Raw genomic sequence first — 72,089 nt, 5'->3', positions numbered from 1 at the left:
CATTTATTTGTTAGCATCTATTCTTTTTTGATGATAAGTAAAGCATCCCTTGCAACAAATGGTGTTTTAGATTAAATGAAATATAACAACTACTATCTTTCTAGATGAGGGAAATGAAGATTAGAGAAAGGGAAGTTAAGGTTTTTTTCAGCAATTTTTGCAACTTACTAAATCATGTAACCTGAATCTAAATCCAGGCTAATGTAATTCTCAGACCCACCCCTTTAGAACTATGATGTTTCAACACGGAATACTGTAAGTAACAATAAATGCAAAGTAGAATGGGAGAAGCTCCAGAGATGTGTAATTATCTCACTAACATGCTGTAGATGAAGTTGCCTGAGTCCAGGCAAACAGACCAAAATCTTAAATCTGAAATACCGGCAAAGTCTACACAATCATTAAATGCATATGTGTTTTTGAAGAGATTTTCTCCATTGATCAATGTATACTTGAGTCAGGGGTTTACGATTTAAAACTTCGCACTGATAATTTCAGGGTAAAAGGTTAGACTATGATTTTTCAGCATTTATGATATACATAGTAATTATTATTCTGAAAAACAATTTAGGGATGATGGGTAAATGCTCTGCTAAGTCTTCTGTACTTGGCAGTGTTTCTGTATAATTTCAAAGACACCATACTGAACAAGTCCTAGTCATAAAATAAGGGAGGATGGACGATAGTGAGCACAAGAGATGCAAGGCATCCTAAACTCTATACAATGAAAATACAATGAAAATCAAATTTCAAATATGGTTATTTCTACTCTAAGGAATAATACTAAAAGAGGTAATGCATTGAATACAATGATACAAAGACATGAGAAGTCTGAGACCGCACATATTTTATTGTTTGTGAAACTCAGATTCATTCTATCCCTGTCAGAAGAAGGTCATCATCTCCATGAAGGCAAGGGTAGTGTTATTTTAATTCCCACTGTGACTCTAATTCTCGCTGTAACTCAACCCCCAGCAGAATGCCTGTCACAGTTGTTGTTACTCAGTTTAGTTATCTAATGGACTAATTTATCTGGAAAGATAATTTTGAAACTCCAATATTATGCATATAAAGTATGCAGGTTATAAAGTAACAGGTAACAAACATTTGCAGCATCCTTTGGAACAAACAAGCCTCTTTTTTTTTTTTTTTTTTTTAATTTTTTTTTTTCAACGTTTTTATTTATTTTTGGGACAGAGAGAGAGCATGAACGGGGGAGGGACAGAGAGAGAGGGAGACACAGAATCGGAAACAGGCTCCAGGCTCCGAGCCATTAGCCCAGAGCCTGACGCGGGGCTCGAACTCACGGACCGTGAGATCGTGACCTGGCTGAAGCCGGACGCTTAACCGACTGCGCCATCCAGGCGTCCCACAAACAACCCTCTTGATGGTAGACAGTTTTAGGTGTCAGTCCCAGTGGCAATGAAAATACCTGTGGTTTATACCCATCGTTTAAATGTGAAGTTCTGTTGAGACAAAGGCATATCTAAATAAGTTCTTGTTCAACTAATGTTCATTGAGCTCCTAATAGGTGACAGGCACATTGCCAGGTTTTGTTGATACAGAACATATACTCTTACAGAGCACACACATGTGCAGACCAAATATAAAATTTACAATCTAATGGAGGATTAAACACTCTGTGTCTTTTTTTTTTTTTTGTTCTCTCCTGTTTGTGGATTGAATGTCAGGGGACCAAGATGGGGCTGTGCACCTGGTTTTTCTGTTTTGTTTTGTTTTGTTTTTTTTCCGCCTGTGAGGGGGGTACCTATACTTAGAGTGGTGCAGGACGGATTGGGCATGGAGTGCAGAGTTAAGGTGTTGGGAGGGAGCTAGGGGGCAGAAGGACATTCAAAGGGAGGGAGGCATAGGACATTGCCCAGTGGTCCTTTCTAGCAGGTGATCAGGAATGCTAAGTGGCGCTGAGGCTGGCGCAGACGTGCTCACTCCCTTCCCCTCAAGTTCCCAAGAGCTTGCTCACAGTCAACCACGGTGTGGGTTGACAATGTCCCAGAGAGGCTGACGCATTGCCACTCCTTGTCTTCCCTAATTCCTGTTGTAGGCCAAGGAGCCAGTACAGACGGGCGGAAGGGGGTGGGGTGGGGGCTATTCTTCCTTCCGTTGGGGCTTAGCCTGTGAACAGAACCTGGCTCAGACATGGCCTGCAGCAGTGCCATAAATAGTCAGTCGTCGTGAGTTCCCAGTGCTTGGCGACTGAGTAACGTGGCTGGACCCAGGGCAGCATTGTGCGCGGGAAGCGGGCAAAGAGCCTCAGGCTCTGGAGGGAATGTGAGGCTGCTGAGGCCTCCCGCGGGAAGTCCTCCCTGGTCAGGCGGGAGGAAAATAGGAAGGGAGGGGACAGACGGGACCAATGGGGGTAGGCGGGCGGGGCGCCCTCTACTGGAAGCCCCTCCCTTCATCAGCTCCTCTGTTCCCCCTTCCAGCCCCCACCCTCAGCTGCCGTAAAGCTTAAAGCGAGGGGACTGGCTGGGACTTCCCCGGCGTCCCTTGCGCGGCGGCGGCAGCCACGTGACTACCCGCCAGGCCTCCTGGAGCTCCTGGCCGCTTGCCAACTCGCGTACCGTACGGCTCCCCGGGAAGACGCCAGGGGTGTGGCTCTGTCGCGCGCCTGGAGCCTCACGTTCGGCTATCAGCTGCCATAGGTCAGGTGGCACAATGAACGTGCTGGAATACGAGGAAATTAACCCTACAAGTTAACCAGGTAATGCTTTTTTGAGATAAAATTTTGCCTAGTGATTTTAAAGATAGGCTTCTGTTCCTGAAGCATGCCGAGAGATATTTTCACTGGGTGTAGGATTCTGGGCTGACAATTCTCTGAGCACTTGAAAATTCTTGCGCCACTTCCTTTTGACTTCCATTTTTTCTTATGAATAATAGCCACAGTATTTCTAATGGTTTTCCCCCTGTAAGCAAGGTGATGACTTCCACCAGATTTTTTTTTCCTTTTCTAGTTTTCTGCCTTGTTAGGCTGTACTCTTCCTTGTTTGTTTGTTTTTTTGTTTGTTTGTTTTTGTTTTTGTTTCAACCTAGAGAGAGCAGGCCTGTGTTGCTTGTGTGTAGGTCTGTACTCGTCATTTCTGGGTTGTGGCTTCTTCGGCTCCTAGCTTTGCGTATGTGACACAGAAAGAAATCCCCCCAAACTCACAATCACATAGCTACTCTGTCTCAGGCTGCCTTGATGGTCTGCTTTATTCTTTCCACTTTCAAGAGTTGTTTTGTTTTGTTTTAGTATAATCACTGTTGTTCACAGTTGTATTTAGCAAGAGGGAGTAGTAAAAAGTATATCTACTTTACCATCCTAGAAGTGGTAGGGGTTGTTGTCATTACTGATACTATTATTGTTTTGGTTTTTATCTCTCAGTGAATGCTTTTTGAATTATTCCCTATTTGATGAACTACTAGTGATGCACTAAGTTGAAACTTTTTTCCTATTTCTTGACTGTATTTTTAACTTAGCACTTTCTTATTTACGGTTGTGTAAACTTTGATGGAATTAATGCACTTCAAAATTAAGTATCAAATGAAGAAAAAAATATCAAAGTCAAAAAGGTGGCTTTATGCCCATTTTTCTAGATTATTTTTTAGCAATTTGTCAGAATGTATTTCTACTGTATACCTTCAAAACTTATGTGTATGCTAGACAACATTTCTTTCTTTTTTCAGAGATACTTTTAAAACTTTATTTAAAATACTTTATATAACAATTTGGGGTATTAGTTTTCATGGGAATCTCTTACATTTTATTTTCTATTTGTTAATTTAGATACAATATTTATCTGCTGTGTTATATTTATAAGTAATAGAAAGCATGCTATAACAGAAGAAGCACTACCATGAAAGTTAGGAAAATGAGGTCCTAATCCAATTTTACCAGCAGTTCAATACCTGAGTATTTGTCACGAATACAGCTCTACACATTATTGGTTCTTAAGCCTCTTCACTTTTAAAACGATATGTATAAACTGGGTGATCAAGATTATGTTCAGATCCAAGATTCTACAGTTTTGTGAATGAATCATTCTAATTTTTTGTGCCATATTTATTTTACCTTGTAAGTATTCTCACTTTTGACAAGAAAACCTTCAGAAGCCATGGCAGAATTGACATCAAGGAAATTTGATCTAAAATGACAGCAAAATTAACAAAGTGTCATTATTTTATTTTTGATTATTATAAAAATTTTAAGTGTTTATTTATTTTGAGAGGGAGCACACAAATGCATGCAACGGGGGAGGGACAGAGAGAGAGGGAAGGAGAGAATCCCAAGCAGGCTCCACACTGTCAGCACACAGCTCAATGCTGGGGCTCTATCTCATGAACTGTGAGATCATGACCTGAGCTGAGATCAAGAGTGAGTTGCTTAACCGACTGAACCACCCAGGTGCCCCTAAAGTAAAATTCTTTTAAAAGCCTAAAAAATTCTGCATTGACTGTATTTCTGAATCATGAAGAAAAATCAGCGATCTATTAACTCCCAACTGTTTTTGTAAACTATTTCTGTCTGCCTTTGTCAGGTTTGCAGGCAATTTTCATTGAGAATTTTCCTTTGACTTATATATTTTATATTCTTACTTTAAGTACTTTTATTATTCTGGAAAAGCATCTAAGCAGTTTTTTTGAAGTGTCATGTTTATGTGATTTTTGATATACAGTGAAGAATTTTTTTCCAGCACATCTTATGTTTCCATCATTGCCAAGTGCAGTGAATTAATGTATTTGAAATCCTATGTATTAGAGTACCCCACTTAGGCCTTAGCTATACACAAATGTTTTAATTCTGATTTTCCTTTTCTTCTCAAATATAGAAATACATTTCTAACAGTAGACACTTTCTTATCCAGTTACATTTACTTTGTTGTGTACAGTATATCTGTTTATCTTTGAAGAGAATGTATCTTACTGTTTATCACAAATTTTTTAAAAAAATGAAATCAGATTTAGGAAAAGCAATATGTTTGTGTGATTTCATATAATTAAATCATTAGGCCAATACTTATTGTTCCTTCCTATCTTCTTATAGTGTGCCAAAAAATGCAAAGTTATTTTTAAACCACAGAACAAAATTGATTGACTTTATTTACATATATCCTTTATCTGCAGGTTTTGCATTACTAAACCATTTTGAAATCTGATAAAGAGACTTACAGTGAAAAATTATTTCAATAATTTAACAAATATTTATTTATTATATACCATGTTCCAAACCTAGACTAGATGCCAGGGACACCGTTGATGTAGACAACATAAGTTGTCAAGAATATACAGAGAAGGGGCGCCTGGGTGGCTCAGTCGGTTGAGTGTCCGACTTTGGCTCCCGTCATGATCTCACACTCCGTGAGTTCGAGCCCCGCATCGGGCTCTGTGCTGACAGCTCAGAGCCTGGAGCCTGCTTCACATTCTGTGTCTCCCTCTCTCTCTGCCCCTTCCCTGCTCATGCTCTGTCTCTGTCTCAAAAATAAATAAACATTAAAAAAAATTAAAAAAAAAAAAAAAGAATATACAGAGAAGATGGCGTGCCTGGGTGACTCAGTCTGTTAAGTGTCTGACTTGATTTCGGCACAGGTCATGATCTTGTGGTTTGTGAGTTCCAGTCCCATGTGGGGTTCTGTGTTGATGACTCAGAACCTGGATCCTGCTTTGGATTCTGTGTGTGTGTCTCTCTCTCGGCCCTTCCCTTGCTCTCTCTCTCTCTCTCATAAATACATAAACTTTAAAAGAAAAGAGGAAGAAACAGAGAAGAAGACCTAAATTAGTTGGATGTTTCTGAGGGAGGTAGTGAACAGGGAGCCTTCCGGGGAGAGCCAAAATATGTTAAGACTTGAAGAGTAAATTGGAATTATTCAAATATGGAAAATAGAGTGGAAGGTGGTGAATCCATGCCTGTCACTTTCCTCTTTTGTAGCAAGATGTCATCCTCAAGATCCTGGGTATCAGAAATTTACAGGAGTGACTCTTTTTTCACTACTTATAACCAAGCCACTGTTCCATCGCTCTTTCCTAATAATTACTCTTTCTGCAAAATACTTAACATGGGACATGCCAATCTCTCGCCTACCTCACTGTCATTATCCACTTATCTGTAAGACACTTCTTCATATGCTCTGGTACATCTAAGTACTATACAGCTGACAATTACATTCTCTATCTCTGTGTTATCATCTTTTTGGAACTTAAGGATTAGTAAATGTTCTTGTGCTGCCCTTACTAAACTTTATTCTCAGAGTTATTACTCTCCTACTATACTCAACTGTGGCCAAAACCTTTCTCTCTTCAAAGTATAAATCTTAATTTTTTAACTGTTTTATTTATTTTTGAGAGAGAAGACAGAGGGTGAGTGAGGAGGGGTAGACAGAGAGAGAGAGAGACAGAATCTGAAGCAGGCTCCAGGCCCCAAACTGTCAGCACAGAGCCCGGCATGGGGCTTGAACTCACAAACTGAAATCATGACCTGAGCCTAAGTTGGATGCTTAACCAACTGAGCCACCCAGGTGCCCAAAATATTAATTTTTAAAATTGACTAAATTGTCATTTGACTTCAACAACAATCACAATTATATAACTCTTTTGTAATTAGGATTTCTCTTCACTTGACTTGCTTCCATTCCTATGTTATAAATAATGAACAGTGTTATTATAGGCATCCTTAATGAAGGAATTGTCCCTGTGATAGGTCTCTCAGTTCCAGGGATTTATATCTTTGGTGCTAAAGATAATGCACATTTCTATTGAAAATAGCAGAGAGAATGTGAAGATAAGTACAACAGGCAGATCCTTAGAAAGTATGTTTCAGGTGTATATTGAAAAAGTGAAATGTTACCATCAAGTCTAAAGGAAAGGTGCCAGGTAAAAATAAGTGCTATAGCAAGGTGTTAATGTATGAACATACAGTGAACACAGTGGAGGCTATTATCTTAAGAGACATAAGAAGAATTTCAAGTGTTCATGTGAAACCAAACTGAAGTGTCCTTGATTCATTTTTAGTTGATTTCAGTCCAAGATATATAAGAGTATTGGGAAGTCTAAAATTTTAGGTTTGGGTCAAACAGTAGGTTTTCTGAGCATTTGATTTTACCGACTCACCCTCAATCTCGTGGATTGATAACCAGGTTTGCTTGGTATTTCTAGAAAAATTGATGAGTGACAATTGAATCTACTCCAAACTCATGTTCTCCAGCCCATACAGTAGTTTTCTTTAAAAATAAATGATCCTAATTTTTCCACTGATTTTACTTTGAGCTTATAATTTCTCAGTCAAAAAAATCACTTTCTTCTCGTGTATCCAGTATATCTTACATTTTTACCCAGCATTTCTTCATCTCCTCTAACCTTTAAAGATGACATAGAAATTCTTACTTCCATTACATTTACCTCTTCTGCCAAGCCATGATATATAGATATTCCTCAGTCTCCACTTAGCTTTTCTGTTTTCTTTATAATATTCTGTAGCAAATTTATATAAACTGATGGATAGCTGTTCACTTCTAAATATATGTGTAGACTCCTATATTTTAAAATTTGATCCTATTTTGACTTTCAGATTCTCTCTTCCAATATGTTCCTGGCCATCTCCATGTGGATATCACACTATTACCTAAGGCTAAACAATGTATACTACTATTTTTTTAAGTTTTCCTTCCCCAAATTTGTTCTGTCTACTATATGTCCTATGTCAAATTAATAAAATCAGTACCTTCCCAAAAAACAGTTCAGACAATTTAAGATTATCCTCAACGCATCTCTTTTGATTAATCCAATGGCTTTCAAATTTGAGTGAGTATCAGAATTATGTGAATGGTGGGCTCTACCTTTAAAATAGAGTGCTGGGCTCCACTTTTAGAGTTTTGATTCAGTAGGTTTGTACCAATGCCCAAGAGTAGGCATTTCCAAAACGTTCCCAAGTGATGCTGATGCCACTGGTCCAGGAACCACAGTTTGAGAATCAGTGCTTTAACCTCTTTTAAGAAGTAGTCATCATGATGTTGTTAAGTTTGCTAATGACATTTTTGTAACTCTCCATTGCCTACAAAATAAAGCTGAAATTACACACACACACACACACACACACACACACACACACACACACACACACACACGGTGAAGGGAGTGGATATTAAATCCTTTGGCAATTTGCTCTCTCAAAAAGGAGAGCATCCTTTTGTTGCTCTCAAATATCATATGATCCACCATCCAAAAAACATTTTGATCCTTGAACAGGTGATTGTTTTATACATTTGTTTTGGAGAAATTCTCTAGATCTAACTTAAAACAAACAGAAAACAAAACCATATATGTTAGTGCTTCAACTGTCTTGAATTTTAACTCTCCATTTCCATTTGTATTTTTGGACTTTTCTACCTGGTTGTCGTGTCTGCAGCTCATGCTTAGCAACTTTGCCAAAAGTATCATCTATAATTTGTTCATCCCCCTTTTTTTCCCCCTCTTATAGTACCTTCTATCTATTGTTTTTAACAAATATTTATTATTAATCTTAGGACATCAATTAATGCCTATTGAATTGAAAAAAGAATAGGTACTTCTTCCATGCAGTTTTACCACTTTAGCTTTCAGTGTAAGTACTGTATATTACAAGGTGTTTCCGTAGATGAATAAAATTGTTACCCTCATTTGGCTAGGGAACTCTGTTTTTTACCCACTGATAATCATTTAAAATCCTCCCAGAGGAGTAAATGACCCTGCAGTCTTTTATAAATCTCTTTTGTAATAAACAACTAGTTAATGTTAATTTTTAATATTCATACTTAAGTAGGAAGGTACTTTCCTACACAAACAGGGGCAAAATGAACTGATACATACATTGTGCTCATTCCACAAGCATAAACTTCTCTAAAGAATGGGACCTTAGGAAACATTCTATTATCAAAGCACATGGTTACACACCAAGAAATCTAAACCATGAATACAAATCGTTCTGATGAAGGAAATCATTGATCTTACACTAATTAGCGATATGTTCTCCAGGAAGGAAATCACTCTTGAGAGGTTTAACAAATGGTAATATGGATGAGCTATTCACAGGCTGGTTCCACAGAATGGTCCACTTCCAGATGCAAACACCCTTGCTTTTTTCCCCCTCCAGCAGATTCTTCTCAAGTTCCTGATATTAAAAGTAGTTTCATCTTCAGTTTTATCCTCTAGAATGGACATGATCTTGCTTTTATTTCCCCTCTCAATTGTCTTTTATTAAACAAATAAAAATAAACATTTTGTGTGCTACTTTTCTACAGGAATCGTTCTTTTGAGTACCTTTCGTACGTCTCCAGTTTTGTTTCTGACTTCTGTTAGTTTCTCTCTAGCTTCCTTTACGTAAGCTGCCTCATATATAGGATCTTATAAATGTCAAGGACATAAACTACTTGAATGTCTTTGAACTCCCTCAGAACCTCCTTTACTATAGTTGCTCCCTGATTGTTAAGCTAACTTTTGATTGATCTGTTTTTCTCTCTCTTTTAAACTGCCTCCTCCTCTGCTAGTCACTACCCCTGTTTACCCACTCAGCTACTTACTCTCTTTTGCTTTAAACTCCTTTTTATTAGGACTCATGCAGACTCTGCCATACCCTCATGCTGTCTTTCTGTAGCTGGCCTCTCAGAGCTTTAGATTATTGATCATTCTGCAGATGTGAAATTAAGCTGAAATTCCTCTGCTTTACTTCTGGTGTTAACTCATGTTAGGTTTGAATTCAGTATTTCTGAACATGTTATACTTTTTAGAAAATAGTAACTCCCTTAGTTGATGGATTATTTATTAGTAACTAATAAAGACCACACAATTTAAGAACTACAATGGCTCTGAGTGTATCGATGTATCATTTAAAGAGGAGGAAAACTGAGGCTCAGAAATTGTTAAGTGATTTGAAGTGGGCTTAAGTAGTATGTTAGTAAAAAGCTAGGGAGAAAAATCAGGTTTTCTAACTCTTAGAGAGTTTCTAGTTTACTGTAAATAACTTATCCATCTCTCTCTATCTGTATCCCTATCTATCTATCTATCTATCTATCTATCTATCTATCTATCTATCCATCTAAAAACCATGAGATCATGACCTGAACTGAAATCAAGAGTTGGAAACTTAACTGACTGAGCTGCCCAGGCACCCCAATAGCCAGTATTATTTGATGGCATAAATACTTAAAGCTTTTATATCTGTACTATTAAACAATCATTGTTTAAATAGAAGAAATAGAAAAATACTTTATTTACTCAGATTTTGGTATTATTTCTCCAATAGTCCTGTGAGATGTTAGGAATTGTATTTTCACTCTCAAGTAGTATCTCAAAAACAGACACTACTAATAGTAGGTTGCCAATATTTGTACAAGGTGTTCTAAATGATTTTTCTTTTAATTTTATCTTTTGGTACCTTTAATCTCTTTGTAAGCCAGAAAAATCAACTGATAATTTCCCTGAAATAGCACAAATGTTTTGTTTCACATTTATTTTCACAATTCCCCTTCATTGCGTAGAAAAATCTTGATCTAAGCTTCTTGAAATGGAAAATTAGTTCTAGAAATTGTCTAATAGTGAAAGAATAAATATTTTATTTATTTATTTTTTTAATTTTTTTTTTCAACGTTTATTTATTTTTGGGACACAGAGAGACAGAACATGAACGGGGGAGGGGCAGAGAGAGAGGGAGACACAGAATCGGAAACAGGCTCCAGGCTCTGAGCCATCAGCCCAGAGCCGGATGCGGGGCTCGAACTCACGGACCGCGAGATCGTGACCTGGCTGAAGTCGGACGCTTAACTGACTGTGCCACCCAGGCGCCCCAAGAATAAATATTTTAAAAACAGATATTGCTGTATAGGGTCCAGTTGGTTTTCAGATCTTGAAGTCCCCATCTTGTAACAGTTGGATTCATTTAGCTTTTACCTTGAAGATCTAAGTCAGGCCCATTTCTAAGGCCAATACTGGTTTAAGAGATGAAAAAACAAAATTGGGACTCACAAATAAGTATATTTTCTACTATAACTTTTGATTAAAGGACCATTTTTGCTATTGAGAATTTTCTTTGATTTTAAAACCAATTCCCCTTTGGTTCTCCAGGACTAATAAATGTTTCCCTGTAACTGTGTTCTTTTTTTGATTATTTGCCTTTCCACATCTCTGGGACTGAATCTCTGAATCATTCCAGCTAATTTGTTAAGGATTCAATTCACATCCTCTTGCTTCAGCTACCCCTAAGATTACAATTTTCTAGTTTGTATTTCAAATATTTCTGGGGCACCTGGGTCGCCCAATTGCTTGAGCATCTGACTCTTGATTTCAGGTTATGATCCCAGGGTTGTGGGATCAAGCCTTGCTGCGGGCTGAGCATAGAGCCTGCTTGAGATTCTCTCTCTCCCTCTTTCCCTCTCTCCCTCTCTCCCTCTCTCCCTCTCTCCCTCTCTCCCTCTCTCCCTCTCTCCCTCTCTCCCTCTCTTCCTCTCTCTCTCCCCCTCCCTCTCTCTCTCCCCCTCCCTCTATTTCTCCCTCCCTCTCTCTCCTTCTCTCTCTCTCTCTCTCTCTCTCTCCCCCTCTCTTCTTCCCTCTCCTTCCCTCCCTCCCTCTGCCCGTCTACCCCACTCACACTCTCTCTCTAAAATAAATTTTAAAATAATGTTAAAATATTTCTGTGTGAGGAATTCCAAAATCTATACCTATTGGTGAAAGTCTAAGATGGTAGTGGCACGGCTGTTGACATTTACCATGCCCAGAAACAGTGCTTTATGTTGGAATGGACTTCCTACCAGCTTGATTGGAGTAACTCCTTCTGAGTTTGAAATACTAGCCCTCTTAATTTCCCCATCTCTTTAAATTTAAATGGGATCTAGCAAGAACATATTTGTTATAAAATGTACCATGTAATTTTGAATTATGTTTTTAAATTAGTGCTATTTTTAGAGTTCTGCTTTTTTATGGCCACCCTGCCATTAGATGGATTAAAAATATAATTCAAAAAATTTAGTGCTTTTTTTTTTTTGAAAGTTTATTTATTTATTTTTAGAGAGAGCAAAAGTGGGAGAGGAGCAGAGAGAGAGGGAGAATTCCAACTAGGCTCCATGTGGTTAGCACAGGCCAGTCCCCTACACGGGGCTTGAACTCATGAAACTTTGAGATCATGACCTAAGCCCATGACGCTTACTTAACAGAGTGAGCCACCCAGGCACCCCAAAAAAGTTAGTGTTTTTAAATGTAAGGTATCAAATCTAAAAGTAACTTATGTTTATATAACTACATTTGCATTTATCCATAACATTGTTAGAATATAGTGTTATTTTTATAGGTGTACGTTTTCCCTTTCATCAGGTATTAAAGAATTATAGAATCATTACTAATAAATTTGAAACTCACAATTGTAATTTCAATTAAAAATTGTGGTTTGGCATCACGTATTTAATTTAAATAATTGGAAAGGAACAGATTATATTTTATTTTGTTTTTAAAATAGATTGATTTGTACAAAGATGAGAAATAAGAAGTGCCCTCATTTATATTTAACCAGTGAATGCTTGTCAAATTGTAGCCACTCTTCCAGCATAGTCAGCATCATGTAAGAACTTGTTAGAATTCAAGGACCCCAGACCTACTGAATTAGAATTTGGTCCTGGGCCCCAGCAATGTGTCGTAACAAGTCTTCCAGGTGATTATGATGCAGTGCAATTTGAGAACTACATAATAAATCAGTTTTAACAAGAAAAGTTAGCTATTCTCAAATAGTAAGAACCAATGGATAGCTCATTTTGAATGCAAAATTGAGTTTACAGAAAACAAAATAAAAACAGAGTGAAAAAAAGTGAGTTTATCATTATTTTTCATGAAAAATTCTTCAGAAATTCCAAAAATGTGTTTATTTTTTGTGAAGTTTTTAGAATGAACTAATAATTGTAATGAAATTCATGATGGTAATTTGAGTTTTGGATTTCATATGATATTCAGTGCTTACTGACTACCATGACTTCAATCATTGGGTCAGGTTACACATAATTATCAATGGCCAGTTTTACTATTCATATGTAAATGTACAAAATTTAAAAGTCATGGAAATGAGTGTTTAGCAATTGGCTTCTCAATGAAGAATTTGAAATGTGATTTATTTTCTTGGCTTTGTTAGCAGTGAATATATTAGCCCTGCTCTAATAAAACTCACGTTTCCCTTCTGTGCTTACTGAATGAGCTTTTCAAAAGGCAGAGATCTAGAGTTTTGCTTAGTAAACAAGAATCAACAGACTTATAGCAGGTGTTATTGCCAGCCTGATATTCGAGTATCATAGGGGAACAATTTAGAAACACATTAGTGAGAGCAAATGTGTGGAAACTATAATTCGAATTTATTATCTTTTGTGGCTAGTTTTCAAGAAATTCGTATCTTTTGAGGATAATTTCATAATTTGCCTTCAAACTTGTACATAAACCTATTTCTCTTAGGTCTGATATTAGTAGGTTCAGTGAAATCCCAATAAAGGACAGATGTTTTTAATTCAATGCCTATCACAATAGATTAAGAGCAGTTATTAGAACTGATCATGAAACTGATCAAAACCTTCATGAGCAATGGAAAAAAAATTGCAATGACAGACTCACTAGTATAGGAATCTCATTTTTACTCAGCAGATACTTGTTGGCCATGTTCTAAATGCTAGAACTGTGTTTTCAGTATGCAGTTCCCATAAGGGCAGCATCAGCATCACCTGGAAACTTATTCAAACTGATAAACCCACAGGTATACAACTCTAGACCTGTTGAGTGGAAAACTCTGAGGATGGGCCCAGCATTATGTGCTTGTTAAAATTGCCTCCAGATGGTTCTAAAACACATTAAGTTTCAGAACTATCCCAGAGCTAAATATTATATTAATAACTGAATATACTTAAATAGAAAGATATGAAAGAAGGGAGGAAGGGAGGGAGGTAGAGAGGGATCAGTGAAAGATAAATGGATAGTTTAACTACTATTCCTACTTGTAATTTATTCATGGTCTAGGAGTGGAAACAGCTAGACTGGCAACACATGTAAGTTTATGGGCTTCAAGAAGGACATATACCCGGTATTCTGGGAACACTGTGGGACTGGTTCATATGTTAGAGCTTTCAGAGAAAACTATACTTGAATGAAAGCTTGTGAAGGGGGGTTGCTAAATAGGTTTTAGGTACCGCTCTGTCTCTGACTTTTTTCACGGTGTGTCTCTCCTCTGCCTCAGGTTTAGATTCTTTTTTCCATATTGGATTTGGAAAATAAACTATAATTACTATTTAGTACTGAAAAGAGTGTTGTGAGCATTAGAATAGTAATAAATATAATCATTGGCAGTTGGTTGTGGTATTTTTATGTTTCAAAACATAGGCTCTTACATCTTTTAAAGAGAATAATTATAGTTTTGCTTTGCCAAATAAGAACGGCATGGCAAGATTGACAGGTTTCCTCTAGGTTTTAGGGCTAACAAGAGGTGGGACTTAATATCGACTCTTTCACCACGATCCCTAGGGTCTTCCCTTCATCAGTATACTTTCTTTTCTCTGCAAAACTAAAACTAAGCTCAAATTCACTCAAATTTTGACCACCAATGGGGAGTTTTGTCTCTGTGTTAAAAGAGTGCAACACAATTAAAATATTCCACACAAAAATTTTTTAAGTAAGGATAAAGATAAAAATAAAATAACATCATTAAATATATATGTAGAGACAAAATAATTTGTACAGCCCAGTATTTCTCTTTATCAAACAGATCAATATAAAATATGTGGAATTTTCAGTCTAATTCTTAGTTGTTGTTTTTTTTTAAAGAGTTTATTTTTAAGTGGTCTCTACACACAATGTGGAGCTCGAACTCACAACCCTGAGATGAAGAGTCGAATGCTGACTCAGTCAGCATTCAGATACTGACTGAGTCATCCAGGTACCCCTGTAGTTCTAAATAGCTAAGTGATAGGAAGATTATTTATGTCTTTTATAATGCTGAACAATAGGCTCTCCTAGTTAAATCCTGAGTTTTGACATTATTAAGCCTTTAACCTCTTTGTCTTTGAAATGAAACCTAGCAAGTTAAAAGAAAACCAACATCTGCAAAAGCCTAACAAATGTATTTCCCCATTAGTCCAAAATCAGGCGTTCAAATAATTTTCACATAAAGTACAAAGAAAGCTTATTTTTATATTTTTACTTTGGTATGGAATGGTTATGAAATTAATGATGACAAATATTTCCATATACTCTTTAATACACTTTGCAATAATACTGATCAATGAATTGATTGCCCTCCTCTTTCCCCAGTATGTATTACATTAGCTACTTATTTTAAACTTTAAATTAGATGGACAGAATAGACAGAATTTGAGGTTCTAACTATGCAGTTTACCTTGAAGTCGTCAACAATGCTATTTTGTCAAAATTAAAGTTTGTTTGCCAGAAAATTGAAACAAATTTTGAAAATTGAATGGTTTTCTCTAATTTCATGAACATCAATATTATGGATACTTACTTATTATGTGTTTATTTTATAGGTATTGTATATATTGAATAAATACATGGGTTCCATTCAATTCAGCTTAGGATTTTACATTGGTAGTAGCCAATACTGTTACTACTACTACTTTTGATCAGCTACTAAGTCAAAGAAGATGTGAAAACAATAATTTTCAAAACCTCTTTATTTTGCATTATCTAACCGTTTTATTGTTGTAACTCTAAGTTACTGCTATGTTTTGCTGAAATTAAGATAGTTTTTAATGACATTTTCACATTTAGAATAAAAATAGAAGTTGAAAATCAGTAAGAATTTTTGAAGAAAAATATTGTCCTCCTCAATGTGCGTAAACATGTCACAGATGAATGTACAAGTGTGTGTGTGTGGGGGGGGAGATTGTTATCACCTCTAACACTAGTTAAAAATTAATGAAATCTTGAATATTTTCTAGAAGTTATTGAACTCTAGGAAAACAATGTTATCTCTGACATTTGCAATACTGATATCTGAAGATAAACAGTGAAAAGATTGTTGGTTTTCTATGGTAAAATTGAAAATCTTGATAATTGTGCAATTTTTTAGACTTAAAAACACATTGTGTTTTGTTTTTTTTTTTATTTCAAGAACCAATCCTTTTAAAGCCTGGACTTGTCCTTTTCTAAATATATTTTGCTTAAGTCTTCCTTTCAAAATGACCATTTCCGTGTATTAAATTTATATTATTTCCTATTACAAATGAAACAGTAAGAAACAAACAACATTGCATAAGCTTAATTTCATTACTTTCTTATTATAGTGAGTTGAATAATATCCCTTCAAAAGATATGTCAATCTGGGAGCTTAGAATGTGACCTATTTGCTATAAGCGTCTTTACAGATATAATTAAGGTAAGGATCTTGAGAAGAAATCATCCTGAATTTGGGTGGGCCCTAAACAAAATGATGAGTGTCCTTATAAGAGATAGAAAAGGAGTAGACACAGACACACAGGGGAGAAGTTCATGTGAATATGAAGGTAGCTAATGGAATGATGCATCTATGAATGGAGGAATGTCAAAGATTGACAATAGTCATCAGACATTAGGAGAGAGGCATGAATAGATTCTCCCTCAGAGCCTCCAAAAGGATTCAACTCTATAGACACCTTGGGCAAACTTCTGTGAGAGGATATATTTCTGTTGTTTTAAGCTACCGAGTTTGTAGTAGTTTGTTACGGCAGCCCAAGGAAACTAAGCCACTTGTCATGAATGATAGATCAGTACTTCTTTTTAAAATTTCTTTGTCCATCTTCCACTGGCCACAAATACATTTCATTGAATGTAAATTGAAGTCGTGTCACTTGTACATTAGAAAAGCTTACCAGAATCTCTGTTACAAAAATATTGCTGGGGAGTCTTAACCACTACCTTTAGAATCAAGTGGATTCCATTGGATCAGACAAAATTCAGTGGAAAATGGAAACCATATTAGATGTTTTAAGCAGGAAGAGATCTTAACAGGGGCTTTAGATGCTCATAAAACTGTTAGGAGGGTTGAGGCAGCAGGTTCTAGTCTTTAGAACCACCTTGAATACCTCCTAGTGTAATTCAACAATAATCTATTGAGGGAGCTAATACTCTGAGGCAACCTCTTAGGTTATGACTAAAGCAAAAGCTTCACCATTATAACACTTCCATTTTAATATCAAGGAAGTTGGAGAACGGAGATCCATTCTTTTAGTTCAAGGAGCTCATGTCAAATAGCTTCCTAGTAGCCATAGCCAAAAACCTTGGCCTGCTTCTGCCTTTTTAATCAATTATGAATACATCTAACTGGCAAAACCAACGTCACCTCCAGAATTAGAGCTTCCAGAAATTACATAAAATGCATATTTCAGCTTCCAAACCTCCTGACAGTTAGAAGGGCCCCACATTTGGTTCAATATTCTGCTGTTGCCCTCTTGAAATTCTTAATAATGATTTAATAAGGAGCCTATACTTTCATTTTTTGTTAATCCCCCCAAATTATATAGCTGGTTCTGTCAGCCCTGTACAGAGCTCTGACATTTTACCAGGTCCTAATATTACAAGGACATTTGTTAGGGTTTTGCTTTTGTGGCTTGCCTCTCTAAATCCCAATTCCCAGGATTCTATTGTTTGTTCTCTTAGCTCCTTGGTAATGACTCTTGACTGACACACAGTGTGTTGCATCTTCCCAGATTCCTTGACTTGGAGCTTTGCCAGCACCCACTTCTCCTAATATCCCACTTGGTCCCACTTGCTCCTAATATCCCAAGACTTCTACTCTTCGCTTATAGCCACATTCTCCCAATACTGAAAATTTCCTGCCCATTCAGATTTTCTCTTCTCTTATACTCAGCTTTACTTGAAATTAATCCTGACTTGGCATATAGACAGAAATCTGGTGCATTGACTCATTAGTATGGCCTTTCTACAAGCAAGACTGTCCTCCACTGAAGCCAGCTTTTGTATACAGCTTTCCTTAAATTTATTTTATATCTTAAATAAGGATCCTGTGTGTGTTACAACTGTGTAACAGGAAGCAGCTTGTAATTTGATATAAAGTATACTGAGTAGGGAACATGGAGACCTTGGTTCATATCCCAGTTCTGGTTAACTACTCATAAGACCTCTGGGTATTTCTTCCTGTCTCTGAACCTATAAATTGGAGGGGCTATACTAAATGGCCTATAAATCCCTTTCCAAGGCAGGTGGTTTTTTTTTTTTTTTTTTTTTTTTTTTTTGTAAATATGCTAATAAGCATAGCTAGCCCCATAGATTTTGTTACAAGAAAAAAAAAATACTATTTTGTTCCTAATGGTATATTATAGATGCAGGGCAATGATTACTAGTGGTCAAATGTAGCATGCAGTTTCTATGCTGTATGCAATCATGCTAACTACAAAAAAATAATAATTTTAGCTAAAATGAATACTATGTGCATTTTGCATGAAAGAAAACTAGTGCTAGCTTCTCAGTATTCATGCAGGCAAACTTATATTAATACTTGATCCTGTGCCTTGCTTTGACACTCAGTTTCTTCAAAAAAGAGAGGTACAAGTTGAGGGCAAAAAGGATTAAAATAAAAAGGGGAAAGAAAGGTAGTAGCATAAGAGTGGTTGAAGATGAGATTGACAGGATTATTCTTTAGATGGTTTACCCCCATGCCACTGCAGTTTTTGGGTGTCAAGCAATATCATAAAAAATGTTGCTATAACAACACTAATTAATTATAGTGGGGCTTCACACACAGTACCTTAGACCCAATTCATGATGCTCTTAGGATGCTTTTTTGTGTGATGTCACACAACTGTGGCAAAAATGCTTCTGTTGAGGTGTCTTGAGATATGAGGTGATGTGCAAGGCAGTTCTTTGTGATTATTTTAACCTGTGCTTGGACTGTTCTGCACATAATCTTGTGGTTTTTTTGTAAACATATGGCATGGCTATCAGAGCTAATGAAGCTCGGAGTGTACATGTACCATAGACATTCTTGAAGTCAAAGGAAAATTGTGATAAAGGACAGATTTGTGGAACCCAGGTTACCACTATTACTGATTTAGAGGGCTGAAAAAAGTCATGGATGTCAATGCACTTCTGGAAAATAGTCCCAGGGATTCTAAAATGACAGCAGTAACCATCTGACAGAGAGGTGAAATCCAGTGTAAGCAGTAAAGAATCTGTGATGTATATGAAGTAGGAAGATGTCCAAAACAATAAATAAAATTAGAGTACCCAGATGTCTGAATATTACCGGTGGATGTGCAAAATGTCACTGTTAATGTTTTAGTTACTGAATTCATATTTTCTCTTTTCTCCCTCCAAATACCGTGTTTTCCATAGTTTCTATTTTTTTTTTTTTTTTTTTTTTTTTTTACAGTGGTTGCTACTGCAAAACAACACTGTACTAAAATCCAACTTATTGTTTTGGCAGGATATATTATTATGGAACATCCTACACTATTACTAATTCTAAAGAAAGGTTAAAAAGAACTATTAGCTTAAAATAATTATTAAAAATATTTAGCAGATTTATTTGCGAGAGTGTCTAAGGTGGAGATAGCTACTGAAATGAGCTCGCAGGTCACTCATCAATCTGGTAGGCGAGGAGAAATTTGAACTCTCAGCCACGATGGAAACAACAACAGCAGCAACCTGTCTTGTAGTGCAGATTAAAGAAAATCAGACATTTGGAAGGCAAGGTGGATGCTTCCCATTTAGCAATGTCGAACCTGATTCTCATGTCCCTGCATCCGGCTGCCAGCTGTGTAAGGGGCTGCCAGCGACTGTTATTCCCCTGCAGACATAACAGCAGCTGTAACACCACCTGTGTAAGGAGATGAGCCTGAGAGACGAGAGAATTACATTGACCTCAGGCTAGTTTTGTCTTTCTCTAATTTCTGCACCACTGTCAGATTTGAAAAAGAAAATCACCACGTTCTGATATTGTATCATCAGACCCCTCAGTGCTCTCTGTAGGGCACTGGGTAGCAATCATAAGCATATAAATGCAAAACACATCACTACAAAGGACAGGAGCTCTTTGGGTCTTTTAATCTAAATCAGATGGATAAAGGATAGACTCAAGAAAGAAATGTGATAACAAGGAGTAAAAACTAATGGTGGAGTTCATCATCTTTTAACCTTAGGGAATCTGTAGTTATTAGTCAAGAGCTCCCAGTAGAGGTCTGTTATAAGCCAAAAAAGGAAGGACTGCAAGTAATTTGTTTTCTTGATGTGAAATAGAAGATTGCTGTAGGACTATGAGGAATTAGAAAAGAATGTTCAGAAAATAAATAATGTATATACATATGTAGGAAGGAGTAAAAATAATATTAACTTGATCAGAATAAAAGAAGTAAATGAGAGAATGTGATGAAGAAGTAATAGATGGAAGCAATATTGTCATCAGTGTTTTCAAGATCAGCTAAACACTAATAAGATAAAGGAAAATGAAATGAACATAAAAAGGATTATCTTACACAGTCATCATTACAGCCCCACTGGTTTTATTTGGGGCTTTGAACAGAACAAGAAGAAGGTGTTTCAGTAGCCTTCTTACAGTCACAACGTTTATTTCACTAATAATTTTAGAAAAATCTAGAAGATAATAATTGATATATTTTTAAAAACTATGTCATACCTGTATAAAAAAAAGACTTTTAAATAATTTATAAAAGGATTCTGTTTCAGAACGGCATGTTTAATAAACTTATTGCATTAGTATGTATCAGTGACTTTTATCAACCAGAAATCTGGGTCTATCAGCAGAATTCATCCATCCATCTTTGCTGTGAAACTGGAAACAGATTTGTTTAAATTATTGGTCTTTTAATTTGCCTCGTTTTGTCTCCTGTCTGAGAAGCCTGTTTATTTTCAGGCAGCTGCATATGTTGGCATGATTGATGAGATCTGCTACAGTCAAGCAAGCAGCCCTGGGTGACCAGTTTACCCTTCCCCGCTAGGGTTCCAGCTGCCAGTTGCCCCCATTCTGTGACAGCTTCTCCTTCTTCTCACCTTGTCATCGAGCCAAGATTGTACACTGTAGGAGAACAGGTAAGCATCTGCCTCCATTATCATTGCCAACAGCTCTCCATTATCAACTGCCAGGGGTGCTTCAAAGCAGTGTGGAGTTCTTTCTCTTGACACAGGGACCAAGTGTTTTTATACTGGAGACAAGCTTTGTCTTTACTGATTGGGGAACCTCACGTGTAAACTCTGTTTTTTTCAAACGTGCATCACACATCACTACAATATTATAAAGCAGGTCAGATCACTCCCACCCCCTGCAGGTATTCTAGATGAGACTATGCAAAGACCTGTCACTTAAAGATAGGATTTTTTTTTCTGATTATTATATTCCTATATAGCAGAAAAATTAAAGAGCTCCGTCAAACATTTTCACTGCAGCATGGTGTGAATTAAATCTACCTAAAAAGGTGAATTATCTTGCAACATCTGTCCTTCTGTTTGTAGAGCAACATGTGTGTGGATCAGAACCAAAGTAGAGAGAGCATGTTTGTGTATAGCAAGATTAAAGTGAATTCTACTGTTTTGGTTTTTAAATGCATAATACTGAATATTTTAAACGATCTGTTGTGATTTAATATTTATTGAGAGTTCATGCTAACCTAGGAACTATAGGGACTATCAATACAATATAACTTTTGCTTTTAAAAGTAGCTAAATTTCTATAGTAATATATGTTATTAATTATATTTATGCATGTGACTACTGGTATGTAGAGAACATGGTACATAATTTTGACAAATATGTGTTTGTCAGAATAACAATAATGTGCTTCAAAACAGTAAATGTTATATAGTGGTTATTAAGATCAAAGACTTTCAGAGAAATAATTTGGTTCAAATCGTGGGTTGGTACATACTAGCTCTGAGATCTTGGACAAATTATTTAACTTCACAGAACATAAGTTTTCTTATCTCCAAATGGTGATAATGAAACTTACCTTTTGTGGCTGTTCTGAGAACTGAATATGAAAATATATGTAAATAGATGTTAAGCTCTTAGTGCAATGGTTGACATACTGCTATTATTATGTTTAAAGCAGTGAATAAAAAACACAGGATTGTTTACTAATAGGTTCTGAGATAGCCATGAGCCACACTAAGAACCTTGTACCAGTTGAAGTTCGTTAATATACTTGCACATAAAAGATACAGCATATTAATATAGTGGTGGAGTAGAACTGTATTTTTCTGCAAATTCTTGTCCCAAAGTAGAGATACTTAATCAAATTTAGCAAGTCAGAGAAAGTAGTCTGATTTGTTTCTTCTATAAAGGCAAAGGATTCAAAGTCTATTAGGGCCTGTCTTTATTTGGTGGCTCACTTCGGTGAGCTTGATATTTAATTGGCCTTTTTAACTTCTTGGTGTCTTATTGACAAATTATTTAATACATCTAATTCTCACACGCTTGATAAATAACACAATAATGAGTATCAATGAAATAACTTAGAAAACACTTGGCATAGAGCTTTATTACCTGTTTATAATTAATACTATTATTGTTATTATCATTATTTTTCTTACATTTAAGTTTAACTAAAATTAGAAAATTGCCTTCCAATGGTCAGATTAATATGGAAAGTTACATTCTAAGTCAGTTTGGATTAACACTGTTATTGGTTCCTGGATAATAAATAGGAGCTTGAGGTGAAGAACCATTTTATACTCTGGCTCATGTTTCCCCTAAACCTAAATCCCAGAATATAGGTAGAAAGATAAACTGTATTTGTATAGGTGTTACAAAATTCTCACCACAGGCTATAGTTTTCCCTCATTTATCCACATGTAGCTGTCAGGAAATACCCATTGGGATAAGCATGTGATCATAGCTAACAGCAAAAGCTCTAAGAAAACCATCCTTTTTCTTTTTTTTTTTTTTTTATTCCTTTTCACAAATTATTGTCATGACTGTGACTACTAGTCATGTTGGTTTATAAGTAGTCCATAAGCAATATAATATAAATAGCATAGTAGTCACAATGAATATTTATTTTAATCACATTTTAACTCATTAGGATACTCGGATATTGGTAGAATATTTACAGAATGAAAGACACAAAAGGAACCTGGAGGGATACAAAACAGCTAGGTCACTTTGCTTGATAACGTCAAGGTGAAGAAGTCTTAGAGTACCCACAGCAGTGAATGGACAAGTATCTCTCAGCATAACAGACGAGTGTCACGCATGAGTCAAGGGCAGAATAGTCTACAGATAGAATTTGTGGGAAGTTTTTATACTACTGGGTAAGCACTGAAGCAGTCCACGTGCCAGGGGTTCTTAGGTGAATTCAGAAGAACATGGATAATTTTTTGTAAGTAAAAATGGCTGAGAAGGAGTGAAACATTTGAAGCGATAAAGCATGAAAATAGCAGGTGGAATAAATGGAAGAACTGGCAAGTTTTTACCTTTTATTTTCAATTGACATAAGAAAAAATTACTGATTATTTATCTCATTTTCTCCTAACTTTGGCAAGCCTATTACCTAAAAGACATATATCTGCTTCCCCTTACACTGTGGAATATATTTTCCCTTGGACTTTGAAACAGAGATCATATAATCTGTAACACATCATATAATATGTAACACGGTCATGTGATGATTAGTGTCCCTTGGACTTTGAGACAGAGATCATATAATATGTAATACATCATATAACATGTAACACAGTCATGTGATGATTAGTGTCCATGGCCCTGCATGAAAAAAAAAAAGGAAAACAATTCACAAAAATAGCTGTTGTCATAAAATAAGTAATACATGCTGGTCAACAATGAATCATCAGATGAAAATTTAATTCTTAACTCATTCATTAGTTTGGGGATCACTTAATTTTTGTGTTCCTCAATTTCTGCAAAAAGTAAATAGTGTTAGATGTACTATCCATCTTCACACTTTATTATGAGTATTTTAATGAGAGCATTTATTAAATGCAAGCAAATGACATCAATCTCCATTAAAATATATTTTACTAGGGGCGCCTGGGTGGCGCGGTCGGTTAAGCGTCCGACTTCAGCCAGGTCACGATCTCGCAGTCCGTGAGTTCAAGCCCCGCGTCGGGCTCTGGGCTGCTGGCTCAGAGCCTGGAGCCTGTTTCAGATTCTGTGTCTCCCTCTCTCTCTTCCCCTCCCCTGTTCATGCTGTGTCTCTCTCTGTCCCAAAAATAAATAAACGTTGAAAAAAAATTTTTTTTAAAAAATAAAATATATTTTACTATATTAAATTATCTCAAAGTGGGGGCGCCTGGGTGGCTCAGTTGGTTAAGCATCTGACTCTTGGTTCCAGCTCAGGTCACGATCTCGCGGTTTCGTGAGTTCAAGTCCCGTGTCAGCCTCTGTGCTGGCAGCTGAGAACTTACTTGAGATTCTATCTCTCCCTCTCTCTCTGCCCCTCCCCTACTTGTACTCTCATTGTCTCTCTCAAAATAAATAATTTAAAAAAATTAAAAAAAATGTCTCCAAATGGAGGTTTTAATTTAGGCATGAAGTGATAATTGGGCTTAATGTTATTTTGTTGAGAATGATGGTATGTGTATCTCAATAGGGTTCAAGGATGGAGAATGTATTGATAAATTGTGTTTCGCCAGCAGTGAGGAGTAGAGTAAAATATTGACTACTTCTGAGTCAAATAACCTACTTGTTTTCCTGGCACCATCTTATTCAAACATTTACATCTGTGGAAATTGTTTGCATTTGCTCCTTTTTCAAAAAAATCGATCCTACTCTGTGGCAGTTATCAATTAACTGCCTCTCATCTCATTTCCTGTTTTATTAAACTGGAGCTTAACCCTGTGAACAGGTTGGGCTTAGAAGAAACTGACAACTTGAACCTATAACTCTAAGCTTCCCTATGCCATTTAAGTAACCTGACCACTGGTACCTGAGGAAATGAACCTTCCTTTGCTTAAAACCTCTGTTAATCTTTCTGGGGCAGACACTTTTAAGGGGATACTAATTCTTCTTGCTACTTGACCCATGAATAGAGTCACATCTCAACATGAATGTAAAGAAATGACCCCAGGGAGACAATTCTGTAAATTTCTTCAGAGTGCTACATTATATCTAGCTTCCAAAGCCTTTCTTATTCAAACATCCTCTTTACTTAGAATTAAGTAAGGATTATAGGAAAGCATGAAAATATTCATGGAGAATGTCTTCTGACAATTTATTGTAAAGAACAGCAAGGACTTACTTGGCCCACAGGGACCAAACATCTCATTAATCTTGATCTCCCAAGAAATCAAATAGATGGAGAGCATACTCGAATATTGCATGACTAATATAAAAGTGAGAAAAAAAAAAAGCCTTCTAGATCTGGTGGCCAAAAAAAAAAAAAAAAAAAAGACTTCAGTCAGTACAGTGCAAAATCATGGCCTTATACCCAGTGCTAGACTAAAGCCAGGTCACCGACATAGAGCACCTTGATTGAAAGGGAGGGTGGTCCCTCCTGGATATCAGATAACCATGCGGCCCAAGTTTTCCATGTCTGATCCATTTATTTATAAAAAGTTGGACATGTGTAGCAACAATCTATCATCAAGTAGAAATAATATATAAAAATGCAACAAGTAAGTTGCATAAGCAAATGTCTCAGTCTTTTTTGAAACTGATTTCTTCTTCATTGCCTCCTTTCATTCAGTCCACACCCATTGCCTTGTAACAATTGCATACAACCAGTTGACTGGAAATAAAACACTGGGGTCTAGTTTACATCTGGGTCTGCAGGATATGCTGGTATTACCTGAAAGTACAATTGCAGCGTTACATCCCCACTCAGAATGACTGCTAATATTGAGTACTTACTCTTAATCACAAGTAGTTCACATTAAATATCTGGGATTAACTCTACACTGGCACTGTCCAATATTAATACTTTCTAATATGGTAGCACTAACCACATACGACTGTTGAACACTTGAAATGTGGCTAATGCTACTGAGGAACTGAACTTTAAAATTTTCTTAACATTAACTGACATAAATTTAAATGTGTATAGTCATATGAGGCTAGAGGACATGTTATTAGACAGTGTAGTTTGAGACAAATTTTGTTTTATTTGCTAGACACATAAAATGGACATTAATATCTGTTATTCCTTTAGTATCTTCAAATCAGCCCTCTCCTTGTTATACTGGTGGTTACCTCTTTTAATTCAGTTCTTTCATCTGTATTGTTGCACCATCTTCCTGTATGTTCCCTGTCATTGTACTCCATCCTAGAGACCCTAAGATATTTGTAAAACATAAAAAACTTTGTCACTTCTGTGTTTACACTCAGCTCCCCAAAGCCTTCAGTATTTTGGCCCCAGATTTACTCTCTAGCCTCAGACTCCTGCCACATCATCAAAAACTCACCCGATTCAGGAGGACATATCACTCCTTCTAAAATTCTTTTAAGAAATTGTATTTTTTTATGTCTTCATGATTTTGCATGTTCTAATTGCTCTTTCCGGAATGATTCTCCAGCATTTTCACTGATGTTTCTCTAATTCTTCCTTTAAGACTAAGCTCATTTGTAACCCGGTGATCTTTAACTGCTCCTAATTCCCCAGGGAAATCTATGTTAAGGATCTCTCTTCACTGTTTACATAACATACACTTTTGCTATCCTGGTAATAACTACTAAATTAACAGCTGACTGTGGTCATAAATAAAAGCTTAGTAGTCCAGGACTCACAATATAAAATGTTTTCTTCAATGTCGAGTACTCATTAAAAGAGAACCCCTGAATGATGACGAGAATTGTGAGAAATTAAGAGAGTTATCTAATATGATGGTTCCGTGGTATATTTGATGGCTTAAATATATTGATAGTTTTGAAATACGTAGGTTGTCAATGAACTTTGTTCAAATAAACTAAACACTTTTCCTCACTTCTGTTCAATATTAAATAATTTTATATTGAAACATATTTGCACCCAGTGCTCACTTTGGTAGCACGTGCACTAAGATTGGAAAGACACATAGAAGACCACCACGGCCCTTGTGCAAAGGTGACGTGCACATTCATGGAAATCTCCCAACCTAGATTTCAACTTGCAGTATATTGGAAAGTATGTAATTCAAGGACAAGAATATTCTTAATTTTTATGTGTTCCAGACATCCCATATAACTGAACATGGTGGCAGTATTTATCTTTATTTAAAAAGTTCTTGTGAGGAGGCGACATAGTAGGGGATGATGAAATTATCCAGAAAATGGTTTCTGTGAGACTTTACTTTGATATCAAGTCTTGATAACTTGTTATTTTACCTTTAGATAGTAGAGACTTACTTTCACTATAAAAATTCTGATTTTCTTGGGGCGCCTGGGTGGCTTAGTTAAGCGTCCAACTCCTGATTTTAGCTCAGGTCATGATTTCACAGATCATGAGTTCAAGCCCCAGGTCAGGCTCTGTGCTGACAATGCAGGGCCTGCTTGGGATTCTCGCTCTCCCTCTCCCTTTGCCCCTTCCCTGCTCACACTCTCTTTGTCTCTCTAAACAAACAAACAAACAAACAAACTTAAAAAAAATTCCGATTTTCTTAGTTTCCTGAATAGAACTTACACATCAGATGTAAAAGAGTAATGCTCCCCCCAACCATGATACAGCTTTGTCACTTACTGTCATTAAGTACCCATTAATACAATATTTTTGTCTGTTTATATCATGAGATGATTGATTTAAAAAATTTATAAATGTATTATGTGTGCACATTTCTTCATCTGATACATTCATTGAGAATCTCATCCTTGATGAACTTTCCATGCATGCTTATTTTACATTTATTTTCCTTGTTATCTCTGTCTTGAGTCGTAAAAGTATGCATAATGGGAATAATTACTCTTAAGCTTATGTGCCCTTTATTTCACAGTGCATTTAGAAGACCCAATCTATGAAAGAGTGACTTTCTTTTTCTCTAAAATAACTACCAATTCAAGGTGTTTATTGGTGGCAGCACGGTCCATTAACGCAATCCCCTAAGACTTGCACTCTGCTATGATGAACAGATTCTGCTACGGAAGAACATCCCAGGCAATAAAAATATAATCTCTTTTCAGAGTCATTACCCTCAGCAATTAAAGCTTTTAAAAGTAGAAAACTCATATTTTCAAGTTTTTTCATTAGGTGATTAGATTTTTTAAAAAATAGGGTGTAAATAAAGAAGTGATAGTTGGATATTTTACTCTTACAAATTAGTTCCTAAACTGATTTGCACTTTGAAGTTAGTCTAAGCTACTGAAGCAATCTTGCTCTTTTAAGAGTAACTCTGTTACAAAATTTTTCAGTTTTAAGTACTCGTTTAGTTAAAAACTCGTTAGTAACTTCTCTTGCTAATTGTTTATAAAACTAGGTATCTTGGAATAACTGTAGTTTGGAAAAACTAAACTTTGTTATATTAATTGCTGAGAAGTCACAGAAGTAAAGATCAGATAGTGTCTAAAAATGGAAATTAAAGGAGGACTCCTGGGAGAACATGAGCTTCTCCCACAATGGCTGTCTGAGGTGCAATGAACCAAGAGAAAGCCTAGGTTCTGTCCAAGATGGAATCTAACAAAAGATCCTCTTGCTCCCACAACATCCTGTGCACACATGCTCAACACTGTGATCAGTTTGGGCCATACAATCAATGTAAATGTGAACAAGAAATAAACTCTCCTGAAAAAAGGGGGCAATAATGAAACCTGACTATCTTGATGTTTTAGTACTCAGGAGAGGGAGGAAATTAGTTTCCCTTATGAATATGTGACATCTAATGGACCTCTTATGAGTTTTGTAGTTCAAACCACTTTGGAGCAAAAAGATACAAACAAAGAAAAACTCAACAAACCAAAGAAAATTTTAAAAATAACCCATCTCTTCAAAGTGAGAATTTAAATAGTCTTCTAAGTCAGTACTATTCTTGAGTAATCAACAGGTATAAAAACAAATACTCTCTGAAAGAATGTAATTTCAGCTCAGTGTCACAGTACTTCTACAAAGTTCCAAAAAAAAAATTACTTGAAATTTAAAAAGAGATATCCTAAACATGTAGAAAATAATGTACCAAAAGTGAAGGTGAGAAAAAAAGGAAGTAGGATGAGACATAACAAATTTTTAGATATTACAATAATTATATACACAACATAAAACTCATTTTAATATATGTAATGCTAAAAATAGCATTAGGTTAATATTAGTTTTATATTTTAAGCAAGGATGAAAAAACTACACATGGGTCAAATAATTAGGAAGAATCTGAAGAATTAAAAAAATATATAATTGTTGACTCTACAGTTGGTGGATTAGTTAAAATTAAATCATGAAATTAAATACTAAGTTAAAATAAAAAGATACAAAGGTTAGGTTATATTATACATAGTAAATTGGACAAAATGAATAGTAAACTGGTGGACCACAAGTAGGACTGGGAAAGCAGGGAAATCTGAAGACCTGACTCAATATGTCCCTCAGAGAGGGAAGAAAGAGTTGTCAATATGAATGCTAATGTGAATGATAAGATCCAACAGAAAAGTTAACAAAGTTATGTAAGTATAAAAATGAGAATAAGGAAGCCAAACTATCTGAAGATATAATGGATAACAATTTTTATAGGATTATTCAAAGGTATCTTTTCTCAGATCAAGAATTTTAGCAAATTCCAACAGAATAAAAAATAGTTAATTGACACATAGATAATCATTGGAAACTAAATAATATGAAGAAATATAAAAAAAATTAGGGAAAAATAATCTACAATGAGTTTGCAATTAGAATGAGAACAGGTTTTGAACAGCATGATGGAGGCCAGAGACATAAAAATAATATGTTTGAAGTTCTGAGAGAAAATAGTCTCCAGTTTTTAATTTTATAGATGGTTAAACTATCCTACCTTTTTTTTTTAATGTTTATTTTTGAGAGAGAGAGAGAGAGAGGCGGGCAAATTGCGAGTGGCAGAGGGGCAGAGAGAGGGAGATAGAATCTGAAGCAGGCTCCAGGCTCTGAGCTGTCAGCACAGAGCCTGACATGGTGCTTAAACTCACGAGCCTATGAGATGATGACTTGAACCAAAGTCGGACACTTAACTGACTGAGCTACCCAGGTGCCCCTAAACTATCCTATGTTTAATTAACAAAATTTAAGTAAATGTATTTTCAGATGAAGTGAGGAAAAACATAGAGATTCTTTCTATGTTATTCTTTGTTGTTCTATGTTATTCTATCTTATTCTTTCTATATTTTTAATACAGTAGCTTTTCTCAGATGTACTTCAGATATGAGAAAAGTGATTACAGGTGGAAATTTAGAGTTGAGGGGTTAATATTAAGTGGACACATTGCAAAATAGGTGGATAAGTGGAAATAAACCTTGACTCCATAAAAAAAAAATACAAATTCTACTATTTGAGGAAAACCAAGATAGAGCTAAAATGCTGGAATATAATGGACATACAATTGGAGAATAAGTTTTCAGAGTTTAAGCATTTTAAGATCCTTGTGTATTTTAGAATGAGGTAAAGATATTGAATAACTAGACAGGATTGAATCTGTGTATTTAAGTAGCTATGCTAATCACTAAAAACAATCATTATAATGTTTAAAGAAGTTGAAGGGAACAAATGGAATAAGGAAAAGAAGAAAAAAACTTGTTTTAAATCAAACCCAGAATGGAAGATATAAAACATTTAAAGAGAAAGTTGAAAGAAAGCACATAATGGAAATATTGAAGAACACATTAAACATTTTATTTGTATTCATTTATTTTAAAGATATTTATTTATTTTGAAAGAGAGTTTAGTTGGGGAGGGACAGAGAGAGAGGGAGAGAGAGAGTCCCAAGTAGGCTCTGTGCCCATCAGCGCAGAGCTTGACATGGTGACATGGGGCTTGATCCCAAGAACCGAACTGTGAGATCATGACCTGAGCTGAAATCAAGAGTCAGATTCTTAGACGACTGAGCCACCCAGGTGCCCCTTGAATTATCTTTTTTAAAATCAGTGAAATGTGTAGTCTCAGCAAAACACAAAATTAATTATATTCTGCTTCTAAGTCACACACATACATTTTAAAGACTGATTTATGTTGAAATTATAAAATACAAATTAGAATTACCCTACAAATACAAGCAAATAAAAGTGATATAATTATACAATTTCAGACAGATTTTAAAGGAAAAGCATTCTGAGGTTAAAAAATGTGAGTGAGGCATATGAAAAGTTGCTCAATGTATAAGGGAGCTATAATAGCTCTAAGAATACATGTAACAGTAACACCCTCTGGGGTGTGTGGGTGGCTCAGTTGAGCATTTGGCTCAGGTCATGATCTTATGGTTCATGAGTTTGAGCCCTGCATGGGACTCTCTGCTGTTAGCACAGAACCTGTTTTGGATCCTCTGTCCCTTTCTCTTGCCCTTCCCCCACTTGTGTTCTCTCTTAAAAAAAAAAAAAAAAAAAGAACAACACCCCCAAAGTTGTAAAGCATATTTTATAGGTCTTTTCTTTAAGAAATTGATAAATATACCAACATATAAGGAAAGACTTAAAAATACCTTCATAAGGTATTGATAGATGCTCAAAACAAAAATAGCAAAAAATGTCTGCTGTATATAACATAGAGAATATCACTTACAAACTTTATACCTGGACATATGTCCACTAAAATATATATTTTGAAGTACACATAGGACATTTATAAAAATTGACCTGTATGCTAAGCCATAAAAATGAGCTTAACAAATTTCAAATAACTGATGATATTGTGTTCATACTCCAATTACATAACCATTTACATAAATAAATAAGTAAACAACCCTTAGTCATCTATACTAAACAATATTTTTAACATTCAGCCAAAAATTACAAGTTACACAGAAAGATAAAGAAAAAACAGTCTGAAGAGACAAAGCAAATCTAAAAGTTAGACTCAGATGTGATACTGATGTTGGAAAGATCAGACAAATTTGAGATAACTCTGATAAATATTTTAGAGGTTCTAATGGGAAAAGTAGACAAAATGGAAATTAACAAAAATAATTTTAAAATGATAGAAACCAGAAAAAACAGTAAAAGAAATAAAGAATGCCTTTGATGTGCTTATCTGTACCGGGGACAGACCTGAGGAATTTTTCTGTGGTTTTGAAGATAGGTCAACAAAAAAATAAAAATTATAGTTTTTACATTTAAAACTTTGAGATAAGCTGGCATAGATCTTTGGCATTTTCACTCTCTTTGATATCTCCAGTCGTAATGTCAATAGTGATTCTAATAAGAAATCACAAACATTTTCTTGTTGACATATTGTTTTAAATGAAATGAAGTACTATTACTTCTAGGATATGAGCTGAAGCATGTTTGAGAAAAGTAGTTTCCCTGAAGCTCAATTAAATCAGCATATTGTCGACCTTGGCAATATACAGAGGAATATGTAGTTTAACTTTACTGGGAGTGGATTTCTTGGCTATAAATAATCATTAGGATGCATTTTCATCAAAACTTCTTTAGGGTCTTTTCATAATTATGGCTACAATTTATTACCATCCATTCCTATTATGTGGCTGGACATACAGTCAGGTAGTTTTTATATTAACTCTCAACAAATATGAAAAATAGATTTTATATCTTCATTTTTCAGAAGAGTACTACAGCTCAGTATCACATAGCTGCAAGTGGCTGGGCTAGGATTTGATAGTTGTCTGAGAGTTTGATAGCTATTTCCCTAACAATCCTGTAAAGCAGCAACAAGATGAAAGTGGTCTAAGTGATAAACTACATTAGGTTAGTTAATTTTATCACTGTTTTTGCCAAAGTTCTAGTCAAGGCATTTGTAACAAATGCATTGGCTGTGTGTCTGTTATGCTGAATCAGCACCATAGATTTGGTTAAAATTAGAATGCGCTAATTGTATTCTATTTCATTAGAAAAGAATATATCATTATGGGAAGGGGATGATGAGGGAAGATTTTTAAGAAATGTGAGCAACAGGCAAAAAGAAAATAAGTGGGACATCTCTAAAGAAAGTAGTTCTGATACTAGAAGGAGTCACTTTAATGATGCAGTAAAGTGTATCATTTGATCCTTTAACGTAAATTGGTAGAAAAAAATTAATTTTCTAAAATATTTAGAAATTCAAGCTAATAATACATTCGTTTATATTTTTAGTGATTCACCTACAAAAATGATGGCCTTGCATTTTGAAAAGAGCGTGGGTTTTAGAATTGAATCTGTGCTCAGTTCCCAACACTTTCATTTATTGTTTAGCTGTATGGTATTAGGCTAATTATTTAAACATTTTTAAAATGGGCATAATATCCTAAGGCAAGGAAAACAAAAGTAAAAATAAACTATTGAAACTACATCAAAATAAAAAGCTTTTGAAGAGTGAATGAAACTATCCATAAAACAAGAAGGCAATCTACTGAATGGGAGAAGATATTTACAAATTGTAAATCTGATAAGGGATTAGTATCCAAAATACATAAACTATACAACTCAGCACCCAACAAACCAACAATCAGATTAAAATTAGGTGGAAGACCTGAATAGACATTTTCCCAAAGAAGACATACAGATGGCCAGCAGACACATGAAAAGATGTTCAACATTACTAATTATCAGGGAACTGCAAATCAAAACCACAATGAGATATCACCTTACATCTGTAAGAATGGATAGAATCAAAAAGACAAGAAATAACAAGTGTTGGTGAGGATGTGGAGAAAGAGGAACTGTCATGCACTGTTGGTGGAAAACTGTACAGAGTTTTCTCAAAAAATTGAAAATAGTAATACGCTATGATCTAATATCACTACTGGATATTTACTCAAAGCAAAAAAAAAAAAAAAAAACAATTCAAAAATATATATGCACCTTGTTTGTGCTTGTTGCAGCATATTTACAATAGCCAGCATATGGAAGGAAACTGAGTGTCCGTGGATGAGTAAATGGATGGACCAGAGGGTATTATGCTAAGTGAAATTAGACTAAGAAAGACAAATATATGATTTCACTCATATGTGGAATCTAAAAACAAAGCAAAGGAATAAACAAAATGCAGAATCAGGCCTGTAAATACAGAGAACAAACTGATGATTGCCAGAGGGAAAGGGATTGGAGGGATGGGCAAGATAGGTGCAGGGGAGTGGGAGATACATGCTTGCAGTTATGGAATGAATAAGGCATGGAAATAAAGGTACAGCATAAGGAATATAGTCAATGTATTGTAACAGCGTATGATAACAGATGGTGCCTGCACTTGTGGTGAATATAGCATAACATATAGAGATGTTGAATCCCTATTTTGTATACCTTAAACTTATGTAACATTGTGTGTCACTTGTATTCAAATAAAAACTTTTTTTTTTTTTTTTTAAAGGCATAATATCATCCCCATCCCAACCACTGTAGGTTTGTTGTCAGGTTAAATGGGATGCATGTAAATCACCTAATCCAGACTTGTTTCTTCTTAGTCAGTTGTTATAACCTTATGACTTAAGAGAAATTGTATGGTGGACTCTTAAAAGTTTTTATGACCGGAGACTTTATATCTTAAATGTTTATTTATTTGTTTTTGAGAGAGAGACAGAGAGAGAGAGAGAGTGAGTGATCACATGTGGGGGACAGGCAGAGAGAGAGGGAGACAAAATCCAATGTAGGCTCAACACAGCCAGTGCAGAGCTCGATGTGGGGCTGGAACTCACGAACCATGAGATCATGACCTGAGCCTAAATCATGAGTCGGATGCTTAACCAACTGAGCCACCCAGGCACCCACAAAATAAATCGAAATTATTGTCTCCAAAATATGTCATCAGACCTGCGTACACATTTTCATACATCTGACAAGGCAAATGTACTGATCACTACTAATTTATAGGACTTATTCGTATAATTTAGGGAAAAAAATCTTTATCTGTTCCAAAAGAGCAAACATATACTATTTTTCTTTGAAGCATGGGGGATAGTCTAAGAATTAAACTCATTACAAGAAGTATATATATTTTTAATTACATTTATAACATATGCATATATATATATTATTTTATTTTTTGATTTCCTGAACTCCAAGTCCATGTATAATGAAATACACCAAGTAGACTATATCATGATGTTTGAGGTGAGAGCTATCACTTTAAACATCTATTTTGAAAGTATATATCAAATGTACTTTAGGTTGACTTTTTTATAATTGCTAATTATTACTCTAATTCACCTATAATTACTATAATTACCTTATTCATAATTAGGGCACCAAAGGCCCAATTAAGGTCCCAATTAAAGGCTAAGACTGTATGGCTCCTAACATTTGAACTGAGACAGAAGAAAGTGGTTAAGAGGAACAGTCTCAAAATGGCTGCTAAGATTGCAAGGGCTTCCTTCAGGTTACAGTAAGGAAAGATCTGAACAAATTTGACGATAATTCAAGTAGAAACACACTGCCATCATATTTACCATCTTTGTATTATTGCATAGATATTTTAAAATTAACCCTCGGGGCGCCAGGGTGGCGCAGTCGGTTAAGTGTCCGACTTCAGCCAGGTCACGATCTCGCAGTCCGTGAGTTCGAGCCCCGCGTCAGGCTCTGGGCTGATGGCTCAGAGCCTGGAGCCTGTTTCCGATTCTGTGTCTCCCTCTCTCTCTGCCCCTCCCCCGTTCATGCTCTGTCTCTCTCTGTCTCAAAAATAAATAAAATTAACTCTCTTCTGTTTTCCCTTTGTCCTGTTCTGTTACTTGGAAAATATTTAACCAAGTGATATTTACTGATTTTGATTTCTAATACTGTCATTTTCAGATCTACTTACTGACCTGGCCTTTATAATTCTTTTAATTTTTCTTTTCAATCATACTTTTAGTGGCTTATTGCTGTTGCTGCTATTGTTGTATTATTGTTGTTGTCATCATCATCCATATCAAATATGATTCATTTCAAGAAGGTAGAAGTCCAAATAACAGAATCCATTTATCTCAGTTTTACTGTTTTTGTAAATTTACTCCAAGCTTTATGTATATTTTCTGTAGTGTAATAGATAACAAGGGCCACTGAATTTTTAAAAATATTAGGCCAAAAAATATCTTTCTTTGCCTGTTTTTAGTAGTCCTCAGCAACAAAATTAAAGTGAAGAATGAACGTGGGGTGCCTGGGTGGCTCAGTCAGTTAAGCATCCGACTTTGACTCAGGTCATGGTCTCATAGTCTGTGAGTTTGAGCCCCATGGTGGGCTCTGTGCTCAGAGCACAGAGCCTGGAGCTGCTTTGATTCTGTGTCTCCCTCTCTCGCTACCCCTCCCCTGCTTATGCTGCGTCTCTGTTTCTCAAAAATAAATAAATGTTTAAAAAAGTGTAAAAAAATGAAGAATAAATGTAAAATAGGTGTTTACTACACCACATTCTTTGCTGGAAGCTGTTGCCAGTGGCCTTATTTTCAAAAACACCTAAAACTAAGCAGCATCAAACTGTAGAAGACACATATTGCATAGCCCAGGATGTGATGATGAAGACAGATCCATATCACCACTGATTTTTAAAAGCTGTATCAAAACTCATTTTGTGAATAAAGAATGTCATAAAACTGAGCACAAATAGGCCACTAATCAAATACCTATATCTTTTCAAGGAATCCAAATATAATATATTGAATCAAACTAGATTTCATTTCATCACCCTAAGTCTACTTAACAGGATTTTACTTGGATCAAAGTATTCATCTAAAATGAAGATTGATCTGAGCAACTGTGATCTTTGTGTCTTTCTGACAGTCATGTTTCAGTTTTATAAGCTAAGAAGATCTGCATACAATATATAGAGAGAGCATACACACACACACACACACACACACACACAAACATGTGTATATATGTTTCACTGAGTTCAAGGCTAATTAAATGCAATATCAGAGCCATTAGTTGAAGAAGCAAGAGTAATACAGGCAAAAATAATGTCTTCATTATTTCAAATTGTATAATATTATTCATTGTGTATTTATTATGTTTAAGCAACTTACTCAGAAATACCTTCAAAATTTATGTGGCCAAAACTTCTTAAAGGCATCTAAGAACCTAGAGTTAATGCATATCTTTAAGATATAAGTTAATTGAAGCACCGGGACATATCCTGTTTTATGAAAACAAAATGTCATGCATTCTTACTTGGAAACCAAGTTAATTGCCCAAGGAGGACTAACATTTTAAAGGTAGATTGTGAAAGCTACATCGTATAAGTTTGAAAGTGAGTTTTGAATACATAGTCACCTTGAACTTAAATATTAAAAATATAAGATCGATGCCCATCATTATGTTTTAGCTTGAGGATATAAAATACATTGATTTAACCATGGATCATTTAAGACCCTTAATTCATTGTAACTAAAGGTACTCATCTTATTCAAAAAGAGAATTTTGAGTGGTATGTAAAAGAATATAACATTTGAGATCTTGGCTACTGAATTCAGACTCCCTTGTTTTGAAGTTCGTTAAAGGTTATGGGAAATTAGAAAGCTATTTAATCACTCTGTCCTACCAACTCTGCAAATAAGAGTATAATTAGTACCCAGTTCATTCATGTCTTAGGGATTAAATGGTCTACATGTAGAAAACACTTACAGCTGCCTTCTATGTAGTACATTAAATATCTAATTACTATTATTATTATTATTATTATTACTATTATAAATTACTATAATGTTACATATTGATAAATCTACTCCAGATGGATTTGAATATCTATTGCCAGGGATGTGGTAGATGGAAAAAAAGATAGTTGATCTAATAATAATAAATGGTGAAGCACACGAACACAACAAAACTTGGTATCTAATACCACACAATCACTCTATTCTAAGATTAAGACTGAGGGAGGGGTGGCACCTGGGTGGCTCAGTCAGTTGAGTATCCAACTTCGGCTCAGGTTATGATCTCGTGGTTCATGGTTTCGAGCCTCGTGTCAGGCTCTGTGCTGACAGCTCAGAGCCTGGAGCCTGCCTCAGATTCTATGGCTCCCTTTCTCTCTGCCCCTCCTCTGCTCACACTCTCTCTGTGTCTCAAAAATAAATAAACTTAAAAAAAAATTAAATAATTAGGACTAGGAGGTATGTATTTTGTGTCAGCAAAAAACTTTAAGGAAAAATGTGAGCAAAGCACACAAGTGAAAATTTCTGAGCATAACTATTACAAAGTTAGAAGTGAAACAGAGTTAGGGCGCCTGGGTGGATTAGTCAGTTGAGCATATGACTCGATTTTGGCTCAGGTCATGATCCCAGGGTCATGGAATTGAGCTCCACATTGGGCTCCCTGCTGAGTGTAGAGCCTGCTTGGGATATTCTCTCTCTCTCTCTCTCTCTCTCTCTGTCTCTCTGTGTCTATCTCTCTTTGCCCTTTCCCCCCCTCTTGCTCTCTCCAAAAGAAAAAAAAAAAATAAGTGAAACAGTTGAATTCTGGGCAAGTAAGAATGAGTTGTGAGCAGGAATATTAACAGCACACAACTAAGAATGATTTCAGAGGGCTCAGATTGGAGGATTTAAACCAAAGAATTACATTTCCAGTCTTTACACGATCTTAGGTCAATAAAGCTAAAATTTTTTTTAAATGTCTAATAATATATTATGCTAATATATGCAGATAATATTCTGTATGAATTCCCCAGTATGTATATTGTAATGAACCTTTAACTTACGGTAAAGAAAATATGTATAAATACAGAATTCATAAATGATAATAGCCAATTTTTGTCAACTACATATTTTTTTAGAGCTATAACAAGCATGTTATAGGAATCTTTTCATTTGTCTGCAAAATCCTGTAAAGAAGTACATTATCAGAACTATTCTTGAACTAACTTTATAGACACAATTTACATATAGTAAAATTCACTATTTTTAAGTGCACAGGTCACTGAGTTATGAAAAGTATGTATTTATGGGTAAACAACACCACTGTTAATGATACATTACTTCTACTAGAAATAAAAGATGAAATTAAAATTTAAAAATACATAACAATATCCAAAGCATGAAATATTTGGTGGTAAATACAGTTAAATATGCACAAGACCTGTACACTGAAAAATATAAAATATTGCCTGTAAAAACAAAAGTAAGACTAAATAAATAATGATATATACTATGCTCATGGATTGGTGGAATCCAAATTGTTGTACTCTTTTGCTTGAATCTGACAAAGTAATGTCACTTTGGTCATAAACAGAAATGAATATTTGAGAAGAAATTATTACTCTGTAGGTGAAATCAGTTCTTTTGCCTACATGGCCCTATTGATTGTTCAATACTTCAATGCTGTTTCAAGCAGTTTTAACATAATTCCCCTAGTACTGTGTTGTCCAGTATTTTAGCCTTCTTGAGCGGCAGTGTTTTTTCAATGCCCTAGGCACTTCATGGCAAATGTCACTTTGAAGAGCTCACTTAGCCCTTCAGGCCAGTAGTGCAAGTCATTTGTATTCCTGCTGCAGGTCTGAGTGATACCACACCTCTTCAAGCGAGCCCCAAAGAGAACATACCTCACGTGGTATGCCTGCTAAACTATAAGGGCAGATGGCTGCTTTATTATTGGTTCCTGGTGAAATACGAAATTGCTGAGCAAGCTTTTAAGATTTCTTTTTTGCAGTGGTGTAAAGTGTGATTTTTTTAAATAAAGTTTTAATCTAATATTAAAATTTATTTTGTGTATGGACCTAGAACAGAACTGACAAGGTTCCTTTTATGTGCAGCAAAAATGTCTAAATGTTATACTCACAGTTTTTTGTATTGTAGGAAATGCATGAAAAATTCTTAGTGATAGGGGAACGGCCTCTAGGACCTTAGACATCAGTTTTAAAAGATAGATTGTTATACCTATAAATTTGTCTCTCCTGGAACTGACATCCAAGGTCCCAGGATCTTTTTTCCATTCACTGAAGATTTTTTATGCAATTCCTACAGCACACTGTATTCTATTCTTTGCAAGAAATGTTCAACCATTAATATTACAGAGACAGCAAGACACCTTGCCTACTGCCAAAAATAAAAGGGAGAAATTAAAAGTGGGGGCACAATGTACCATACCTATCAACATTTTAAAGAAAAACAAAGGTTTAATTACCAAGAAAGTTACTAGTTATGTTAATTACACTCAAGTACAAGAACATGCTGTGTATATTTAGAAAAGATAAAGAATGCAGTGATGTACAATGATATCTTTTGGTAAAATCATTTGAGCTAGTTTTTTTTTAAATAATTAAAAAAATAAACTGATTTTTTTCTCAATGAGTTTGTGATGAGAATCTTTGAAGTTCAAATATAAAAGAAAAAGATACAATCATAGGTCTCCATCCTAATGGAACAGAATTTTTATTTTATGATAATTGTCACATTGAAAATTGGTCAATTTAACACTGGAAGTCCTATGTCCATAAGAAGAACTTGGCTAACAATTTAAGGAAGTTTTTGATTTGGAGGATGCATGTAGCCTCGAATACCATATTCATTCACAGTAATAAAATCTGCTTCATTTTTTCATTGCCCATATATCTGTGATTTCGTATAATATCTGGAGTATCTTAAAATTATTTTTCTTATTTAAATATAGTAATAATGGGTTACTGCCAATAGTCACACTATATATTCTTTACTAGACATAGCCTAATTTTTTTATTATTAAAAAAAACAGAAATTTCAGAACACCAACAAAGAGACTAACGTTATTTGAAAAAAGTACAAACCGTATTTAGATATTACTTTGGTGGCTTTAGCCCTCTGATTATATTATTTCAGTTTTATGCTTGTAAAGAAAATTCTTTTTCTTCTCTATGTGTTCAAGCAAAACAGGAAACCTGACATTTCAGAGTGTAGATTCAAAGAATTTGATCCAGCAAAAATTGTCTCTGATGACTTCCAGTCATATTTATTGTTTCATATGAGATGGAGTTGATAGGAAAGTCTTCTGTTTTCCAATAGGATAATTAAATAATAATAGAGATTTAAGACAGGAAACTATTACCCATTATAATTTCGAGTGTTACAGTGATGAGGAAAAAAAAATCCTTAGATACAGAGAACAGCTTGGTGGTTGCCAGAGGCAGGGACTGGTGGGTGGGCAAAGTGGTCATGAAGGTGGTCAAAATGTACAATATTGCAGTTACAAAATAAATAAGTCATGGGGATGTAATGTGCAGTATGGTGACTATAGTTAATAATACTATAACGTGTACTTAGAAGTTTCTAAAAGAGTAAATCTTAAAAGTTCTCATTATAAGAAATAAGTTTTTATAACTATATATGGTGATGGATCTTAGCTGGATTTATCATGAAGATCATATCACAGTATGTGCAAATACTGAATCATTATGTTGTACACTTCAAACTAATATAATATGTCAGTTATACCTTATTAAAAATGAATAACAAGAAAATGAAACTCAATTTAAACAAATAGGCAAAAGATGTGCAACATCATTAGTCATATGATTAGTCTATTAGATTGCTAAAATAAAAGAGACTGACAACTTTAAGTGCTGGAGAGGATATGGAGCAACTATAAACCTCACATGTTATTACTTGAAATGTAAAATATGATTACAAATTTGTTTTTTGGTAGTTTCTTTAAAATATAAAATTGCAGCTACCAATTCACTCTGCTCCAGGATTCTCTCCAGGACAACACACTACCCTTAATTGCCATTTCTCACTAGACTCCTTTGGGCCATGACCGTTTTCTGGATTTACTTTGTTTTTGAAGACTTGAGAGATTTGAAGCGTAAGGTGTTTGTAGAATATGAATTGATTGGTATTTGTGGTTTTTCTTATGATTAGACTAGGGCTATGATGTTTTGGGAGGAAGGATACAAAGGTAGAATTTTTTTTTTTTTATCACATAATATCAAAGGTACATACTATAAATAGGACTTATCATGATTGATGTTAACCTTGATATGGCTAAGGTAGTGTTTGTCAGATGTCTCCACTATACAGTTGGTCTTCCCCCACTCTCCCTTGTCATAATGTGTACTTCAGAGAAAATGACTTTTTTCAGCTTACACTGTATTTCTGTTACTGAATTCTAAATTTAATGTATTATGACCTGAGAACATGCTTTTTGTGATTTCCATTCAATTTGTTCAGATGCGCTTTATGCCTTGAAATTTGGTCTATTTTGGTAAATGTTTGTCAAATCTTGAATGTGTAGTCTCTTATTAGATGGAGTATTCTATAGACATTAATTAGATTATGTTTGTTAGTGCTGATCACACTAACCTTTTCTTTATTGATTTTTTTTTTTTAATGTTCTTATTCTATCAATTAGTGGCGGATAGGTATGAAGTCTCCTACTATTAATGGTTTTGTCTATTTTTTCTTCTCAGTTCTCAGTTTTTGTCTCAGATTTTGATGCTCTGTTGTTAGGTGCATAAACATTTGAAATTGTTAGCTATTCTGTGAGAACTGACTTCTTTATCATTTTGTAATTCTCCTCTTTATCTCTAGTAGTTTTCCTTGTTTGGATATCTTCTTTGTCTTAAACTAGTGTAACTATTTGTTTTCATTTGGCATCTTTAATGATTTCTTTTGGTGATTTCCTTATTTTTAAGGCTTTTTTTTAGAGCAGTTTTAGGTTTACAACAAAGTTAAGAGGGAGATGCAGAGATTTTCTGTATACTTCTTGCCCTCACACATGCATATCCTTCACCATTATCAGCATCACTCACCCGAATGGTGAGTTTTTACCAAAATGAACCTACGTTGACATATCATAATTACCCAAAGTCCATAATTTATCTTAGGGTTCATTTTTGGTAATCATTCTATGGATTTGGACAAATGTATAATGACATATATCATTACAATATCATACAAAGTACTTTCATTGCCCTAAAAGTCCTCTGTGCTGTCTTTGTATTTCTGTCTCCAAATTTAGAGGCAGTGGTTTGCCCCATGTCTTCTCCTTACTTGAGGATCTAAGAAGTGTGTTTATTTTTCAGTCTACTAAGCATTTTACTTATGTTAGTATAAAATGGCAACCTCCAAGCTTATTATGTATGGAATTTGAAACTGGAGGTTTAAAGATTTCCTCTTAATTTAGTTTCCTCCAACTTGAGTTCCATGTCTAGGTGTCATTTTTTTTTTTTTTTTTTTTTTAAATTTTTTTTCAATGTTTGTTTATTTTTGGGACAGAGAGAGACAGAGCATGAACGGGGGAGGGGCAGAGAGAGAGGGAGACACAGAATCGGAAACAGGCTCCAGGCTCTGAGCCATCAGCCCAGAGCCCGACGCGGGGCTCGAACTCACGGACCGCAAGATCGTGACCTGGCTGAAGTCGGACGCTTAACCGACTGCGCCACCCAGGCGCCCCTAGGTGTCATTTTTTGATATTTACCCTGCTTGGTGTTCTATGAGCTTTCTGGATCAATGGTTTGGTGTCTTGCCTTGATAAAGTTCTTAGTTACTGTTATATCAGTTATTTCTTTTGTTCTATTCTTTCTTTACTCCTGGTATTCCAATAAAAGTCCTACTATACTTTTTGGAATTGTGTAACATTTATTGGGTATTGTATTCCTTTTTTCTTAATTTTTAAATAAATTATTTTAATTCATCTGGAGTAAGATTTATTAAAAATATATAAATCTAATTAATATGGTTATGTAATATATTAAAAATACTATATATTTTATATATGTGTTTTATACATTTACTATTATATATTACATTGTACATATGTTAAAAGTAATGGTGAAATAAAGACGTTTCTTCTGTGTAACTAACCACTAATCATTATCTGAAAATAACCTCCATATTCACTGTGGCAGGCAGACTTTAAAATGAACCCTAACAATTCCTGTGTTTTGGTATTCGTTCCTTATATAGTCTCTTTCTTATGTGAGCCAAGCTGAGGACTTCCTTCTAACCAAAGAAATGTAACAAGGGTAATGGGATATCACTACCATGGTTATACTCTGTAAGACTATGGCTTACATCATCGCAGACTCTCTCACTTACTGGATTTGACGAAGAAAACTTCATCATGTTGGAGAGGTCCGCAAGCAAGAAACTGAGAATGGCCTCTGACCAACAAGGGACTGAGGCCCACAGTCCCAACAACCTGTGAGGAACTGAAATGTGCCAGTAACCATGTGAACATGGAAGCATTTCTTTCCCCAGTGGAACCTTCAAATGAAGCCTCAGTCCTGCTTGGTTCCTTAAATTCTGACTTGTGAGAGACCCAGAAGCAGAGGAGCCAGTTAAGCCATGCCGGAATTCCTGACCCATTGAAACTGAGAGAGAGTAAAGGTGTGTTGTTTGAAACCACCATATTTGTTATAATTTGTTATGTACCAATATATATTTAATAAACCTATCGAACAGAGATTGCTAAATACCGGAATACCTATCTAATGGAATACTAGTGAAAAACAAAGATAAATGCACTTGTGATGCATGCAAAATCATGGTTCAGTTGCTGAGACATTATGCTGAGTTAAAGAAGCAGTACATAAATATGTACTAACTCTTGGGACCCTTTTCAAATATGGATTCTAAAAATCACAAAAGTATATAAAGATAATTCAAAAAAGTCAGAATAAAAGGAAAGGACTGATTAGAAAGATAAATGAGGGAACTCTATAGAAATTTGTCATTTCTATTTAGAGGTGTGCATTGCATGGTTGAACACACTGGTCAAAACTTGTTGAGCTTTACACTTTACATATGTGCATCTCACTGTTGGCCAAAAACAAAGTGAACAAATAAAAAAAATGACTAAAATTCTATAAAATGTCAGTTATTTGTTGCATAGCAATGGAAAGAAGAGGGATAGTCCTTGCCTTTAATGAATTTATAGAAGAGAATCATTTAATAATAATTGAAAGCATTATATTTCTTATAAAAGGAGAATTAGAGGATGATATGACCATATAAAAACTTGTGTCTACCCTACTTTTTCTAGCTGTAGAATACCTGCATTTTTTCTGCCAGTTATTACTATATCTTGTTCATATCTTGCTATTTAGTTATAACTACTGATCTGACTATGAATTGTCACATGCTGGGTTTATTTTTTACCATGAAGTAAAGTTCGATATTACTAGCCTAACCTTTCTGTTTTACAGTTTAGAAAAACTTTTATGTCTCTAGACTTGGCTAGGATTCTAGGCTTATATTCATCCTTGGCTGCGATGTGAATAGGGGAATCAGTGATTATTTTCATTAGGTTTCATCATCTGAAAGCATAGTGACAGTCATTTCCTTGGCAATGGGAATGTTTTAATGTAAATTTATCCTTAAAAAGGAGTCACTTATTCACTTAAGAGTTGGTTGTAACAATTGCTGCAGTTACATAGTGAACAGCAAGTCTATTTTACTAGTGTATAGCTGCATTCGTGTCATTTACTAAGGAAAAACAAGACAAAACAACTACAGGAACAACTCATGGTGCTGTAGTTAACACTTTTGTTTGTACTCTGAAGTTGTCTCCATTTGAAACTTTCTGACTAAAAGGCACATTGGTAATGAACCGATTATTGTATAGATCTCCTAGTTCCATAAATTCCCATTTACTAATTCATTGCCTAATGTGCAGTTATATCAGGTGACGAAGTTTTGGTTTGTAAACTTTGTTTCTTTTTTTCCTTGTTAACATAAAAAAATAGAACCTCTTCCATTTACTAATATATTTCCTTCTCTTAAAGCATTCTTTTTTCCTTCTTCATATTATGGTTACTTGAGATCTTATATTAAGTCCCTCTGCTTCATCCACTGCTTATTGTGCCAGTTTAATTTGATCTTAAAGGGTTTGAGGTAGGCCAGAGGTTAAAACTCTTTAGACTTTTCCTCATTTCCGTTTTACTTACTTTAGAAGTGCCTGTCATCACTTACTCTTTAAAACCTTTTTTTGTTTAATTCATTCATGATCATATGTTCGTATTATTCTTACTAAATCAGTTAAACTACTTCCTTTCTGGACAAAATGGATTCTCCAGTGCAAGAAAGCTATAGTCTCTTAAAAAGTATTAGCAGACACTTTGACACAATATTCTCAAAGGATGTGCCATGCTCTCTTTGATACCATTATATGCATCAATATCTGCATCACAAATTATTTAAGTTCTTTGACGTTTAATTTCTTTTTAATGTTTATTTTTGAAAGAGAGAGTGAGAGTGACAGAGCATGAGTGGAGTAGGGGGAGAGAGACACACACACAGAAATCCAAAACAGGCTCCAGGCTCTGAGCTGTCAGTCAGCACAGAGCCTGATGCAGGGCTTGAACTCATGAGCCATGAGGTCATGACCTGAGCCGAAGTTGGACGCTTAACTGACTGAACCACCCAGGCACCCCTAAGTTCTTTGACTTTTAAATACAACTCCTTTCATTGTATTATAACTGGTAGTTTGATAATTATGATACTGCAAATTTTTTATTGTTGAATCTGGTGAATATGTATTACCAATACTTTGTCTTTCCACTCATATGTGGTCAGTTTATTCCCTACCTCCATTCCCATTCTCACTCACTCTGATCAAATGAAATTTATTTGAAGTTCCTCTCTTGTTTCATTTGTTTGGTAAGATCATCACAACGGGGATGAGGCACATTGAGCATTTGGCACAGCGACAATCAACAATTTTTCATCCATAAGTATTTTACCAACGCTGACTTTGGAAGTGTGTCTTACTAAGGTTATTTATTCATAGATATCTGAATATAAAACATAGTAAGTGACATAGTCTCTGTTGGAAAATTGCTAAAGAGACTACTCACTAGGTTTAAAAAGCTGTAATGGTTAGTTTCACACAGTGGAGAACAGAAAAAATATAAAGAGACATAAGCATTTTTGAAACATTCATTTTGTAGTGTCTAAAATTATAGGAACTTTATCAAATTGGGGTGTACCTATTATAATTTAAATGCATACCAACTCATGCTAATCAAGAGGAAAAGAATCCTGAGTAAAATAAAAGGACATATAAATCTGTAATATTTTAGCTTGTTTTGGCTATTGGGAATAGTTCTCCCTGGATCTCTTTGATTTATGCCTGACACTGTTAATTTTGTTCTGGACTATTTTCCCCAGGATGTTTGTATAGCAAACAGCCTCAGATGATAGAGTTAGAATCTCTTTCCGGGGAAGATAGCAAATTTATTTTCTAAAGAAAAAACCAATGGTAATGTTTGCCACTGATGCAAAGTTTGCCATCAACCTCTCCTTTGTAAGATTGGGTTTTCCTAAGCTTCTGGTTCCTCTGCTATGACACACATCACTGTGTGTGCAGAATTATTTAGACCTCTATGTATCAGGTCTTGGACAATAAGGAGAACCGATGTGATCTTGAAGCTCATGTTGCCTGCTGTGCCAGGAGTAATACGTTCCTTTGCCTCTGATGCAGGAATCTTGTAGCTTCTGTTAGTATCTGTGAAACAGCGGCAGGCTAAATTGTTAGCTTGAGTGTAGGGTAAAATCTCAGACCCCTCACAGTTCCTGACAACTATAAACATGTATTCCCAGGATCTCCTCTACTACACCAAAATATATGTCTTCTCATGACTTCTTTTTCTAGAAGTAAAACTAAGTTGTGAATAGAAATATGCTAGTTTTTTTTTTTTTTTGCTAAAAGAACAAAGAAAAGAAAAAAAAAAGAGGAAAGAGAATAGAAAAAAATTAAAAAATGACTTTTCATTTGTTATTTAATCATTCAAATCCAAAAAGTGTCTCCTTCATACTATGGACTCTTCAAGAAAATAGAGAACAGAGTGGGCATGGTACCACATTTATGGAGTGACTTTCTATTTATACATTAAAAAAATTACAGGTGAGCATCTGGGTGGCTCAGTCGGTTAAGCGTCCGACTCTTGATTTTGGATCAGGTCATGATCTCGTGGTTTGTGAGATCGACTCCCTTTTGGGATCTGTGCTGACAGTTCAGAGTCTGCTTGGGATTTTCTCTCTCTTCTCTCTCTGCCCCTCCCCCTCCCTCTTGCAAAATAAACAAACTTAAAAAAAAAAAGTTACAGGTGATGATATGTACCATGAAGGAAATGAAGATGATTGGAGAGAATGTGATTAAAAGAGGGCTCCCTTGGTGATTTAAAAAAAATCTCTTCTTAACTCTTAGAGACTTAATCTGGGAGCATGGTTTATAAAAGAAAGCCCTGGATTCTGGAAATGGATCTGATATTTATTAAATGTGAGATCTCTGCAAGGACATAAACACTGTCATGTTGACTGATAGCTTCTCTAATTATAGTACTGACATACTGTAAACATATTTTTAAACTGTAGAGGACACAAAAAATGTTTGATATTATTAGTAATACTTAACCTACCAGAATTCTGTTCACTTACTTTTATTTTTCAGCTAAACTTAGGAGTTGATATGACCATCCTTTGTTTTTGCCTTTATGACTTGGGAATTGTTTACAAGTATTAGTAAGCTTTCCTCCATCATAGAGTATTGTGGTCAAAGTCGAGCTGTCTTTTATAAATAAGGTCCTAATGTGCCTCTGGATCATTGTACTTTATACATACTATCTTAGAGTCATTTTGCAGATATGAGTGTAGGAGTTGGCTTTGAATGAACACTGTCTCGAACAAATTAAGGAAGCCTAATAGCCTTGCCTCTTTTAGCTTACGCATTGTTTTCTTTGATGTTTCTATCACCCTTGTTAAAAAAAAAAAAAAAGCAGAGGGTGGGGGTATATAACTGCATTTCACTAAGCGGAATCTGGGCAATTCAGAAAGTGTCTGAACTATATGATTTACAACTTTTGAAGTAACTATTTTTATTTAATAATTCAAAGAATTTCTCTTATCATCACTTTGAATCTCCTCAGATCACAAGACCATGAATGCATAAACCTTATGGTCTCAATGTTGAAATCCAGAGACCTATTTTTTTATAAATTAAATACAATTTGAATTATCAATCTTTGTCATATAGAGGATGATGAGAGAAAAAAGGTATGCTTAATTTTGGATTTAATAAATGATGTGATATTATACATTGATTAAAATTGTGATGTTATAAACATTAAAATTCAGAGTTTTAAATTTAAATTCAATTTAAATTCAGATTTACTTTCATATTTAAATTCAGTTTTAATTTAAATTCAATTTATTTTCATATTACAGGTAAAGAGAATATAGTAAGAATAAATCAATAAAGGTTTTTCTCATCAATAATCAAAAAAAGATCTGTCATGATCACAAGAGTAGTGAAGTTAAAGTAAGATCTGTAAGTTGGGCTTTCTCTTTCCTTGTCAAGGGCCCTTCTAACTATTCCATATTTCACAAATGTGATACTTGCATGATATACATCAGAGTCATCTCTGGTACTTGTTGAAAATTCAGATTTCTAGGCCCCCAAAGAAACATGCTGACTCTGAATTTGGGCAATGAAGCTTATAAACACGCATTATGATAAACTTTTTTCAGGACTTAATGTGTGCTTAGAATGTATACAACCAGTGAATTAATTAACACATGAAAACAAAATGACTGGTCTACTGGAGTTATTGAGCACTTTAATTAGTATAAGTGAAAAAAGTACATAAACAATCGTATTTTCTTTAGAATTCTTTGATAAACTTATTTTTTATCTTTCAATGAAATTTCATTTTTTAATAAATAATTTAAAAATATGTACAAAATTCCCCAAATGTATATACATACACACACACACACACACATCCTTAAAGAGCTCAGATGATATGATTCTATGTAATAATATATGAAAAATTATAAATGATAAATCATTATATAAAGGGAAGTAATTGAGAATCATTTATTTTAAAAGCATACTCCTGCTTATCAATTATTATATTTTATTTTATTAGCTTAATTTAATCAGTTTCTTAAACTTCTTTTGGAACTCAAAACCATAAGTTTGAGTCTTGGTTCTTTTCTAGTTTCTTTTTATGCTCTTCTCTAGGGTAATGTCCCTCAGCTTGTTCTTTTTAACTGACCTATAATTTCTATGTAGTGAATTGCAAAAAAAAAAAAAAAAAAGTACATTTATAGTTGGATAAATTAGTTTCAATGGTAAAAATGCAGCTAAAGTTATTGAGAAGGAAAGTATATTAGATAATATTTTAAAACAATATCCTGGCTCACAAGGAACACGCATGGCTCTGTGCAGTTAAATGATTACATTCCTGATAGGTTTAATTGTAAAGTCTGAGAAAAAGGAAAGATATTGTCATGATGTGAAGCTGAACACAGAAAACAAAAGAACAATGCAAGAGTAGTCGACGTAGGGAACTGGATAACAACAGCAGCTACAAAGACTAGTTTTGAATAGGCAGCTAAGAGAAGAGTTTTCTGCATCTTAGTCAGGCTGTGTAATCTAAGTTAATTTTAGTCCTTCCAATTGGGGTAATTTCATAATATTCAAATATTAATTAAGCATATGTATTCGATACTATCCTATCTGATAAGGATATACTAAAGGAAACAATGATGGATATAAAATCTTTAGAAATCCCTGGCATATAGAAAGCATTTAGTAAATCATGTTAATTAAGATTATACAAATGACAAATGAAAATTAAATGTGCACAAAGAGTAATACAGGGCTCCCTAGAGGTGGTTCATAGCTACACAAGGATTTACAGTGCAAGGTAAGGGGACAGGGACGTTGATGAAATGGGGTTCTGATAAATAAGTTATTTCATACATGGATCCATAACAATATGTGCAGAGTAGAATGGGGAGAAAAATAAGAGCAAGAAGATCTAGCACTTCTTAATGGTTCTAATTAAAATTGTCATGCCCTAACATGTGTCTACGTTTGTGTCTGCATGCATGAGTGTGTCAGGATGGGCAAAGGATGTGAGGCAGCGCAGGGTTCAAAAAGAGGTTGGAATATGGAAGATGGGATAACGCAGGTAACTAGTCAGTCCATGGAGGTGGGATCAGGGCAGAAAGCTAAATCTGAAGGAAAAAATTACACTGACAGTTGTGTGTCCTGTGACTCAAGAAACTTCCAGGAGCCCAAGAATCATTTCTGAGATCTTCGTTCCTGATCTCAGTTTTGATCAGCCGATGTTGATGTCTAGAGGATGTGACCACTGGTTGGCTCATGAGCTGGCCTCACCCATTTGGAGGCTCCTCACCTCTTTCCCTGTCCTTGGAATGTACATTTTACCCACTGTCCCCATACTTGAAACTACTTTAAGGACACAGCTTTGAGAGAGTAAGATGTTATTGAGCCCATATTACTGAACCAAGTTAAGGCTTCTATGTAAACTGTTAAGATTCTGGGGACAGTGCAGAGAACTACTACTCATCTTGTGGCTGCTCAAGACAAGTCTAGTATGTAAGTTCCATTGTGTGTGAAAACTGCCACCAACCAATCTGGTCTGCCTCTTTCTTTCACTCCATGTATGGGGGCCAGTTTCAGGTTTCACCCGGAGAACTCCCGAGTTTGTGACCCAGTGACAGGACAACATCTTAATCCGAACTCTGGAGATTAGAGGGACTGAATGAGTAAGTGATGTTTCAAGGACTGAGGCAGATTTGGATTAGGATGATTCCCTCAGTAGACTCAATTTAAGGCCTAGAAAAACTGCAGGAGATCCTAAAATTTTGCCAGTTTCTTATTTAAGGATTCAGTTATTACATATTTATTGACACTCTCTGATACTACTCCATGAAGATGGCTTTTCTTTTATTCCATTTGCAAAGGGGATTGGGATGTTGGATAGAAGGGACCATAGGATACGTTATTTATTCCCTGATACATGAGGTTTCCTGGGGGAAAGGGGATGGTTACAGAGGTCTGAATGTTGTCTCTACTACTATTTCTACATGTCATAGATATGCAATTAATGTGGCTTCACATTCTGTAGAAAAATACACAATTTAATAATTGTGTATTAAACATCTAGCTAATATAAAAAATGTTTTGAGAAAACATTGGGAGAAAAATATTTTAGAGAAACAAGCAGAATGTGACAGAAGGAAGAATATAGGCTTTTAGTATGATTTGAACCAGGTTCAAACAGATGGAAGAGTAATTTAAGAAGTAAAGTTGCATCATTCCTTTGCTTGTCCAGGCATCCCTCCAACCCTCCTCTCTTCCATAATCTAAGTTAGACTAAGTGCTCATAAAGCACCCTGAAATTCAAAGGTAGCATTTAGGTATCTGCATTCTAGAAAAATGGATCATAGCAGGAAATGTTTCATTTTTTTCATGTATCCCTTGAATCTCGGTGCCCAGACAAGAACCTTGAAACTGCAAAGAGCTCAGTGGATAATTTGTTCATTGTGAAAATAATCTCATCTCAACTTAGTTTAAAATAGGTAATTTTTATTCTTTTCAGTTTGTCACTTATTTAATTTGTGCCTCTTCCCTCTTGAGAGGGAAGTAGGAAGGAAATAAGACAAGTTATGGGATATGTGTAGTCACTTTTCTCTGTTAGAGGTTCTGAATCAAATTTGAATCTCACACCCCTTTTCTAGGAATGTTACTTGTCCTATATTCTACATGAACACAAAATTCTGCTAGTAGTTCTATGATGGTGATGTAATGTTTAAATATAGCTTCCAGGTGAAATACCACCTCATCAGCGTGGTACATTTTCATGTTGAGAAGGTTTCCTCTTTTCCTGGGATTTCTAGAATCCACTCCCAAATGTGTTTGTCAAACACTATTTAACTGGAATATTCTGTAGAAGTTTCTCTAGCTTTAAAGTTTTTATTAAAGCTAATAACCTTTTCAAAACTGAATATCAAAGTACATTTCATCTGTGGGAGAGGAATTTTTCACATATTCTTGCACACTCTAAAAATATAAATTTAAGCTTTGGTATAATAATTATGTGTACTATATCACTTTATGTATTACTATTCTGGGATATGTGCACATTTGCCTGAGGGTGTGTATAAGATGGTTAGTGTAAAAACATAAACAAAGTGGGAGGGTGATACCAAAGCATAAATGAAGAAACATTTAATGGAATGTTCTGTACTTGGTATTCTACTTTGAACAATCTATTTAGTGACAATTACAGATTTGAAATCGAGATAGAAGGATATTTCACTGTAGGCAAATTCTAGAAGTAATTGTGTGGGCCGCTTAGAACTGCTGCTGGATCCCCTTCTTGATTAACCACTGATGAGAAATTGTTGGTACCTTGTTCTCTCCAGGGGGCCATTTCCTTTGAATTTCATAAGTTCAAAGAAATTCCTATGATTTGATACATTTTTGAATATGAATAAAGCTCCTTATAAGCTTAGTGAGAGGTTCATATTAAGTCAGACCTCTCTATAAGAAAAAAAAAAACCCCACAAAATTGTCTTACAAGATCTAAACCTTAAAGCCCAGTTTCTTACTGAATTCTTGATACCTTGGTTGATGTGATCATCACAAATATTTTTTAAGTACTTGAAAAGGTGAACAAAATTTAAAATCTTTTATTTATGATTTGTCTTAGATGCTGCTGGGAAAGCTCTAATTATGAAAACTAATAATTTTCTATATTAGGAAACAAAAGTATGTTTGGTAAAGTGATATTTGTAATTGAAAAAAAATGCTCATTTGTTGCTGTGTACGGACTATTTTCAGTTCCATTTACATGAAATCTCTAACTCTTAGAACTTTCAAAACCTGAAACCTACAACTTTTAGAACTTTTAGGACATTGGAAAATAGCTAAATAATTATACTAAAGGCCTAGAAGGAACTAGTTAAGTTTGATAATTTTGGAGTTTGAAAGTGATGTGTTATAATTTGTTATCAAGAATGGAAAGGTTGGTGCTTCTTTGCTGATAGTTTCGTTATCAGAGTATTATTGAAAGAGCAGTGATAATGCCTAAAACCTAGTGCCCACACACAAATTTTAAGCCTAACTGATTGGCAGTGGGGAATCAATTCTTCAATCTCTGATGGGAATACCAGGTTAAACAAAACCTTTTCTCCCCTGTTTGATACTTAAGAGCTAGGAATTTTAAGATCTTTATTGGGCTCAGGACACAGAGCTGGTTGAAGATTCTGGTAATGTCTCCACTGTAGAATCTCAATAAAGAAGCTAGAATATTTTACCTTAAAACTTATTTTAAAGGGGTAAATTAAGAGAAACTGTTAAATGCTAAAGGTTTTGAAGCAGTCTTTCAAAAGTGGCTTTCCTTTTTATTGTCGAGCCAAAGATGATTCCTATAACCATCAAATCTAAACATACAGTCCTAAAGGTAGCAAAACAACAGGGATTCTTTAAGCACTATATGTGCATTTTATCACTTACTGATTTGAACCGTAATAGCTGTAATAGTTATATGCATACAGTTTCACATAGCCCTTTCACATCATTAGTCAGTGTAATAAAAAGATATTAAGTTCCAGGGGAAAAAAGGATTAGTAAAATAAATTCCCAAATTTCAAAGAGTTAACAGTTTAACCTGAGATATATGCTAAATATACAAATATAGCTTGGTAAATGTCATGATAGTATTATATGAGTATGGGTGGAGAGAAAACTTAATTATTTCTGGGGAATATTATTTATTTTATGTGATCCTCCTACTAATATGATAAAGGTTCCCTAAAGTTTATTCAAGGCTTTTCTCCCCATATTATCTGCTTTTTCCCTCATGATTTTAAACCTTGACTAGAAACCGATTCCCTCACATCATCACTAAAGCATGGTTAAGTGTCTCCCTTCCTAAAATACACATAAAAGTGACTCAGACTCAAGTTCTTGTTCAGCTACTTTGGCACCTCTCTCCTTTCATGACCACCTACTGTTCTTTTTATTGCTAACTACACTGTCTCCCTCCCGTTTTTCACATTACTTATTCATTCATCACACCCCTCACTGTGGTTTCTGCTGCCCAACATTTTAGGAAGCTAATGCCTACACCAAAAACAATTTTTTAAAAAAGGAGCTCTGATATGAGAAGCAGTTTGTCCAAAGTCAAATAAATAGCAGAAGGTAAGCAAGATCTCTGGATTCCAATGTTGCTTCAGAAAATAATTTATGTGTGAAATAAAAAAGGTACATATTATAATGCAAATCTGTTGAAATTAAATAAATTGAAAATAATTTGCTTATTTTCAACACATAGCTCTTTGCTCCTGCTCACTGACATATAAACGTATCCATGTAGAAAACATCATGTACATTTAAATTTTAACAATACTGATAATTTAAAACATGTCAATAAGAATCAAGCCCATAATCATGTATAAAGCTGTCAACGACTTTTTCCTATGCTTAAATTCAGGTCTTTGTTGTTTACAGTGACCTAGATGACTATGTTTGTTCACCTTTGCCTTCATCTCTGACCTCAACTCAGGCCACAAGAGGAGAAGAAATACAGGGTGAGTTCCATGGTAGTTATGTGGAACCAGAACTGACTCCATGTGGCAGCCATTTCTGACCCACTGTGATGGTATAAAAAGTCACTTAGGAAACAAATTCAGATGACAAATGGTAAAAAGATAAATTGACTTTTGGATATTAGGATTTTAAAAAACTCTCTATATGCCACAGCATAATATGCTGTTTTGATAGATTAGTGAGCTTGTAACAGCAATTTTCCCAACTCAGTGCATATGATCCAGGATAGTGATGGCAGCAGTGAGGCTATACCTTATACCCATTCAGGAGAGGTCAATTTCTAACATAGCAAATATCCAACAAATACTTGTTGAAAATGAATTAAAAAGTGAATTAACAAAAATTATTTGGTATCCTTGAAATAAGTACAGTTGATTTGGGTGATCACAAAATTAAGGTTAGCATAAGAAATTTAAATTATATTTAATTGTATTTCACTAGACAAGACCCAGTTTTAGATTTTGTTTGTCCTAGACAGAATTATCATGTGTTCCTTTGGGATTCACCATTAAGTAAAGAATGCTGCTGAGACTACTCTAAAAATTACAGCAAATTATCACAATTAAAGGGGGTACTTTACAAAATAATCCATAAAGTTTATAATCTACCCTTCAGAATTAAAAAAATATTTTTAATAGTAGGTTGTTTTTAAAGCAAAGAGTTATTTAAAGTTAAGTATATTCAGCTTGAGTTTCTTTTGTGACCTTTCTTTGAGAGCACATCATTTTAGTTTTGTGTGAGGTTTAAAAAAAAAAAAAAATGAAATTGGGATTAGAGATATTATCATGTATGCAGAGACACCATTGGTAGTCATCTCACAGGTAGGATTGACAGCTGGAAAGAAGGGTGAATAAATGGCAGTTTTTCATTTGAAACTGTCTACTTCTCTCAAACTATTCATCAAGAACAAGATAAAACATTTTAGGATATTTTTATTTAAGGAGAAATACTTTCTGTGATCTGTGTTCATTACTAAAATAATTGTCAAATATAGTAACAAAAATAGAAGGTACTACTGAATCAATGTATATGAATCTGGTTTGGAAAGGTAAGAAAAGGGGTAGAAATGATAAACAGGGTATCTAAGAAAGATGGATTCAAGAGTTAGAGCAACTGGTTTGGGAATAGCAGTGTCAATGAGAATTTTTTTTGTGTTTTTGTTAAGCTTGGAAAATATCTATGCAATATATTAGAATACCCTTAAATTAATCTTATATAGAAAATTATAATTCCTCAATTATTATAGAAGTATATTTTAATTTTTTTTTTTTTTTAATTTTTTTTTTTTCAACGTTTATTTTTTTGGGGACAGAGAGAGACAGAGCATGAATGGGGGAGGGGCAGAGAGAGAGGGAGACACAGAATCGGAAACAGGCTCCAGGCTCCGAGCCATCAGCCCAGAGCCTGACGCGGGGCTCGAACTCACGGACCGCGAGATCGTGACCTGGCTGAAGTCGGACGCTTAACCGACTGCGCCACCCAGGCGCCCCAAGAAGTATATTTTAATTTTTATATGTTTCAGACTTATTTTAAAATCTTATGTAGTTAAAATTATCTGGTTATACTTTGTCATCTTAAGCAGCATTGTGAAATACTGCTATTATTTAAAAATATTTATTTATTAAGAAGTCATATTTTACTCATTTTGATTCTAGTTGAAACAAAAAGATAATGTAGGCACTAGATATTTACTCCATGGTTCAATTTACAGGGTACTCTTCATGTATATATGCTTTTTTACTCTATAATAACTTTGTGAACTTGAGCTTCATTTTGCAGAAAAGAAAACTGAATGGCATAAGTAATAAGAAAAGGAACTAGATATAGAATTGAGAGCTTCTGGCTTGGTAGGTCAAGGATATTCAAATATAGCAAGTTGCAAGGAGTCCTTAATACATGACCTTGATGGTCAGTAAATCGGAGTTTATAGTTCTGCCATGAATTAACTGTAAACCCTTAAATATTCTAATTAACCTCCTTAGATACTAGATTCTTCACTTGTAAAATAATAAGATTGGTTTAAACATTAGTTCTAATTCCTACTGCCTCTAGAATTATTCTGTGTGGCTGGGGCCCTACCATCTTCATGTACATCTAGTGGGTGTGAGGGCATCCAATATAGTGACACATTTCCCCACTTACGTTCTGAAACAACTCAACCAGGTAGGTAAGTAAAGAGCAACACGTCATACTTATTATGTGTGAAGTTTTTGAAAGAGAATATGGTTTATATTTGTGGGAAAACAGACCCAAGTGAACACCCTAAGATGGATTATCCACCAATAACTACATTGAATTGGGTCAGCCATTCCCCATTTTCAGAAACAGAATTTGCCTCTTATATTATTTCTGCCATAGATGATGGACAGTGAAAACTAAGTCTTCTCTTTTCACGTCCCAGTTAATAAGGGGGGAAATGGAGTAGGGAGTAAAGCCTTAAATGACTGGAAACTTACTTTCTCATACTCAGCAATTGGATAAATGCTCTCCACCTTTATTGTGTAAAAATGAATGGTAAGAGAAAAGCCAGAGAGAGATCCTATGTTAACTTGTGTTCTTCCTCTTGAAATGTCGAGTGAAGTATTTTCTTCTTAATATTTTGCTTAGATTGGACCTTAAGTTATATATATATATATACATATATATATATATATACATGTATATATATATATATGTATATATATATATATATATGTATATATATATATATGTAACTCAAACCTAAACAAGTCTATACTTAAATTCATAGAAGAAAGAGTAAAAATCATTGAGTTTTAAAAAAATCAGACTAAATGTACTTGTTTATCTTATTTCCTTCTTATGGTTTGGTTTTTTTCTATAACAATTTCAGTTAAATGTGATGATAGTCAAGGGCCTTCTTCCTTACTTTGAAATTCATTTTTCTGTTTATCGTAATTAGCTAATTTCTCCACATTCACTAAAAATAGTCAATTTTATTACATGTGTGGTATCTAAATGTCTTCTTGTGTGTTTACCAGATTTTAAAGATTTACTTGATTTACTAGGTTTTAAAAATTGATTTTTATAGGGGTGCCTGGATGGCTTAGTTAAGCATCCGATTTTGGCTCAGCTCATGATCTCATGGCTTGTTAGTTTGAGCCCCGTGTCGGGCTCTGTGCTGACAGTTCAGAGCCTGGAACCTGCTTCAGATTCTGTGTCCCTCTCTCGCTCTATCCCTCCCTCACTCATGCTCTGTCTCTCTCTCTCTCAATGATAAATATTAAAAAAATTTAAAAATAGGTTCCTATAGATTTTTTTCCTTGTATATGTTAAATTCTTCAGTTTTGCATATGGATCTTATTACAGGTTTGAAGGAAAAATATAAGTTCTATTTTTCTGATCAATGCTTATTCATCTCTTAAACTATGGAAGATAATCTTGTATCTTATTCATAGCTTATTATTAATTGGTCTTTTCATAGATCAAAATCCAAGAATTAGGTCATTGCCTTTTTGCTTAGCATGTTAGAGTACAATTCACAATACAAAGCTTGGAACTGAAATAATATCTTTCACATTTGTTATTCTCTGATATTGACTTTTAAAATCTCATAATCTTCTTGCTTATATGAGACAACAGAAAGTTATTTCCTCCAGAAATTTCTGGTTACTAAAAGAATGAAAATATATATGAGTGGTAGAGCAAATAAGGAAAAGGAGAATTAAGACAACCAAGAAAGTAACTAGGGATTTTAGGAAAATAAATATATTTCTATAGACACATTTTCTATTTGAGATTAGAGAATGAAAAATATTTATAAATTACACATAAGTATATAATATTGCTAGGAATATAAATATTTCCCCTAATAAAAATATTTATTGAACATACATAATCTTTTAACCACTGTGTTCAGGCATTGCATTCAATATAGTATGGTCTTGTAATTCAAGGTGGAGGGACAGACACTTGAGATAACAATTTAATATATTGAACTGAACTTTCTAACAGAGGAATACTCAGAATGCTATTGGGCTCAGGAGATAGATACCTATTCTACCTGAAGTATTAAGTTATGAAAGAGTGGAAGAAATTCAATAAACACTTGCTGTAATAGATTCTTAAAATGAGACTCAAAGAAAACTAAAAAATGTTGTCTAGACTTGCTGACTAGATAGAGATTAGTGTGTGTGTGTGTGTGTGTGTGTGTATATATATATTGTACAACACATAGCTAATGGTACAGCTCAGCTAAATAAAAGTATTTTAAACATCAGGCATTAAAAATAAAGTCTATTTATTGAACACTGGGCTTAACAAAAGGAAAGATGGACATGACATCAGTTGTAATTTGGCCTCTTATTTCTCCATGCTACTGAGCCATTCTATTTCATTACAGTATGGCTACTAATGGATTTGATATTAATGATCATTCTTGGACTATCATTTAGTAGCTCCAAATCTTATTTTCGAGTCATTTGATTGTTGTTAAGAAGGAGGGAGCCTGGGATTATTGAGTCTACTCTAGAGCACAGAGATTTTCTCCTATGTTTTCTTCTAGAAATTGTACAGTTTTAGCCTTTAAATTTGGATATATTTAGAGATTTAAAGTTAATAGTTGTATAATGATGTGAAGTGTTAATGTTCTCTCCCTCTCCCTGGATGTTCAGTATCATTTCTTTTTTTTTTTTTTTTTTTTTAATGTTTATTTTTGAAGAAGAGGGAGAGAGAGAGACAGTGTGAGCTGAGGAGGGCAGAGAGAGAGGGAAACAGAATCTGAAGCAGGCTCCAGGCTCTGCACAGAACAGGCTGTCAGAGCAGAGCCTGATGCGGGACTTGAACCCAGGAACCATGACATCATGACCTGAGCTGAAGTCAGACACTCAGTTGACTGAGCCACCCAGGTCCCCCATTTTTAATTTTTTAAATTTATTTTTATTTTATTTCATTTTATTTTATTTTATTTTATTTTATTTTATTTTATTTTATTTTATATTACTTTATTCTATTTTATTTCAATATCGTTTCTTGAAATGATTTCCCTTTTTCAATTTAATTTCTTTAGTAATTTTCTGGAAAATCCTGAAAACATATAATTGGGTCTTTTTCTGGAATCTGTTTTGTTCCTTTTGCTAGTGTCTATTCTTTTGCCAATACCATGTTGGCTTGATCAGTGTAGCTTTGTAATAATAACTCTTGAAATCACATTATATAAATCTTTTACATCTCATTTTTCTTCAGACGTTCTTTGTCTATTCTAGGTTATGTACATTTCTATAGAAATTTATATTTAGTTTGTCAATTTCTACATTGAAAAAATGTCTGCCAGAATTTTTATTGTGATTAAATTGAATCTGTAGATCAATTTGGGGAGAATCGATTTCTTAACCACATTTGTGTCAAATTTGTTAAATATGGCATGCCCCTCCATTTATTTAGATTTTCATTATTTTTCTCAGCAGTATCTGTAGTTTTAGTATACTGGACTCAACATCGTTTTTAGTTAACTCCAAGTATTTTGCGCTGAAAATTCAATACTTAAACTATTATATCATTACAAACTTAACATGCTTTTATTACAGACTCATACTGATTTATCAGATTTTAACAATGCAAATTCCAACTAAAAGTCCTGAAATTGCATTAATGTATTTGGTATGAATAGAGTACAATAGAGTTTTTAAATAAGCCCTTTTTTTTTTTCTAACAAAATGTATCAATAAATTTAGATAGAAACATCTAAATGTTTCTAAGAATCCATAAATTGACCAAAATAAATAACGAGAGGACATTGTTGAAAGAATAATAGCATCAAGTAATTTGTTCCTTTGCCTTATAGTTTCTAACAAGATTTATCTGTAAAAATAAACTACCTCAACTGAAAAAGCAATTGAAATAAATACAACTCAGTAGTAAAATAAATATTTTCTCTTTTCCTTTTAAAAGTGTTGAACTGTTTGATGATATTTCACTTGCTTCCTTTGGTTTCCATTTATAGTGTTTCAGGAGTTTTAAACTGGATGTATTTGCATTTCTAAGCTTCCAAACTTCACATAAAGCAGTTGTCATTTTAAAATCAATTATTGTACTTCTATTGCTCACATATACTTGTTTGTTATTTTCTTACTCAGTTAAATTTAGGAGTATGTGCTTTCAAGACTGTTTGAATCAAAAACACTAACCTTTTTCTCTTGGCTTTCTTTATTTTTCCCTTTTATTTCAGACAGGCAATTGAAAAGCATTGTAGTTAGAAGAGGGGAAATTTCACATTCTCACATGGTTCATTAAGTAGCTAACATTTTAGCTTTATGTATGAAACAGAAGGTTTTTGAAATAACTTAATTGTGTAGACTAGATAAAATTTATACAATATAATAACCATAAAGGCAGATTTTACACGTACAGATAACAGCACGCGTGCGCACGCACGCACACACACACACACACACACACACACACAGCTCACCACCACAACCAAACCACCATTTTTTGGTAAATGTAAATGCTGTTCAGTATTCTAGATATTTAATCATTCAAAAGATAAGGTTACCCCAAATTGGATTTAATTCTGCTTATCTTAGAATGCAGGTTTTGAAGAAATGAAATAAGCCAAAGTTAGCAGCCTGCCACTGTTTCATCTCTTAACCAGACTGTGGGCTTAGCTCTACATGTCTGACCTTTTGTCTCATATGTTACATCTGCAATTAACGTGGTTCAGTGCACCTCTTGTCAGTGGCTGTTAATGAGATTTAAAGCCGTATTTAAAGCCAGCTTAAAAAGCATTCGTGTTATTTGATGGCATTTTTTTCTCTCTGCTTCAGTATTATGAGTATTAAAGGAACACACAAATTGATGTTTGGCACAGATGTCAATCAAGCATCTGATATATTACTCCTGTTAAGTATTAGTATATTCCTTATATTACTTGTGGCTGGTGAAGTTTCCTTAGACTAGGGATATTCTCTTTATAACTGCTATTTGTTTTTTGATGTTTGCCTCAGCCTTATTCATAACATTTAGAGATAGATTGGCCTATATTGAGTGTCAAGATCATTTTGAACTATTCCTATGTCAGAAAGGTAGTAAATCCCAAACTAGATACTCTCTGGCAAATACTTTGAATTTTCAGTATCCTTAATGTATTAACATATTTGTAGTTTACAAAAATCAGTATTATATTGTACAACTTATAAAATATGGTGCATATGTAATTTGTAGAAAATATAAATCCCCTTTGACTATGTAAAAACTCTTATAAGAAAAGAAAAAGTATTTATTCAATATATATATTTCAGAAATTAGGTAAATACAAAAGTTTTATACAGTTTTTCTCATCATATTGCCAAAGAGGGTGCAAAGGAAAAATTCTCTCATCCAATTTTAATGGGAAAATAATTTGTTATAAAGATTTTAGGATTGAATTTTTTAAATATGTATGAGAAAACTAGAAGGTTTTTTTGTTTTTGTTTTTTTTTTAATTTTTTTTTTCAACGTTTTTATTTATTTTTGGGACAGAGAGAGACAGAGCATGAACGGGGGAGGGGCAGAGAGAGAGGGAGACACAGAATCGGAAACAGGCTCCAGGCTCCGAGCCACCAGCCCAGAGCCCGACGCGGGGCTCGAACTCACGGACCGCGAGATCGTGACCTGGCTGAAGTCGGACGCTTAACCGACTGCGCCACCCAGGCGCCCCGAGAAAACTAGAAGGTTTTAATAATCTCTCAATCATATACTCCTCTTCACGGATACATGCTAAATAAGTAATCAAGTTGAAACAAAAGGCTTATGTACGTGTAATATATTGCAGTGTTATTTTACATAACAAAATATTAGAAATTACCTTATTCAAAAGTAAAGTCATAGTTATAGAAGACCGTACATAACTAATACCAGGCACTATTCCATAGATAGGAAAATATGGTTCATATTTAAAAAATAATGAGGGCAAATGCTTAAATATTAGAAAGCAAGAAGAAACCAATTCAAAACTATAAATTTAGTAAACGAGTATACTTGGAGAGATGTTAGATAGCTGGACAGACAAGCAACAAATAGGTAAACCCTATCTATTAACTGTGGCTAATTATCACTGTTGGATTTATGGGCGACTTCCAATTTTTATACAGTTTATGTGTATACATTTTCTCTATTATATATATATGTATAAATATATATAAATATATAAAAATATATATGTGTATATTACATATAAATGTTCAATAATCATGAAAATGATATATGTTAGATTAAAATTAAACCAAACTAATGCAAAACCTCCTACACAACTCTCTCATTTCTAGGGCCAGTTCTAATGAAGTCTGTCTTTTGTTCAAAATAGTGTTATTTTCACTGCTGTGTTTTTTTTTCTGGCTACAATAGATGTGACTGCTCAATAACAATAAGATGAATTTTTTTAAGTTTATTTATTTTGAGAGAGAGAGAGAGTGTGAGCAAGGGAGAGGGAGAGACAGAGAGAGAGAGAGAGAGAGAGACAGAGAGAGAGAGAATCCTAAGCAGGTTCTGCACTGTTAGCACAGTGACTGACACTGGGCAAGATCCCATGAGCCATGAGCTCGTGATCTGAGCCAAAATCAAGAGTCAGATGCTTAACTGACTGAGCCACCCTGGAACCCCAGGAGATTGAGTTTTTAAATACCTTGAATAAAATGAGTCCTTTGTTTGGCACATTAATTTCAAACTATTCACTGTCCCTTAACATTTCAACGTATCATGGAAAGTCCTCTTGAAGACACATCCAATGGCCATTATTTTTGAACCCCACATGACTAATATTGATTTTGCATGTTTATTCTATACACCAATTTTTTTACAAACACTGGTTTCAGAAGATAGTTATAACTATCTATGTTCAGAGATTTAGTACACTTTTCCAGGAACCTTAAAGGCCAAACTCAACTATAATTAGTGCAACATAACAAATACTGATAGAAATACCTGGATATGTAAGTATATACAAAAGGATCAATATTAATTTATTATCTGCACTCAAAATCATCATAAGACTTAGAGAATTTGACCATTTTCCTTCCAGCAGCAATGTGTGTGTGTTTGCCATAAACGTTATCTGTATCCAAATCCTAATACAAATCAAAATGAGCATTTTCTTATTGGCTGATGAAACTATTAACATGGAATGTCAGTGTGACCGAAAAGCCATTGTTATCTGAGAGAAATCTGATGTTTTATAGATTGCTGTCCGTATTTATTTTGCAAGTTATTTTATATTTTAGAAAACATTTTCATATTAATTTTTCTATGGTAAACTTCCCATAACATCAAAAAAAAATCTTGCCTTTGCTCTAAATTTAATGGTATTTTTCCAAACAAAATAATTATGTAATTGTATTAAAATGTTCATTAGAAATATTTTTTAACAATTTCCTTGTGAGGAAACCAGGATATAGCTGCATCTATTCAACATTGCTAATCCTTATGTTTAATTGATGGAAATTCATGTGGTTCTACTACTTGAATTCTGAAAAAAAACAGATAAGATATCAATGCTTTGTTAGATTAAGAAATTAAACATTTTATTACTACTTAATTTGAATATTCTTACAGAATTTAAGATTAAATATATATTTCAGTTCTCTACCAAATATTGTAAAATTTTGAATGCAATGCTTACTCTGTTGAAAGGGTTTTCTTCATATCCCTGAACTTTTAAAACCTGATTGTTCCCTTCCAATAATTGTTTCATTCAATAAATACTCTAAGGACTAGCTTGTTAAATAGCACTTTATGGTGCTATTTTTCTCTCAGTTTCTGTGGGTTTGCCCAGGAATTTTGGTATCACCAATGCCTGTATTCAGGGAATTATACTGCTGAAGATCTGGCTAAATAGTTTGTGACAGATCCCTGTCCTATATCCACATCTTTCTATATAATTGCTAGTATCCATGAAGTCACCTAATCAAAAGAAGGTTGCTTTGTGATCCATGCTGTTCATATTATTGTAATATAAATAAATTACTTAAAACAGATCTGTTATAGGTTCCTGGGAGCCTCACAATGAGGCATCATAAACCTATTACATCATACCAATTGGACATAATTTTCAAAGACATGATGTTTTATTAGCAGTCAAGACTCCAAAAGAAATATGTGCTTTGATATGTTGATAATTCAAAAAGTAATTGTAATGTATCTTTTCCTGGGAAAATAGAATAGACATAGTTTTCCTTATTCTTCCTGCTAAGTACAGCAGAAACCCCCTGAAATGATATATAAGAAGACTCTGAAATACAGAGAGAAGGTAGGCCAACCAGGGACCTTGGGACACGTTGAAGGACACAGTAGCAAGTTCTCTGGGTTTTCTTTTTGTCTTCACATATGCTGGACTGAGTGCTAGAAAAGTCAGCAAGTCAGCAGTATAGAAACATTAAATTGGGCACAGTAAAAAAAAAAAAAAAAAGAAAAAGAAAAGGAAAGAAAGAAAAACAGAAAAAACAAGTTCCATGAGAAGTATGTTCTCCCTGGCCCAAGAACCAGGAATGTGCAACTTAGCAACACAGAAAACTTTTTGACTGTAACTGCCAAACAACAGAGCAAAACATTGCAGTCCCAGCTAGTTAGCAAAGGGTGAGAGGAAACCTAGATTTCCACCCTAGCAATGCTGGAGAAATGTGAGTTGGGAACCAAGATCTTCTCTTGGCGATAAGGAGCCCGCTGTGTCCTGGTGTCAGACAACATGGGGAGACGGGAACTTTGTCTCTACCAGTGGTAACAAGGCAGGTGTCCTCATTTCTGCTTGGGTAATGGGTAATGTTAGAGAAGATTAGAGATCACCCAGCATTAAGTAACAAGGCCACTTTGTATTAGAGAATAAAAGTAAGAAAATGTAAAAGGAAATTATATGTTTATTTCTTTAAACACAAAAAAATAACCATTACATGATAAAATAAAAATATATTTTAAAAATAAGTCTGTTTCAATAATTAAAACAAATGTCAGGACTCCAGAAGTCTTTGAGTGAGTGAGAAGAGTGGCGTTGTTAACATTTTTTTCAGAACCTCCTTAACATCTCGCAGCTGCTTCTGCTTTTAGTCGCTGTGATACATGATTTTGAATGAAGTGCCTAAATATCTGACTCTCCTCCCCCTATGTATATGTACATCAGCCAAACTGATACTGTATTCATTTTTTTAAATGTGTGTGTATATATAAAGAGAAAAAAAAGAGAATTTTTAATAAATTTTCTAGAGAACTGTGGCTTTGATGCTACACCAAAACTTGACAAATGGTAAGGTAAGGTTACTTGCAAATGTGGAATCAAAATGATTTAACTGAACTTTTCATTTTCTGTTGTATTAAAATCCATTAGTCGTCCTTGATTTTTTAATGCAGACTTGGAGTCATGGGCAATTTGTGTAGTTACCAATGGCAAGGATCTCATCTTCAAGATCTAGAAGAAAATTTCCTTAGTACCTCAGAATGCGAAATATCCCATTTGTCTGCCGTACTCTGATAACACACTCCAGCTAAAGAGCCAGCCTTCATCATGTGACCTGCCCCCAAATCAGGGATTTTATATAAGATTGCATTTGTAGAAAAGAAGCAGACAAGTCTGTACTATTAATTCATGATGCCTCAAAAAAGTGCCATCATATGATTGCGTCACCCCATGTTGTGATCCTATAATACCTCACTGCTTCTTTTCCCATTGTTTTCCTTGATAGTAATGGGCAGAAGTCCTGGTCATCTTGGATTCCGAGTCAAATATATCCATGTACTCTCATCTATATAAAAATAGAGATGAAGTGGACTCAAAAGACAATGTTCTTGTTTGCCAGAGCAGACAGTAGACATCTTTCATCCCAAGTATGAAAGATACTAAAATTAATCAAGGATATTAATTTTAATGTGGTGGAAAACCAGAGTTCATAAAAAAGGAGACTGAACGGTTTGTCAAAACCAAGATGTTGGGAACAGATACTAGAAGCCAGATTAAGAGCCAGATATTTTTATTTCTACTGGGGCATGGTTTGTGACAGGGATAGGCCTCACAAGGGCAGATACCTTGAGTGAAAACAAATAAAAGAATGCGCATTCCTAGACCCAGTGTTCTAGATGTGGTAACAGTGGTGAATACAAAGAGAACTATGGTCAGTTTTTTAGATACCACTTTTATTCAGCCAAACTGATACGGTATTCATTTTTTAAAACAGTTGCATCACTCAGTACTCCTCAAAAACATGTCATTTCTGTCTCTCTCAAATAACATTAGGTGATTTTCAAAGTAGTATTTTTGACCTAGGTCGTTTATTCTTAACTGTTTTCTTTTAATTTACATAATGTGTTTGTAAATTTAGATGAAAGGATGGAATGTCTCCCTCTTCCCCCCCCCCCCCCCCCCATTTCATCTTTATGTTCTGGTCATTGGCTATGATGCTACATTTTTGTGACTTATTCTAGTAATGACAGCAGTTTTAAAAGTGAAACAACATCTTCTTCCCTTTGATGAAATAATATAGTTTGGAGGATTTTGCATAAAGTACAGAATTTTCCTCCAGATTTTCTGTCACAAGTTTGAAATCTACCTCTTCAGGAAGAGACAGTATTGCCCTTGATCCTGGAAGCTGTTTCAGTATTTTGGCAAAGAAATAAAGGAGATAGATGATAGATAGATAGATAGATAGATAGATAGATAGATAGATAGATGACATTAGATAGTTGTAGATACATGATTGACAAGATAGAAAGAGATTTGAAAATAAAAGATATATACATACAGATATGTGTATCTAGTTAGGCATTAATGAACTGAGGTAATTTTACTGCAGCTGTGGCCATGATACATGATACTTTTCCTGTGCTGTATTCTTCACTGGCAACTAGCAGGGCTAAGTTACAGCTATCCATGGTGGCAATGTGTTTGATAAAGCATCCTTTACTGATTGGTGTTCCTTTCCTGTTTTACGTTCCACTCCTCTCAACTGGTGTTCTCTGAAGCTCTTCCCAAATATACTACTTGCACTCCAATACCCTGCTTTAAAGTCTGTGTCTGGGGGATTAAGAACTATAACTGCTGCCTTTTTCACTTTTTTTGTTTATAGGTACTCATATAAGAGCACTAGGTACTTTATTATCATGGGAGAGTCTCATGGGCCTCATCATGGGAGAGTCTTCAGTTAGAACATTGTAAAAGTCATTAAAATCCTAAAGCTGGTCAGTGTTGACAGCAAACAGATGCCAAGAGGAAGGAGTATTTTCAAGGACACGTGGAAAATTCTAAGAGAGGAGGGACATACATCTAATTCAGATGCACAAATCATGCCCACATATAGTGTACCTGAGCCAAGAAACTAGCCTTAACCCGACATCATGATTCATTAGTGTAAATAATAGAATAAAAGAGAAAACTCAGCATCATATTGTGAAAAACCCTCCTCTCTCAAATACAGTGTGGCTCTTACCCTGTAGAGACTTATTAGAATCCATTACCAACCTTTGAAAGCCCTAATGTAGATTAAATTTATTACCAAGTGGACCCTGTGTAACCCTAGCCCTACCTAACATCTGCTTGAGGGGGGCCTGGGTATGGAGTGAATCACGACTGGTCTCTGATATGGCTCTGTATCCTCTCTAAACACCAGGCATTCATAGGTTCAATCTCTCCTAGAAAGAGGGCAGTGAATTTTATGAGGAAAACAACAGACACCCAAATTAGCACCTTCATAAATATATACCTGTCTAGCTTTCATTTCAGTACAAGTTTACACGCATACATGATATATGTGCATACATACATAATATGAATATGACTATGAATATACACACACACACATATATATATATATATATATATATATATATATATTCTTCTGCAAAAACTTGAGATGTTTTCCACTTGCCAAAACTAATTCTGAGTACTATTCAAAGCTGCCTTTCCTATTAAATTCTGACATAAAAAATACTTGTTTCCTTGCAGATGTTCCATGGTAGTTATTAGTTACCAAAATCACACTCACACAGATCAAGATATTACAGCTGAAGGAAGCAAAAATGTGGCTTAAAGTCTAACCTACTACTGCCCTCACTGCATTTCACATCCTCTCAGGATTTTTATCTGTATTTCTAAATCTCGTTACTCACATAAATTTCCTAAACGTGGTTCACCCAACAAGGAGGTTTATAGATTTCTAACTTAACCTCAACATCCATTAAAGCAAAATAAATTTCTACAATAGTTTAAGCTTGTTATAGTACCAAAAAAAAGTGTCCTGAAAAGATGTACTAATTAGTGTGAGTATACTCAAAGAGCCCTGAGAATTATTCTGTATGATGAGTGTTATTCTACAAAAGACAAACAAGAACATGTTGGAACTTTAGCAATCAGAAAGACAAAACAACTAAAGAAATGTTGACTTTTTATTTTTTCACTGTCATTTGGATTTTCGTAGAACCAGCCATCTGTTTACTTTTGCCTTTCTTATTTCAAATCAAATAAATACTTTTCTAGTCTGATCCCATATTATTTCCATCCAGAGTTTCATAGAAACTTTAATCTGAGCTGAACATGGCCTTTGAAGAAACCACATATCTAGTGAAATGCTCCAGCCCTTTTCGGAAATAGTCTTAGAGTCTTTGTAAATGTCAAAGGAGAGCCACAAATCTCAAACAGTTGCCAAAACCAGAATATCTCTGAATGTCACAGTGATGCTTGGTACAAGCCTACCATACGTGGCTTTTGTGCGAGTGTCAAATTCTGTCAGGTTCATCTTAAAGAAGCAAAGCATTTTAGGAGAGGATTCAAGAGGTTTCGGGTGAAATAATATTCATGTTTTGCCTGGGTCATCAGTTACTGCAGTTGGCCATCATCAGGTTGAATAGAGGCATGTTGCTGCATTTCAATTACGGGCAAGTTCTTAAATGATTTTATCTTTTTCCCCCCACAAAGCTGTGATTAAACACATTTTGATGCTCTATACTTAAGTAACCAGCTATTTCCATTTTATTTGAAGTCACTGGTGATTTTCTGACATTTTATTTAGTGACATGGGTTAATTTCAAATTCATCAAGAGAGTTTCACAACTGGGACACATTAGGTTACTATAGCAGCAAGTTAGTATTTCTAATAAGTTCTAGGGACCCTGCTGTTATTCTGTAGCATGATATGACAGATTTAATCTCTGGCAATATTTTATCACTTGGATATATAGAATTTCACAGAGAAACATGGGTATCTGCTCTAATAGCTTGTTATTTGAATTAAGTACCGGAAAACATACGTTCCTGGGAACTGCTTTTATTTATTTATTTTTTATTATGGCATTATTTTGGCCACAAAAATTTTCTCTTTCTTGCAGATTTTCTTTAATTGGATTGTGTTTGTTTTTCTTTTATTTGTTAAAATATACGTGGTTCTTGGAAAGGCCATATTTTAAATGGGTGGTATTTTGATTATTACTTTTTATTTTTTTAGTACTAGTTATTATAGAACATCCCAAATTTATATTCTGGCTTTCAGTACTCTATTTCTTTTATATATCTACTTTCTAATTTTTCAGCTGAATCCTTTCTAAAATATAACTGCATTGCATATAATTTTAGAATGGAAATTTGTATTTTCCCACATTCTACTCATCCTAACAAGAATGGCTTTCAATGCTTCACATTCCTACTTCCATCTATATAAATCCTTGTCTTCCTCTAAGACTCCTAAAACTTACTTGATCCTTCAGGTTCCATATGACCTTCTTTCTCTGAAATAAATGTCTATACTTTATAAGAGCTCCCTATCATTCATCACTTACAGTTAAATCTGATCCTCTCATTTCTGTGGGTCAGTAACCAATTCTTAAGTATTTTTATATTCCACCATAATGTAGTACCCAATACAGTGTCCTGCACAGAGGTTAGCATAAAATAGATGAACACTGTAATTTTGAAAGAATGACTGATTGCTGTTTTCTTTATGAGTTATGACTGCTCATGTGTAGGCTACATTTCTGTCTTCCCTTGCTGTTACCATGTGACTAGCTTACTTCCAATGGAGTTCAAGCAGAATTGCTATGGTATTTCATATCTACTTTCTTAAAAGGAAAGCCTTTGCCCTGGATAATCTCATCCTTCCAGGACAGAGAACTAAAATCTCTTAGGGGATAATGGAACAACTACTTTTTTAGAAGCAATCCTGTATAACAGAGAAATGGAGCTGCTTTCTGTACTTAAAATGCACATTTTAGGACTATTGTTTGAAAGAGAAACAACAGTAACAAAGCCTTTGTTGTTGTTGTTTTAAGTTTATTTATTCATTTTGAGAGGAGAGAGGAAAGGGCAGAGAGAAAGAGAGGGAGAGATGGAGAATGCCAAGCAGGCTGTACACTCTTAGCACAGAGCTGGGCGTGGGGCTCAAACTTAAAAACCAGGAGATCATGACCTGAGCCAAAATCAAGAGTCTGACCCTTAACCAACTGCACCACCCAGGCACCCCACGCCTTTTTTATTCTTTAACCTCCTGTTTTATTGGGTCTCTCTCTCTTTTCTTTTCTTTTCGATTTTACAGTAGCCTATCTTTAACCTAATTAATTTTAATTAATAAAGTAAATGAATTGACTTGAAGTATTTGAGAAAAGTATTTTATATTTATTTAACATCCATATACACCGACTTCATTGTTCTAATTCATATATATGTTCATATATATATGAACTTTATATGTGTGTGTGTGTGTGTGTGTGTGTGTATGGCAGGTTGATTTAAATATCTGTAAAAAAGCCGGCCTATTGAATATTAGGAAAATACAAATATAGACTATTTTGTACCGCCTTGCTGGCATTAAACAACATGATCTGGGGCCAATTTAAAGTCCAGGAATGAACCTGTAGTCTTACTATATAGC

The 72,089-nt window shown here is 34.7% G+C and overlaps 1 non-coding gene across 1 annotated transcript; it reads left to right on the top strand.

Moving 5' to 3' along the window:
- Positions 1-26,926: 26,926 nt before the first annotated feature.
- On the top strand, positions 26,927-27,033 carry LOC112861855 (U6 spliceosomal RNA). The gene has a single exon (XR_003223735.1). It is a non-coding gene; the product is annotated as a U6 spliceosomal RNA (small nuclear RNA).
- The last annotated feature ends 45,056 nt before the right edge of the window (positions 27,034-72,089 follow it).

Source organism: Puma concolor, chromosome A1 (assembly GCF_028749965.1).
Source record: "Puma concolor isolate L17-30 chromosome A1, mPumCon1.1.hap2, whole genome shotgun sequence".
Lineage (NCBI taxonomy): Eukaryota > Metazoa > Chordata > Mammalia > Carnivora > Felidae > Puma > Puma concolor.
Note: the sequence above shows the minus strand (reverse complement) of the source record. Positions and strands in the feature narration are given on the sequence as shown.